General features: G+C 46.6%; 3 protein-coding genes across 3 annotated transcripts in view; 1 reads left to right on the forward strand and 2 right to left on the reverse strand.

The window, feature by feature from the left end:
* Window positions 1–14,356, forward strand: part of LOC135383646 (serine proteinase stubble-like) — an 88,542-nt gene extending 74,186 nt beyond the window's left edge. The window contains exons 3-9 of the mRNA XM_064613027.1: window positions 1,862–2,046; window positions 9,852–10,356; window positions 10,591–10,664; window positions 10,744–10,859; window positions 12,072–12,343; window positions 13,145–13,284; window positions 14,049–14,356. Coding sequence (XP_064469097.1) covers window positions 1,862–2,046; window positions 9,852–10,356; window positions 10,591–10,664; window positions 10,744–10,859; window positions 12,072–12,343; window positions 13,145–13,284; window positions 14,049–14,210 — 1,454 coding nt within the window. The 3' untranslated portion in view covers window positions 14,211–14,356. The remainder of the gene's footprint in view (window positions 1–1,861; window positions 2,047–9,851; window positions 10,357–10,590; window positions 10,665–10,743; window positions 10,860–12,071; window positions 12,344–13,144; window positions 13,285–14,048) is intronic.
* A 21,656-nt stretch (window positions 14,357–36,012) lies between these two features.
* LOC135383647 (uncharacterized protein K02A2.6-like) lies at window positions 36,013–38,293 on the reverse strand. The gene has a single exon (XM_064613029.1). The coding sequence runs from the start codon at window positions 38,163–38,165 to the stop codon at window positions 36,108–36,110; it is 2,058 nt and encodes a 685-aa protein (XP_064469099.1). The 5' UTR covers window positions 38,166–38,293; the 3' UTR covers window positions 36,013–36,107.
* A 663-nt stretch (window positions 38,294–38,956) lies between these two features.
* LOC135383648 (neprilysin-1-like) lies at window positions 38,957–60,257 on the reverse strand. The gene is made up of 4 exons (XM_064613030.1): window positions 60,117–60,257; window positions 59,774–59,785; window positions 59,214–59,660; window positions 38,957–40,991 (listed from the first exon to the last, which is right to left on the reverse strand). The coding sequence occupies exons 1-4, from the start codon at window positions 60,120–60,122 to the stop codon at window positions 39,006–39,008; spliced, it is 2,451 nt and encodes an 816-aa protein (XP_064469100.1). The 5' UTR covers window positions 60,123–60,257; the 3' UTR covers window positions 38,957–39,005.
* Between the last annotated feature and the right edge of the window lie 691 nt (window positions 60,258–60,948).

The following is a 60,948-nucleotide window of genomic DNA, read 5'->3' on the forward strand; positions in this document are numbered from 1 at the left end:
CGTGTCTGTGCCAGGTTTACGCTGTCTCGCAGCAACACTTATTTTGCTGCGTTTTTACAATATCGAAGCATAACATGCACTTGTGTTGTTACACTTCCAGAAATAAACCTTATTTAAGAAATTTCAAAGCGTCACCGATGCCCCGACAGGACAAGAAAATGGCGGAATAGGCTATTATTGACAGTGTGTAGAAGGTTTCGTTATGTATACGTACGGTACGGTACGGCAGTCGGCGTCTGCGCCGAGTAAGCAAAAACTTAGTATATAATTGCCTCTCATACTATTTAGTTTACATAGTTCTGAATTTGGTGCATCGAGAAGCCCTCTGTAGTTGTTGCCCAGACACAGGCTTTTTACATCATGAAGTTTTTGCATCAGCTGGCCTGCATAATTATGCCGTACCCTCAGTAGTCTACAATATATAATCACTAGACCATTTTCACATTGTCCACTATACTCCTGGACATTCACGCACAAGTTGCTTTATTAGCGTTGTACAAACAATAAGAACACGAAATTAAAGGGGGAAATGGTGCCGCAGACTTGGAGCATCTTTATGTGGTGCACTTCCCCAGAGGAGGATGTCGGTGACCCCTGGTTTTCGTCACACAATAGGGAGAGAGAAAGGAAAAACGAAACCAATTCTTCTCTCTTTTTTCTTTTTTTAAGAAGAAGGTGGCTGATTCATGCAGCTAAATCACGGAAAATAGTTCATATGAGCAAAATGAATTGGGTCCAGATAAACAATTCCACTGAAACGGGGTTGTCCCTGAAGCTTTGCTTATTTTGTGTTCACGTAAAGTTTGAATAAAGCCTGCTTACCTCGGTGCTGGTAACACACACACACACACCAGACACGCACACGCGCGCACGCACACACAAACACACACATTGAACGATGATGAGGTGGGCGACTCACCGCCGCTGTGGCGGTACACTGCCCCATTGCTCATTGGTAGGGCACCGCTTTTTCGGTTTTAACCGAAAAACACCGAGAGACATACGCCGGGTAAATTTTCCCTCATTCGGTTTTAATCGAAAAACACCGAATACAGAGGGACATTCCAGGAACGATAACAGAGATAAGAGGGCTGCACATGCCCAGCAAGTTGTTGAATCAGATCAGGAAACCATACGGAAATACGATGGTTCTGAAAAATGTAAATGTGGAAATCTACTCCCAATTTGAATTTTTTTTTAAATGTCCGTTTACCTTTCATTAGCCGTAAAACGCCACCTTAGCGAACAACCCCATGTTGCATGAGCGTCGTGCGGAAATATTACATTGTGATTTCTACTCGCCGATAACTGTCGGGTAAACCATGTACACGCCAGGAAAAAACATCGAAAAACGCAGATTTCGTGAAAATCAATAAACACCGAAAAACATACGCCGAATACGCCCAAAAATAAAAACCGAAAACGCGGAACCCTACTCATTGGGAACGGGCTGTAACGCTCGCAATACCCCGTCCCGTTTTTCGCCAAAATATTCAGTACAGTATTCGCTGTATGAGCGGAACTTGTGGTGAGGCCACTGCCGGATTCAGGGGAGGGGGGGGGGGCGACCGCCTCCCCCGAATCATCGTGTTAAACATAAGGTTCGCCCTTCCCCCTCCCCCCAAAGTGAGGCCCTGGGACAGCCCCTGGGTGGAAGGTTATTCGGACTGAGAGAACTTTCTGCGAAAGGCTCCAGTTAATGTAGTTCTTGTCAAGGTGATGAGGATAAAGACGGAGAATAACCCGAGAATATTACTCGTAACAAAATCGGGACTGGCTATCCTAATGTGCGCGTTTGGTATCACAAGTTCTGCGCAGTTCATTCTTTGCGTCTTTTTTAACCAGTGCTGGTCCGCGACAGGACAGTCCTTTTTCCAGATCCTGTCCCAGCTGTACGATCTCAATCAGTGCCGGACACCAGACGGATTACCGGGTTCATGCGGCGACATCAGACGATGCATATACCTGCTGTGGGACTTCACCCGACTGAGACAGTCCATTTGTTTCCAGAACCTTCTCTTTCCTGGGGTCTGCTGCCCTGGAAGGGTAAGCTCGTATTCGCTGAGGTCAATGTATGTGAAGTATCGAGCTACTTTCTCTTATTGTGGCAGTCCTCTTACTGCAAAGTCCTCTTACTGCAACCACTTCACTTTGTACCTGAGGAAGGGTGGCCCTCCACGCGAAAGCTTATACAAATTAAACTTAAACAAAAATCTTCAGTGTCGTCTGTATTTTGTTTATGTGATCTACAGGACTTGACTCCCCTCTTCGTATACGCTTCTGCAACTTTCAGCAAAACTTTCATACTGCGTACACTCACATGTCCATTTCAGAGACTAGGCATGTGGAAGAGCACTTGAAGAGAAGCAAACCTATCTTGGTCAGATTTTCTTAAGAGTGGGGTCCCCAATGGAAATTTTGGTATCATCTCACATGGCCCGAGTGTACATAAGGCCCAAGTGATCAAAACGCCCAAATGTTCATAAGATCCGAAAAAAATTTGGGCTTTTTGAACATTCGGGTCAAATGAGCAGGGCAGGGTAAGGTGTCCAGAAGGCCGAAATGCCCAGAAGGCCAAAATAGTCATATGGCCCGAAAACCAGGATGGAAGATTAGGAGTGTCCTAGATATTTTCTTTGCTGCTATGCACAATATTAAATGAATGCGACAGAGGAGAAAAGGGTAACTGAACTAAAAATATTAATAAATGTGCTGAAATGAGTTAACAATTTTTCAAGCAAATAAGATATAGATGTGGCAAAAACTAAATACAAATAAATATTAATCCTTATAGCGTTCAATATTTCGTTCGGTACATTTGGTAGGCTCTGTGCCTAATATTTTATTGAATAACTTATCCGTTTGCCACATTAAAAGCTTCCCAACCTTCTCTGGAATACTGCTATGACGCACAATGAGTACCGCTTTTTCTGCGAAGGGAACCAAGCCGGGCACGGCAGTAGCGTAGCGTAGCCAGAAAAAATATTTCTGAGGGGGTTCAGGAGGAAATTTGCATAGGAGAGAAGGGTTTACTCCTCGTTTCCCTATCCCAAACGAGCTACCAAATGTACGATTTCGGGAGGGGTTTGAACGTAGCAAACCATGCCTACGCATGGGACCGTTTTTTGCGCTCTAACCCCTCGGGAACCATTTTTTCCGAGATCGTTTGTTCCGTCACCAAATTTTCCGGGGCCATTTTTTCGGGGCCGTTCGACCAAATGGGTTCCATCAAATGGGCGAACAATTTGGAATTGATTCTGTAACTGAACTCTTTGGAGACTACGTTTCACACGGCAGAAGAAGCGCATTGTTTGTGTTCACGTCAGAAGGAGCATATTCCGTGGATTCACAGAGTGCAATTGTCCAAAATGGGCGCAACTTGATTAACATAATAAATCCCAGCCCCGAGCAAAATACCAAGCCGTATACTCTTAAAAATGAACTTCACCGCACAGCACGCTCCTAGCCAACCATAATCTCAAATGGTATCGTTATCTGCCCTGATTTGTTGAAAACAGGAGGCGTACGCCTTTTTTGTGACACTTATGCGGTTCAAAATTGTCACAAAAAGGGCGTACGCCTACCGTTTTCAACAAATCAGAGCAGATAACGATATCATTCGAGATGATGGTTGGCTAGGAGCGTGCTATGCGGTGAAGTTCATTTCTAAGAGTGTAGGGCTTCTCGGAAAAGTGTGGAATTCCTGTGCTGTCACATTTGAAAGGCGATTTTACAGAAGAATATTTGTTACATATAACTCGCACTGATGGAAGTACCGTACTTTTCTGTGTATAAGCGCTGTTATATATTAAAAAAAGTTACCTGCAGAAGTCCTGCGCAGGATGATGACGCGCATATGATGACATTAGATGACGCGCAGGACTTCTTCAGAGATTTTATGTTTAAATGTATAACGGCGCTTATACACAGAAAAATACGGTACTTTTATGAGTGCAAGTTTTGGGACCCTGAGGCAACAGAAGCCTTTCTTTTAGGTGAGGGAAGGTTAGGGCTGGCCTAGTTGAATGGGGAAATACGCTTCTGTTGTTTGCGGTTCCATGACCTCACAGGTCAATCTGATGCCTTCCTGGTTTTAGGGCCATATGACCATTTGGGCCTTCTGGGCATTAGGGCCTTCTAGACACCTTATCCTGCCCTGCTCATTCGACCCAAATGCTCAAAAGGCCCAATTTATTTTCGGGTCTTATGAATATTTGGGCGTTCTGGTCACTTGGGCCTTATGCACACTCGGTCCATATGAGATATAAACGGAAATTTTTTAAGACACGATTTTCGACACGAAATATAGAGATGAGACAAAATGGGACACAAATTTGCAATTGAACGTCACTGTTTATTTTCACTTCTATTTCGGAAAAAATAAACCTGGGAGCCGCTCTTAAGGGTCACGAGTTCCTGACCAGCAAATATGACAGCACAGTAGACTAATGGTGAATTCCGTTTTCGTGTAACGCGGTGTAGTGTTGCGGTGTGGGTTGACTGTGGAAATGAACGACAAATGGACGGAAGAACCAATCAAACGCGATACGGGGTTGCGCTGAAGCGAGCACTGAAGCACATACTCAAGACCACTCGAGCACACGAGTCTCACACAAAATTATAGTGGATTGTCTCATTTTGCCCCGACCCTCAGGAGAAAATGAGATCACCTAGCAAAATGCGTACCAGTTAGTCCTTGCAATGGAAACAAGGAAAGATCCCAAATGCAGCCTTCACGGACCCATTCTCCGCATGCGGCGCACTGTGCAGCCCTGCACGGGCACGGGAGCCCGCCCCAGCCCGCGCCGGGCTTCTTATTGGCTGTGTGTTCCGGCCCGGGTTCAGCCTGGGCCGACAAAATATGACAGCACCGCGGGCCGGACCAGACCAACAAACATGTTTCCCAGAGTCTGGCTCGGCCGGGTCGAGCAGCTAAGTACAAATAATAGATGACTATTAGATCACATTATCACGGGCTTGCGTCATTCCTGCGCGTATATATGCCAAAAACAAGCAAAGGACACTGCATTATGCTATGATTCGACCCTCTAGAACCCTCTCAAAGACCCTTCCCTCTCACTTGACATCGCTCCGGAGTGCTCACATATTTCACAATCACGTTCGCAAAGCAATGACACAACTGCAGCGCCACCACAGACACGTAGCCTGTATCATAACAAAATTGCAGTAGTGCAGAAGCGCATATACAGGGTGTTTCAAAAAACGTGTCATTCGGACTTTATAAAAAAACGGGCGACGGAAAAATGCGGGGTAAACGGCATTTGTGTGGCGACTGAATTTGCCATCTTTCAAAAATATTTTCATTTGATTTTAATTAAAAAAATTGAATTTCTTTAATTGAGCTCCAAAATTTCCCAAGTCAACGTAACGTTTTTTTTTGTTTTTTTTTACAGAATTAGAGAGCCCGTAGCGAACTTAGTCAGGTCCACCAAGAAATCCGCTCGATATTGCAAATGGGACCTCAAAAAAAAAATTCCCGAAATTGAGGCTTCAAAGTTTCGGGTAATCAACGGCGCACCAAATCAGTCGCAAAGATGCGCAGAGAGCAGCACATGCTCCTGCCCCCATGAAAGATAGAAGGTCGGAAAAAAAAAAGAGGGCGGGAAAAAAGAGGCGGAATCATTTTTGTTTGCCGCTTATCAACGTATGGTGCAATGTCAACCGCCTTGTTATCGGCACGCCAGTTCGGCGATAAATTGTACTAGCCTCTAGCTTCGTGGGCAGGAGCATGTCAGGCTCTCCGCGCGTCTTTGCGACTGATTTTGTGCGCCGTTGAATACCCGAAACTCTGAAGCCTCAATTTCGGGACTCTTTTTGGGCAGTTCCCTTTGAAATATCGAGCGGATTTCTTGGTGGTTCTGACTAAGTTCGCTACGGGCTCTCTAATTCTGTAAAAAAAATGTGAGGTTGACTTGGGAAATTTTGAAGTTCAATTAAAGAAATTCGATTTCTTTTAATTAAAATCAAATGAAAATATTTTTGCAAGATGGCAAATTCAGTTGCCACACAAGTGCCGTTTACCCCGTATTTTTCCGTCGCCCCGTTTTTTTATAAAGTCCGAATGACACGTTTTTTGAAACACCCTGTAGTATACAGGGTGTCCCAGAAAACGTGTCATTGAATTATAATAAAAAAACTACACCACCTAGAGTCATGCGGTCAACGGCATTTGTTCTTACTGGGGTTTTGCCACCTCCTCATGTGAATGTCGTGTAACGTAAGTTTAATTATGTAAATTTTTGCGAGCTTAAAGGCGAGTTCCCACATATAGCGCTTCGCTCTATAGGGCTAGAAAATAGCGCTCGAAACCTAGCGCTGTTTTTCCGTTTGCCGTTCTCACATACAACCGAGCACATATCGCTATCCTGCTGGGGTCACGGAATATCTCTTTGCGACGTGATGCACCGGTGCTGCCGTGATTGCTTACTGTCGGCGTCGGGTATCCGCAGCATCAAGGGGGATGACACTTTCGATGCTGTGATCGCAATACCAGACTATCGTAACCAAACACCCATCATGCATTGGCAGATGAAACTCGTGGCCATTTTCACGTCGTCGTCGTCGTTGTTTTCGCATTCCCGTCTTGCTGCTTCGAGTGATCGGAAGCAAAACAAACCCCAGCTTCCGCGACGTCACGGCTGAAAGAAGCTCACGATTGGTTAACGCAGACTCACCGCTCAATATAGCGCTAGAAAAGTTGACCGGGGCTCTGTTTCGACAATGCGGTTTTATAGCGGTTCGTAGCAATGCGAGGAGGAAAATATAGCGCAATTTTCTAGTGCTATGTAGCAAAGCGCTATATGTGGGAACTGGCCTTAAGTGGGAAATTTGCCTAGTAAAGGTCACTTTTTTACCCTACCAATGTGAAAAGCGTGTCTAATTTAGTCATATTAATGATAATTGACAGGAATATTCAGGAGCTATCCCATCGGAAAAAATAGCCGAACATCACGCTCTACACTGTTAAAACAGAACTTCACCACATAGCACGCTCCTAGCCAACCATGATTCTGAATGATATCATTATGTGCATTGATTTCTTGAAAATGGGAGGAGGCGCCTATCTGGGACAGATTATCGTGTCCCAGATAGGCGCCTCCCCACTGTTTTGAACAAATCATGAAACAGAATGATATCATTCGGTATGATGGTTGGCTAGGAGCGCGCTATGTGGTCAAGTTCTGTTTTAACTGTCTACGGAGGTCGCACAGCATAGCCACGATGAATTTTTCAGCGCAATCTTTGTCAGTCCGACGAAAGGAGGTTGGAAACCCAGCCCTCCCCGACATCGCAGAAAGAGATAAAACAGGCACGGCTTATCCGTCCGACCTTCGCTGGGATAATGCTTTCCCTCTCCCAATTTTAGGAACTGTTACTTTTTCTACTATCACTCTGTGGGCTGGGTTCGGAACCTCCTTTCGTCGGACTGAGAGCGATTGCGCTCAAAAAGTCATCGCGCGTTATGGTCCAGTGGCCCCGAAAAGCATGATATTCGGCTATTTTTTCCGATGGGATAGCTCGTGAATATCACTGTCAATTATCATGAATTTGAGTGAATTCGGCACGCTCTTCATATTTGTGGGGTAAAAAAGTGACCTTTACTTGGCAAATTTCCGAGTTCAGTTCTCAAATATTTACATAATTAAAATTGGAGTACATGACATTCACGTTAGGAGGTGGCAAAAACCTAATAAGAACAATGCTGTTGACCGCATGATTCTAGGTGGCGTAGTTTTTTTATTATAATTCAATGACACGTTTTCTGGGACACCCTGTATAATATACAGGGTGTCCCAGAAAACGTGTCATTGAATCATAATAATAAAACTACGCCACCTAGAATCATGTTTCAAACAACGTGTCATTCGGACTTTATAAAAAAAACGGGGCGACGGAAAAATACGGGGTAAACGGCACTTGTGTGGCAACTGAATTTACCATCTTGCAAAAATATTTTCATTTGATTTTAATTAAAAGAAATTGAATTTCTTTAATTGAACTTCAAAATTTCCCAAGTCAACCTCACGTTTTTTTTTTTTTTTTTTTACAGAATTAGAGAGCCCGTAGCGAACTTAGTCAGAACTACCAAGAAATCCGCTCGCTATTTCAAAGGGAACTGCCCAAAAAAAGTCCCGAAGTTGAGGCTTCAGAGTTTCGGGTATTCAACGGCGCGCGAAATCAAACGCAAAGATTCGTGGAGAGGAGGACTTGCTCCTGCCCCCATGAAAGATAGAAGGTCGAAAAAAACAGGGCGGGAAAAAAGAGGCGGAATCATTTTTGTTTGCCGCTTATCAACGTATGGTGGAATGTCACCCGCCTTGTTATCGGCGCGTCTTGTGCTGCACGCCGGTCCGGCGATAAACTGTTCTAGCTTCATGGGGGGCAGGAACATGTCCTGCCCTTCGCACATCTTTGCGACTGATTTGGTGCGCTGTTGAATACCCGAAACTCTGAAGCCTCAACTTCGGGACTTTTTTTTGGGCAGTTCCCTTTGAAATATCGAGCGGATTTCTTGGTGGTTCTGACTAAGTTCGCTACGGGCTCTCTAATTCTGTAAAAAAAATGTGACGTTGACTTGGGAAATTTTGAAGTTCACTTAAAGAAATTCAATTTCTTTTAATTAAAATCAAATGAAAATATTTTTGCAAGATGGCAAATTCAGTTGCCACACAAGTGCCGTTTACCCCGTATTTTTCCGTCGCCCCGTTTTTTTATAAAGTCCGAATGACACGTTTTTTGAAACACCCTGTATAAGCGCATATTTATTTCCTTGCGGCGCTTCAATCCAAATTTTGTGATATTGGCATGATGATGGTTTATGGTATTAGCGATATTTTATGATATGAGATGCCCCATAACCAATTAAAGAGTAAGCATTTTTCTCCGGCAAATGTAGTTTTGCACTACTTGCAGCTAGCTACAAAATTTGTAGCTAGCTGCTGCAGCCTCGTAAATTGATCAGGAAGCTACACCCGCGCCAGCCAGCTACAGCGGTAGAATATTTAGCGTGTCTCCTGTCGCGTGTTATGGGATCCTGCCTTTAGAGAAAAACGACATCAGGTCAGACTCACTTTTGATGTAAACATCGGGATTCCCGATGTAACAGACACACACACAGACACACAGAAAACAGGAACATGACGTACCATCTGATGACCTCCGGACACACTGATCTGGCACCGGAAAAGCCTGATGCTTGCTCAGGTGTCCTCAGAGCAGCGTGCTCCTAGGACATCAGATGACACATCAAGCTTTTTTTGTGCGTGCGTGTGCGTGTGTGTGTGTTACATCATGAACTACGATGTTTACATCAGGTTCATCTGATGTTGTCTTTTGATCCGCCACTGTAGCATGACGTTTCAAGCTTCTGGAAGAGAACATGGGCAAAATCGATTACTTGCGATCATACGATTTATAGTTGACAGAAAGCTTTTCCTTATATGAATGTGGACAACAAAAATCAAGTTGAGGCCAAGAGATACGCTCGTGGGGAACTGGGCAATAACAAGATTTTGTGTTTTTGACGTGATTTAATTATATTGAAGTAGCATCGCTTTTGGTAAGTGGCTTATGCTCGAACTGCAACAAACTTCTAACATAGTGCCAATTGATGTATTAACCACAAAGCACACCGTAACTTTCCTGATAAGTCAGAATATGTGCAAAATTCATAAGTTACTTAACAGAGAAGCACTGCGCCACCTAACACATAATGAATGTGTAATTATTAGAAAACATAGTTTAGTTCTTGCTTGATGTCATCGACAGATCCAGCCTTTCTTCTTATACCGCTGTTAGTCGTTTCACTTCCCGACCATTTTTCTGTCCAGCCAACAACCACAACAACAACTGCAGCACACACTGCTGCCACGACTCCTCTTCCGTCTGGCTCTGAGCTTCCCATTTCCTTAGAGAACCACTTTCTCGAAGAGGACTTGCCAGACCCATTGGGATCCGTCACCATAGAAGCATCCAATGCAACCTCTATACCTACAGCTGCTTCCACGCGACCGCCAAAGCCTTCGCCGTCAACCACAACAAGAAGACCGTCACCCTCCACGACAAAGAAGGTGAAGACGAAGCCTACAACGCCGAAGCCTACGAAAAGGCCTAGCGGAACGCCTAAGCCACCGAGGCCGACGGTTGTGGTGAATAATCCGCACCGACCTAGGCCTAGGCCGCCGCCTGCTCCCAGGCCACCGGTACCACAGGAGTCCAGGCCGCCTTCGTTGCCGCCGTCAATTCCACCTCCCCCGCCGCCAGGTCTGGTAACTTCGATGCTGACGCCTCCGGTGACGACGCTCACGACCGTGACACCTGCGCCAGTACAGAGATGTAAGTGGTAATAAGTGGTATTTCCTCAGCGAATCAAACAACCGCAAAGCTATATGAACGTTATCTAGCTAGGACTCACTTCGCCTGCCCCGCAGTGGGACAATGGGCGGTTGACAGAAAAGCAAAATAGCGTCGGTCACTCTTAGGTCTACCTCACTGACCATCTATGAAGCAAAACTATTTATGACTAGCCGTGGAAGAAATCATAGTGATATTTATGCATCCTGGCTCTAGCGTGCGGCGTGGCTGGCAGAGACGCTAGAATTGTCGGTGGAGAAGAGGCCGCTCCAGGTCAGTGGCCGTGGATGGTACGCCTAATTTATTTTTCCTCTTTGAAAGTATGTGCTGCCTTCACATAACTACACCACACCCTGTGTCTTTCGGTAGGCAGCAATATTCCTTGAGGGTCGACGAGGCCGTGAGTTCTGGTGTGGAGGAGCCCTCATCAATGAGCATTTCATTCTGACAGCTGCTCACTGCCTTTCGCATCCATCGGGTTACAAGTGAGTCTGGATCACCTTGTTTCGCGCGGGTATATTTTGAAGCTAGAACACGCTGTGTAGAGGCGAGCAGCTACTCACAGGTAAGGGGTACATGTGCTTTCATACTAGAGGGGGCAATATGAGGTCCTTGCAAGGATTCGCCTGTAGATTTTACGAAAAAGCTTCCCGGGAACAGCACCGTACCGTAAAGGGTACTGCAAAGGCGACCGTTTTACCGGTCACGCGTTCAGAGACACGGCTCACCCTTGGGGAAAATACTCCTACTATAGAAAATTAGGTAAGATCATCAGCGTAGCGTCGCCAATACCGCAACGAGAGGAACTGCAGAGATGATGCTGCTGCTGCTGCTCACATAAGCTTCTTCAAAGCAACTTCTGAACGCGTAAGTATAGAAGGGAAAGTGGATGAACAACGCGAAAAACCAACGGAAAGAGCAAAACAAAGTCAACCCAGGATGTCCAAGAGACATAACAAAAGCGAACGGGGCCATCAACTAATAAATGAGTTCAGTTAATGAGACCATAGTCCAAAGGAACGCAGATCAAATACAGGAGTGTCCCTCAATGCACACTGCACAATGTAGGACACTAGCGGATGGTCACTGCTCTTACTGATTTAAAGGGACAGTTCGCTTTCAGCAACGATTCGTTGATTTCTGTTGCAGACGGTAGTGTATTTCGAACTTTATCAGATCTGTGTATTAGTTTGCGGCAGCTCGAGCGGTACGGTTTATTGTAGGCATCTGAAAGCAACGAGATCCACGCAAGTAGGCTGTCCCGTGGAGAAGGACGCGTGCGCGACGTCAGTTTGAGAACGGTGTGACGACAAGAGGGCGTTCCCGTTTCCCTAGCACCGAGACGCGGCTTCGTATCGCCAGCCCTGAAGAAACGTCACGAAACGTCACGCGAACTGATCGCAGCCTCCCGTTATGTGTTTCTCACCGGGGGCCCGCCCATGCTGCAGAGCCCACGGGAAAAGAATGAGAACTCGGGAAAATACTTCGATTTCGAACGAAAGGGATTGAAAGGGAGTTATTCGTTGTCTATTGCACACATCCAGCACGTTTCTTTCTTTTTCTTTTTTTTTTCTAGTTATTGTCCGAACTATCTCTTTATTTCGATGCATATAGCGTCTGCATGGCGCTTTGCAGCAAACAGCGGAAAGGGGTTTTTAACCTTCTTCGCCGTACTTACGTATTAATACATCGCCCAGGTATCGGATTGGCCAACTGAGCGTCCGTCTGGGAGAACATCATATCTACAGTGACCACGACAGCGCGCACCCAATCGACTTCCGAGTCCTGGAGGCCTTGCAGCACCCACAGTTTGCGAGGCACGGCTTCTACAACGACATCGCCTTGCTTCGTCTTGACGGCACTGTCACGTATTCAGAGACAATTCGACCTATCTGCATCCCCGAAGGACCCCTTTGGGATCTTTCTGGAGTCATGGCTACAGCGATAGGATGGGGAACCCTGTCTTACGGTAGGTCTGTCACGAATGGTCTATACGTACTTTTGATATGAAACGCTCTCACGGTTGATATATGACCAGTTGATTAGTACAAATGAGCCATCAGGATGAGCCTGCCTGTCCCACGGCGTACATAGGTACATGTGGGGCATGCAGTGAGGTTTGAACGACTATTACCTAACTTCTCCCGTGCCTGAAACAATGAGAACGGAAAAAGCTTCGGATTGCTGCGCTGCGTCTGGATCCATGCGCATTATGCATTTTCTTTGTAATACCTTTTTCCATTTAATAAGAATGTTAGAAGAAACACGTATGTAATCTTTAGGAGACGTTTAATCATAATTTCAGTACCGCATGCTGGAACATGAGGCACCAGTTCCTCGCGTTGATAAGCGTTGAAAGTGAATTTCGGTATGTAGAGTACAACATGACTATATAACTTATGAGGGCATTTATTGCTGCCGCGCTATAAAATATCAACGGATAAATGTAACTACAATTAGATATCCGGTTATAACCAGTCACACAATGCCTTACTTGCTTCGGCATCTTGCATGTCGCCTACACGATGTGTGGTTGTCTAAGACAACTGTAGGCGTGTAGAAAAGAACAAAGAAGAGAATGCGTTTGTCCAAACATGAGACCTGAATCCGTTGAGAGAGAGAGAGAGAGACGCGAGAGAAACACACGAAGCTGCTGGGGAGTGAGCTGGGGTTGGCCTTCCGTCATGCGCCAGCAACTTGAGATTTGTCTCCGCGAGAGACAGTGCATCTTGGAGGTGTAAATCCGGACTCTGATTTTGTACCCTCCCAGGTGGTGCCAACAGCGGCTCTCTTCAACAAGTCTCCTTCCCGATCTGGCGAAACCAGGACTGCGACCGCAGATACGTACAGCCAATTACAAAGGGATTTATGTGTGCAGGATATATAGCTGGAGGGAAAGACGCCTGCCAGGTAAGTCAAAAACATCTACAATGCAAGGCCTCTTGCAGTGCAGACGCTTGCGACATCGTCACAGGCTCGCTTAATGACTTTCAACAGAAGCTGACCCTTAGCCATGGCAAATGACTTATGCTGCTAGGAAAACGGCGACCATAACTGTTAGTCTAGCACTTCTGTTTGCCATAGCGCGATTTCCTCTCAGTTCAGGCAAGGCTGTCCACTTGGGTTCTTCGATATTCGTCATTATTTTTTATGAGAAAGCATATCGTGTGTGATGAACAAATTCACCACTCATTTGAGTCCTAGGTGCAGCGGTTGTGACAGGAAAAATGAAACGTCAACCCGCGTGAACAACAGCGCGTGCCCAAACTGTGCACCCCCAGTGCTTTGAGAGCACCTCAGTAGCCTTTTTTAGCACCTCAGTGGCAGTAGCAGATTGGTGAGGGGACTACGATGGTCCCTCAAAGGGACGCGACCTTGGGTCCTACTTTTCTCTCAATGGGAGTCAGCGAACAAATGCCCATCCGTGGAACCTAGCTCTCCCCTTCCAATCTGTTTCGGTTTCAGTCTGTCTACCAACGTGATGGTGACGTTCCTCGGGTAGAGGTTTATTCGGAAACCCAGATTTCGGAGGCATGCCGGTACAACTGAGTAAAGTGAACTGAGACGGGGTGGGATGCGACATGACGCTTCGAAGAATCTTCTTCCATGCAGTTGAACGGTGGCGAAAAAGGTCGACAAGATACAACGTTTAACGATATGTTCTTTTGTTTCAGGGAGACTCTGGCAGTCCACTTATGATCCGCAACAGGGACCGACATTGGCTCGTTGTCGGTGTCGTATCATTCGGTAGCCGCTGCGCTGCAGCCGGGTTCCCAGGCGTCTACACACGTGTCACTGAATACCTCGACTGGATTCGGCAAAACAGCAGACTGTGATCAATATTTGTGCAACTAAGGCGCCAAAACACACGAAAGAGTGCTCTCGTGGCCACGCAACTTCACGCACGGGGTATCGTCATCGCACAAAAGGACACAGCGTTTAGTGTGAGCGGAATGATTGTGCTAATTTAATCGTATGTAGATAAAAGCGTGATATGAGAATGTGTGCAGATTCCTTTTGTGCCATCAAAAATAACGTAACTCAATTAATTGTCGCAAGTTGTGTAAGAATACGAGTTTGTGCTGCGAATCGTAGCGTAGAACAAATAGCATAACGGCGTCGTCTGCGTGTGTACTCTTCTTTGTTACCACTGACGCAGTTGCCCCTCATTTGAGTGACTCAGCAGAAAGAAAGAGAAAAGGAACGAGTGGCATAAACCTCGGCAAGGAGGGCCGCTACAGAGAACGTCTATTATAGACAGAGCCCTGCACGGGTCGGAATTATCCGACTCGTACCCGCAGGTTCAAATCCGCACCCGACCCGCAAACCGCGTCCCGTTACAAAATGAGACCTGCATCGGCCTGGAACCCGCATATTTTTTTCCCAGAACCTAACCCGCACCCGGCCCGGCACCCCAACGCGGTGGACGTTGACGAGTAAACTGAGGGTACTCACTGGTCAATGCCTGATGATTAGATGTGTCCATGTGTATGGTTTTCTGTACGACACCAGCGCAGGGGGGCAAGAAGGTGCAAATGTGTGTTGGTTTGTAGCTTCAGGCATGATGATACGCAACGCGACATGAACCAGGACGGACACACAAGCGCTGTTGCACCCTAACGCTGTGTGTGTTCGTTCCGCACTTGTCAGTGGCGTTTCACATCAAATTTCGAGCGATAGTAGTACAGACACGTAAGAAATTGAGCAACTCGGAGTTCTTTCTCATAATGTTTTGGTAAAATGCGTCGACCACACCCAATCCGCTATCCGCATGACACTGAAAACCTAGACCTGCCACCCACAACAACGTGCGGGTCACTCGCAGGTGCCCGGGGATCGTGCAGGACTCTATATATTGACAGCATACCGAACATAAGGACCAGCCTCAACAAGCGGTAATGGAGAGGAAAAGTGCTCTGCAGGCTACCACTAGGAGAAAAGCCTTTTCTCCAAATGCTTGAGTGGGGGTGGGGGGACATACATGGACAATCCAGGACCTGCGAAGACACTCCGTGGGTAAATGCAATAGTTACCCGTATAAATATGTTGGATCAGCGTCACCATTATCGGAAATTCATGCGTAAAGCGACAACTCGTTCCTCTGAAATATCCACGCAACCCCACAGCAAACAACGTAGATTACCGAAGCCGAAACGACAATTCAGACGAACGCAAAATTTAAGCCTCACCAACGTGCAAGCAACGATCCCAATACACGGCACTTGATGAAAGGTCATGAAAGTGCCTATGATGGGAGTCGAACGTCTTGTCTGAAGGCTGGTCTAGAGTCCGACGGAGTGGGGCGTAACGACGCGCAGCGCACCGCCTTGCATCGCGAGCTACCGCCGGTGAGTGCATAATTCCACGGCACTCGGTGAAGCGCGGCACGGTGGCAACGCACTATACGTCAGCCGCCGTTGGGGAGTAGAGGTAATCTCTACATCTGGCGGTAACCAACGGACTGTGCACGGCTAGAGTCACTGTACCCGGGGGAAGAGTATCGCATTCGCTTTCCCCGTGCCGCCGCCTTGCTCATTCGCCGAGGCGCGTCACGTGGTGCGTTTTCCTCCTCTTTGCTTCCAACCTCCCACCGGGTCTACGGGGAACGCAATAGCTGGGACGCATGTGCGCGTATGTTCGTGCGCCGCTCTTGGTTTTTTGTACGTGAAATGGATCTCAGAGAGCTGAGGAACTACGAACAACCATGCCTGGATGTTGTGCTGCAACGGGACAGAGTCAGGCAAAGCATTTTTCTGCATTCCGACGGGCAAAAGTGACGAGACGCGTAGATCGGCACAGAACCTGCCGGAAGAACTTCGCGCCTACGAATAACATACGTTTGAGCGAGGTAAATTTCGTGGAGTGTTTATTTTTCATTGCAGAACCTTTGCACACAGTATTGAATAACAGTTCAACTGTGCGAAGAACAGCCGGGCGTATCAAAGTAGTTCTTGTTGGATCTTCCCATTGCGTTCCCTGTCCTGCTGTGCTAACAAAACGCCACTATCACGACCACTTCACACGCGACAACTTCGAGGACAAGGAGATTCGAAAGAAGTTGAAGTGGACGGCAGTCCCAAGCAGTTTTGCATACCGGACACCTACGAGGCTGAGGAAGGCTCCTATCCCCCGTTCTTCGCACGCAGAGTTCTCTGAGGAGTCACCAAAAGACTTGCACACTGAAGTTGATGACCACATAGTGTAAGATCAAGGGGCAGTGGAGGATGGTAATGCGTCGAAATATATGTAGATATGCACTATGAAAATGATTGAAACTTATGAAAACTATTCCTAAATACTGATGAAGGGGCAGTGGAGGATGGTAATGCGTCGAAATATATGTAGATATGCAATATGAGAACTATTGAAACTTATGAAATCTATTCCTAAATATTGAGCTGTAATTGTGAGTGAATCAACTTTGCAGAGGAAGTCAACACCGTCACAAATTTCTGTGACCAGAGCATCGAGGAATATGCACAGGAAAAACCTGCAGACAAGTCATGTGATGGTCCCCTCGACGAGGTCGCAGTCTTAAAAGAAACGAGCAAAGGCTGAGACGGAATGTAGTGACTTGAAGCTCACGGTCTACTCCTCATGGAAGATCAACTGCTTGCGTTGGAGCGGGGGATTGGAAGAACAACCCACAGCACTTTACATGCGCGTGAAAAAACGTTGGCATTCACATAGCCATTGAACGTGTGAAATGGAAATTTAATTGCGAAGAGATGAGAATAAAACTGGTGGAGGTTATTTATGTCAACCTGAAGTTGCACACACGAGCACTATAGTTTTATGTCCAGAAAACAAGTGAACTAAAAGAAAAAAAAAACTCATCTATAGAGCGCAAACGAGACTCCCTTGCGGATCGCGGCCATCTTCCTGGGGAGAAGAAGAAGAAGAAGAGACTCGACGATACATTTGAGAGGCGGACACGCGCCAACATCCCAAGCAGCAAAATGTACTGAAAGTCGGGTGCAGTAGGGGTGGACGGGTAGGTGGAAGGCCTTGAACAGACTCGTGAAACTAAGGAACATCGATAAGACACATACCGTCCACCCCTATTGCACTCGACTTTCAGTACATTGTGCTGCTTGGGATAATTCGTCTGTTAGCTACAGAATACAACAAACTATACTGTAGTGACGCTCGTGCCCTGTTTCATTAAGTATTAGCCGAGTCCCACCACAGGAAGTCACAAAATTTCTGGTGCACAGCCGCGAAATCAACGCGATGTAACACTGACTACAGCTATCCTAACACGCGATCCGCGGCGGCTTGGAAGCAATATGGCTGCCGGAGCAGACGACGCGGAGCGGTTGCGGTACTCTTCCCCCGGTACAGTGACTCTATGCACGGCGTGGGCTCCGGTGGACTCTCATTTCCCAACATGGCGTCGCCCATTAAGCTTGTAATCGAGCACCCGTGTCTATATATGTTAGCGACAAAGAGGAGGCATGATGCGCGAGCTCAATAAACGGTCATTCTATCTCTAATAATCCAAGGAAACGGTTGTCTGGGTCCCTACTGTAATCAGGCACACTACATTTTGGCGCAGTCGACAGGATTGGATACGACGTGGGTTCAATTTTTCACCAATCACGCTGGCGACGCGAGCTTCATTCTCGAGGGGCTACCAAGTTGACGAGGAGGATCCTGCCCCACTACCCGAATCCGTGAGTACACTCGACATGGTGCGCTACGTTACAGAGAAGGTCAGGATGTGTGAAAAGGACATTCGCGAGAAAGGAACGGTCCGTATAAACATGAGGGTGACGGACTTCCAAGAGCGAATCTCGGCTAGGATCACCGAAACAGCGTCACAGGGAACGGCTGAGGCGTCGAGACTGCATTCCGTGGAGGGCATCATGTGCCAGGTCATCGCGTTCCAGAAGGAACAAGCCCAACAGCAGCAGGAGTTGCTGCGAGTCATCGCTAGCGCTAGCGCTATGGCACGGCAGCCACGGTCCGGGCTCGTGAAACCTGATGTCTTTGATGTCACTAGTGCGAGCCCTCAGGAATGGCTCAGTTTTTTTAGCACGCCTGCCAGGAGAACTACTGGGTGACGGACGAGGAAAAAGTCAGAAGCCTTCGGCTGTTCCTTGACAAGATGCCGCGATCGTGGTATGAGCTACGGTTACTGAAACACAGGGATGACACCTTGAATGCCTGGAAATAGAGCTTCCTCACATCTTTTCAGGGAACTGCCATCGGCAGGTGGGAACGTGCACTAGCCTTCAGGTATAGGTCGGCAAGCACCACCGAGTACTTCTGCAGATAGTAGACCCGAACTCCCGGATACATCTGTCGTTCCCTTGGTCGTCCTCGGGATGCCTCCGTATCTGCGACGACAGGTGCAAGTGAAAAGCCTCAACTGTCGAAGACCTCCTCGGATGTTGCCAAGAGCTTTACGTCGAACGACCACCACCAGCTGATGGATTTCCCAGGGCAGAGCAGGGCAGGAGTCACCTTCGGGACATCGCCTATTGCGACCGGGAACAGGGTGAAATCACGGATGCTGACGCCCTTTCACGCCTAGCTATTCAACATCAAACTGAAGCGGCTCAAGTGAACAGCGTCATCTGTGAGAGAGCTCGGAGCAACTAGAGTTCATATCGTCGAAAGGGAAGTTCCACGTACCCGACACACTAGTACCCAGGATCCTCGACCTATACCACGACAGCCCCGAGTGCGGAGGACACGATGGGTTTTGGCGCACCTACCACAACATCAAGGAACGTTTCGAGTGAAGGAATATGAAGATACACATTCGCGGATACATCGCGTCATGTCACCCTTTCCAGGTGCATAAGGCCAAGTTCAGCCAGCAGACGAACACCATGGTACTTCCACCCCATTCGGACGTGCCTTATGAAGGGATACACCTGGACTGGCATGGAAGTGATACATTGGCGTCCCACGCACGCAGGCTTTTTTACTTGCGAGAGACCAAGCCACCAGGGTGGTTGCGGCCCGCACTGGGAAGGAGGACGCCCAGTCGGTGATTAGTTTACTGGAGCGCGAGGCATTCAGAAATACCAAAGTTCTGATATCGGACAACGGACCTGCGTTCCGTAGCAGAAAGTTGAGACTTTGGGCAGCGCAAAGGGGCATAACCCTGCGCACCACGACACCGTACCATCCGGAAGGAAATGGGTTGGCCGAACGAGCGATACGAGACATTAAGTTCTATATGACCGTCTACCCTGCTCACCGAGGAGGTTGGAAGGGTGCCTTAGAAGCGGCCGTGCACCACCACAACAGGTCACACACCGCAGCATTAGGTTGTGGCTCCCACTACGCGGTCTATCAAACTGCGCCGACGCTTTAGGCCGACCAGGAGTTGAGAATTGCGGACAAGATCCAACTGGGAGAACGTCCACTGACAACTGAGAAGAGGGCAGAATACAGGCGACGCATGAAAAGAAACTTTGACCGACGTCACCACAACGTGCTGCCGAAGCTGAAAGTAGGCGACATGATACTCGTTCGGTATGGTTAGCGGTGCAGCCGAAACCCGTTCAAGGGTCCGTACCTGCCTTGTCAAGCCGTCAGCCTAACTAAGTCAGCCTTGTCAAGCTGCTTCTTGCAGCTTTTTGCACTGGGCCTCCCACATTGTACTTGCTACAATGTAAAATAAAGTTTCAATTCAATTCAATTCAATACCCCGTCAGGAAACTGGTCGAAATTGGAGCCAATCTGAAGGCCATCACCTATACTGGACCAAACGGACTCGAGGAAAGAGCATCGTTGGGAAGCATCATGTCCTACCATCCACGGAGGGATGGACTTCAAAGCGGCGGAGTAGTGTGGGCGACAAAGAGGAGGCAGGATGCGCGAGCTCAATAAACGCTCATTCTAGTTCTAATCCTCCAAGGAAACGGTTGTCTGGGTCCCTACTGTAATAAGGCACACTACAATATAATACACGAAGGATAGACTGTAGAGGCAAGCAAAAGAGGGAGAACAGCTCGGTAGACGTGTGACTTTCTTCTACAATTCAGTGTCTACGTTTGGGGGCACCAACCGTATTACAGTAGTATAAACATAACAGTGCCAACGATGAGAACATGGATTGTCTTTAGTCGGATTCCAACACGCGGGTACAGTTGCCAGATATGCTTGCTTTCCAGCTACGAAATGTGAAAGCCTGCGGTAGCATTTTCGCCGCACAGGGCCGAATTGCGCCAGACTATGATCCCTGTAGGATCAGGAACAGTGGCATAGCGAATGCTAGCTGTCGGCGCGGAACGCGGGCGGCGACGGGCAAAGACTACGTCGGGCTCTAAATCAGTTTTGATTGCTGGTATAGTCTGCTACTATTACACTACGCCAACGTCGCGCCCTCGTCAGTCGTAACAGCCAACAGGTAAGTCACTCGCTGCATATGGACGTTTTTCATCACGTCTCCTGGAGACATTACTGTTTAGCATGGAGTTTAGAGAAAGGTTTACTGAGGTTTACAGGTTTACTAAGAGCATTGGCACGTGTAGTAGTTTGCTGTTATAGACTGCATGTGCTTTCACACAGAGAGGCACACGGATGTGCAACACTAGTATATATACAGGATGTTTCACCTAAAGTGATAAAAAGTTCTCACTGGCGACGTACTTGCCGGAGGATTGTGGGACTTGCGGCAATAACCTTCTGGAAACCTTTGCCACCATTTAGGAAGGCATTGGACAATTTTTAATTGAGGGAAATGTACTTTTCAATCGAACTTTGAGAACTGCCAAGCCAACCTCACCTTTTTTCTACAGAAATATGAAGTCCTCCACGGATAACCGCAGACCTAACACAACACCACCTAGGCAGACAAGGCCCTTCCATGCTTCCCACTCCTGTGCAGTGACGTCACGCAATCCCTTCCGACTGCTCCGTTTGCTACTGCGAGATCTACATTGCTAGGTGCTCGCGTGCCACTACTTGCGTGATTATTTTATGACTGAACGAGCTTCCATTCACTAAAATCAGCACAACACGCACACACAGAGTGCAACTTTTAACACTTTAATGCATACACACTGAAACCGCTGTTGTAGCGAATGAGCTTCTTAGCAATGTAGCACATTTAATCGACAAGCCCGTTGCCAGGGCAATTATGACACGAGTCCGACACGGATGAATTTCGATCCTTCTGAACCCTCAAAGACAAAAGTAACCACAAAAGCTGTCAACTGTGTCCATGAGATTTTCTTTGTTGCTCAACTATCATTCGACTTTGCCCATCGAAGAAGAAGGAGATGCACATACATATCAATACGTATTTAGCTCATGAAGTACAGCACTGCAAACAAGGCACTCGTGAAAATTCAACATTTCTACATAGGTTTGCGAGCTTCATTTTAAGACAAAACCAATCACGAAAACATCACGCTATGTTGACCGCAATACAGGGAAGGAAGTCCTAGTTACTGAAGGTCACACGGCTGACTCTTGATGGTGTGCCGTGTATGTGTTCAAAGCTTGCACCAGTTATTTGTCTACTGCAAGCACGTTACAAGAGGCACCTGAGAGGAAAATAAAAAAAGAGAAATTAGAAAAAGAAAGCGAGCGCTGAAGCAAATGCAAGAAAGTCAGTGCAGACAATGAGATCATAATGTTCTCAAATGTATCAGACAAAATGTAAATCAAACTCTTTTTTTTTTCTTTGTACATTTTCGACCCATTCCACCCCCCTCTAAAACGTATCTGCAACAGCAGGCTCAAAGAAAAAGATCACTGTAAGGTTTTTCTTCTAACCATCCTTCAATGACATATTGACAAGGAAGTCGACGTTGAAGGAGCATCATTTAGTGCACTTTTTAATTACTACGCGCTGGAGAGAAACAGCAAAAAAAAAAAAAAAACAAAAACAAAAAACATGCTTTTGAATTCAAGGCCCTCAAAGAAGCAGACATTGAGCAACAGAATGTGAAGCTAGCGTTTAAGATTTCAAGCACCTTTGTTGCCGAAACGCATACCTTTGTTGTCAATGCTGCTCTTTATGAACCGTAATTCGACAAGTCCTGCATGAGCAAAAGAGAACAATCAGAAATTGCTCTCCTAGACGAATCAAAAGGGAGATTCAGCATCATTTCTCAATGCATTCGGGAGCAAGAAGATAGCAATAGGTATTCAACTCTGGACACATTCGGAAACTTTTGTTTCAACACGTTCTAGCTGAGACATGCTGTTGAACAACAATATCAAGCTGCGGAAGATCAGTTGCACAGGGAGAAGCAGCAAGCAACTTCTCAGAAACAAAAGGTAAAATTCTACAAGGCGAATACTAATAGAAATAGTGTCATTTGATCAGAGCGTTCTACGGGAGCCATTCATAACGTAGTCAATGTACACCCATAGACGAAATGCATAAGAAACGTATAATTTCATTTTTTTACGGAGAACGCCGACACTTTTCACTGGTGCGCCACTGGATCCTGTGAGATCTATATACAAGGAATAATGCCGAAAAAGAATTATCCGTATATGTATCTACAAAGACTTTTGTTCCCCCGGCGTTTGAATTCTTACACATTGTACTCAATGGGACAGAAGTAGAATTCGCGCTCCATCGTGATTTCACACATCAAAATATATCCGCTTTAGGTAATTTTCCACTGCAGTTTCACAATTAGCGGGGCCACGTTTGGAACCTAAAGTGAATGTCTTGGTTTTGTAGCGAGCCAATTTTGTTCCCGAGGGCATCAAAGTGCGACTAAAATGTGAGACGGCACACTTAAACAGGGCTTAGCCTATCGACACTTCCGCATGTGGGAAAGCCGACTGTACATTTGAGCACGTGCAAATGGAAGGAGGAATCAAACTCGGAAGGGAGGGGAATTATCAGAGTTCAGCGCGCATTCTCCTCTGATAGCCAGTACCCCAAGACGGGTTTGATAAAAACACCTACAAAAATAACGGTGTGCTTTCACGACCAAAGAGGCTGAAGAACATTTCTGGTGTCTTCTGCTTCAACAGCAGAAACGATAAGGCCGCAGATACTGCGTTCCCCTGAGGTTCGCGTGTTGGGAAGTCGAACGCTCTCTTCTTTAGTATCACTTTCTTCAAACCTTTCTGACATTGTACTTAAGGCGTTAAAAAGATGTACCAAAATTCTTATGGCTGTAGTGTACCGTTATTGCATTGTGATCTGCCCGCCGATGATTTCCTTTTCATCTTTACCTTATCTGTGACCGTCATGTTTTTTGTATGTATACAATGTATGCTTACTTTTATGTTTCACACTCTTTCTCGCAGCACCGCCGGGAAGCTTGGTCGCCACCAGTATGAAATTTGATGGGTACCTTAATGGCTGTAAAATCGCATATCTTGTCTAACGACGTTATATACCCCTATTTAGGAGAAGTGAAGGCAAAGCAATTTTTCTTTATCTTTTCTTCATGCATACACTTGTCTCGGCGACAGCATGCTTAAACTGTGCATGGCCGAGCCGTTGCGCCTGCGCTGTGCGGGAGCGTTATTCACGAACAAAATGTGTATGTCATCTAAGTAAGGCATATGCCCCTATGTTCATGTAACTTATGTTTAACTATGTAAATTTTTGCGAAGTGAACCCGGAAATTTGCTAAGTAAAGGTCACTTTTTTACCCCACCAACATGAAGAGCGTGCCGAATTCTGCAGTTTTCTGGGACACCCTGTAGACGATCGAATTCACTCGGGAGATCACCAAGCCTACCGGTCCGTGTCTAGTAGCTTTGAAAGCACTAATATTACAAATCGGCCTTGCAGGGTTTGCTCAGAAGTTTGGTAGGAGTGTACGAGTAATACTGATCGATTAAAAATCTGACGCTGAGACAGGTTTAGAGGGTCATTAGCCAAGACTTCGAAAGCAACACAGAGGCAGACAGGAAATATCGAACTTTCAACTTTTGATCATATGATTAGAGTTTGAAATAACTTTTCATAAGTTTCTGCGCAACGCAGAACGAATAAATCGTTTGATTGGTTTCGTTTTGATCAGGTAAACGGAAAGACTTCCTGACATCGCATTTGTGAGATTCCCTCACGATACCTGTATACAAAAAAAACGACGCTAACATGAACCGGTGCACCGTACCAAATCAGCGCTGTTTCCAGAAACGCCCTGATCAAGCATCTCGTCCAAGGTGAAGTAATTGCGTGCTTCCAGTGACTTGTACAGCTCGAAGCAGAGTTAACTTGAACGCGCCTCCGACCTGCGGAGCGGGAAGAGAGCCACCTTAGCGGCACTTACGAGAAATAAAGGGAAAGAGTGTTTCGAGTGTTCCACTTGTGCTGCGGGGGTGTCCACCTCGCTATGAGCTGTGACTCAGCGACTCAGCATCGCATTACCGTCAGCTGTTATCATCGCGACGTGTGTTTGGACTTGCGGCGATTAAGTAGAGGTGTATGGTGGCCGATATCGCAAGGATGTGATACCGTTACCTCATTGATACACGCGAAGGTGGCCGCGTTCGCTGAGTGGTGCATTTTCAGCATTGTGATAGAACAAATGAGGATGCATGGACTCTAATGGCAAATTTGTTGGATTCACAATGAATTAGGAAATAACTGAGCTGACCTGTAATGATTACACACAGCGCTAGCCAACTCGATCTGTCGAGCAGCAGAGAGATATCGTATCAATGAGATAATAGCATCGTATCCTTGCCATATCAGTCAGCATACACCTCTACATATTCGCCACAAACCCAAACAAACGTCGCGATGATAACAAGAGGTGACGGTAACGCAATGCCGAGTCAACAGCTTAAGGCAAGGCAGACACCCACGCAGCACAAGTGGGACGGTCGAAACACTCTTTCCCTTCATTTCGCCTGAGTGCCGCTAGGGTGGCTCTCATCTAGCTCCGCAGGTCGGAGGCGCGTTCAAGTTAACTGTGCTTCGAGCTGTACGCTTTGACAATATCAGCTATGAACCGGCTCGGCGAAAATATTAGAAACTACAGTGTGATTGTGATCGGCGGCATGTTTTGTGGCTGGGCTGTCCAATTGCCGACGTGTAGCGCAAAGAGATCGTCACGTTAAATACCGTTCATAAACAACTTGGTCTTGTAGCGACACGTGTCTGGTTCCGTCATAGCTCTAAATTATACTGGTATTGTGGAAGGAGACAGTCGAGAGCGGTGTAGCAGTGCAACACAGCCGATGTCGCACCTGCAGAGAGCATTCGCACGGCTGCGTTCATTTTATGTTTCCAACAGCTCCAAGATAGCATCAGCCCTGCGCGCTTGAGTCACCCCACGGATGTCTGCCCTTTGCGAACTGCTTCAAGTTTTCTTCTCGTTCACTCTTTCATCGACACCATAGCAGCATCCACCCAAGCAGCACAATGTACTGAAAGTCGAGTGCAATGGGGGTGGACGGTATGTGTCTTATGAATGTTCTTTAGTTTCACGAGTTTGTTCAAGGCCTTCCATCTACCCGTCCACCCCCATTGCACTCGACTGTCGGTACATTGTGCTGCTTGGGCACAGCAGGCCTTCCTGTGTGACGCCGTGTCACGTGGGAGTAGGCCTGATGCTACCTTGGAGGTGTTGGTTTTTCCCACACCAACTCCGTGCATGCGCTGGTGGCGCGTCTTGTTTGAACGAACAGATCACTTCTTTTCGTGTGCGTTTGTGCTGCTTTCGGGCGGTATTTCGAAACTTTACGGCCACTTTTTGAGACCGGGGGAAAAAAAGAAAAAAGCACAGAACTGAGAGGAGGTACATAATCACAGGTAAGAGAATCGAAGACCCCCTTACCCCTCTACAACTCCGCCATTGACAGTTTTGTTATAGTACCTGCAGTTAAAAGGATCACCAAATAATTTTAATTAACGAATTATGTAATTTACGAGGAAACAAAAAATAGACTGAGTATCTCTGCAGCCTTTCTAACATTACGCACTAAGTCTCGTGCTCCCGGTGCCCCCGTGCTCCTAATTACATGTAACAAACAAAAACATACAAACCCTCTTCTCACGAATTCAGCTGTACCATGTGACTTTCTTCTGCATAAAATCAGTGAAGGAGGGAAAGGGCAACAAAAAATTGTGCGCACATGTGCTTGAATTGCAATGACTTCAAAAACTGAAGCATACGCTAATAAACTAAGAGAAAGACACCCATTTTTGCTATCAGATGATTCTTGCATAATGCTACATACACATACGCATTGCCCTTGCGTAAAGAAAGCAGAGGGCAAGGGCACACAAATTCCTTTAAGCGAGCAGGGAAAAGGCTTAAGACGGAGCACTCAGGAATAATAGCAGTCACCACACATCGCTACGAAACTCAACGGCTAACACAAGATGACAACAAGATACTAGCGGCGGATAAAATTGCAACACTGCTAAACAAGTTCAGACATGGCATGATGACGTCACAAATCAAGAAAAAAGCACACACACACACACACAGACAGCAGCTCAGGAATGCACAAGGAGACGTGCTTTATAGGAATTTCTACTCCACACTCAGATACCAGCATTTCTGCACAAATACCTATAAATGCAAACAGCTTACTTCATCAACATATCGAGCAAAGTGAATACTGACACTCAACAACATATAACAAAGACAAACAAATTCAATTCTCATGAAACTCTCCTTTGCCAACCGGCTTCCTTCTGCTGTACCTGGATGCTGACTTTTTCCCCTCATCTATATTCTGAATAAAAGCAGTGAAAGAAGAAAAGAACCGCGAAAAATTACACGCAGTTGTGCTCCAATAGCTGTAACTGCAAGAAACCGTAGCGCACGCTAATAAACTGAGATAAAGGCACTCACTTCTGTTATCAGAAAATTATTGCATAATGCGATACACACAGCTGCATTGTCCCTACGTAAAGAAAGCACAGGATAAAGGTATACACAAAACGAACAGGGAAAATCACTTCTACTGGGGCAGCATAATCCGATATACGCTGAATTTGTACAGGTGAAAATTGCAAGGCACTGCTAAGCAATTACACACACACACACAAACACATGCACACATAGGACAGCGCATACAACACACGATGAGAAAGAGGCTTAACACGGAGCGTTCAGGAATAATCGCAGCGTTACCGCACATCGCTACGAAGCTCAATGGCTAACACAAGACAACAACAAGATATTAGCGAAGGGTAAAAACTGCAGCAAGAAAGACACTACTGAACAAGTCCACACATGTAACATCGCATACAAAATACTGCTCATCGGGGAAAAGGCCTAAGCCTGCGACAGAACATCCTAGAGCATACAGAACTTCATTTTTCTATTTCGCGTAAACTAAACGCGGTTTGCTTGGAAAACGACGCACAAATTTTCTTAGGGAGCAGAGAAATATAGGAATTTCTACTCTGTGCTCAGATACCAGCATTTCTGCTCAAAAACCCATAACTGCAACATTAAGCACTGCTTACTTCATCAACATATCGAGCACCCTACAAAATCAAACAGGGAAGGTCAAACATCTAGACCTTCTACATGTAGTTTTTTCTTTTTGACAAGGAACATTCTTGTCTTGACTAGTGCTGCCTTGAATGGGAGTAGAGCTAGAACGATTCTTAATAATTTTGCTATTCGTTTAGTTCAGATAGTAGCCGCAAGGGGGACAGGTGTGTGGCTTTATCCAGGAGGAACAAAGCATCATTATTCAGTTATCTGCCTGGCTCTCGGATGGGACAGACATGTCTCGATTAGCTCGTTGTACGTAACCATTGATGGTGGTAGTGGTTAGAATATATTGCGTTTTTTCCTGTATTCGTAAGTCTCATTTAGTAAGACTTTCGGAATGAAATGCTTAATTCCTACAATCACCTCTCATGTGTGGTGTTTTTCTGCAATACTTTTTCTGTTTATTACGCAATCGTTATAGTAGAATAAAGGAAATAATTGTGGGATAGTGATTCAATAAATGACGGGTCCCTGTTTAGAGCGTACGCGTCCTTGAGCCACACAGCTGCATGCTAGGGTGATGACGTCATACCACGACTCTATTGTTTCAGGTGGAGCTTGTCCAGTTGGACATTAGTGGAAAAAAACAGTGTAGCCCTGACACAATCGGATGACGTCACGACCAATGAGCAAAGCCTGCAGAGGGAGTAAGGATTCACTTCTCTCTTGGACACTGGCGGGTGTGGATGCGTTAATTCTGTTCCTAGCAATTGCGTTGGCCGTTAGTGGAAGAGCGTAGCTTCGGTGGGGTTCCGTTTGCCTCTGATGGGGTGCGGATGTGTGGTTCATCACTGGTGAATGGTGTGTGACGATTCTGGTGGATTTTGTGACGAACGGATTTACAATGAAGGAATGCAGTGTACGTGTCCGATGATGGTGAGTGAGTGTCTTTTTCACTCTCTTCAAGTGTTTTTCTGTATTTACTTTCCTGTGTTGCCCAGCGCTCGTGTGATTTTTCCTCGTGTGCATGCCCCGACCTGCATGCTTTCCTTTGTTGACGCTTTGTATTTTTTTCTTTTTTGAACACGAAAGGTTCGTGTAGATCATTCTTGTCTTGACAATGACGCTCGTGCTGCTGCACCGTTGATCTGAATGGGAATAGTGCTCGGACGATTCTTAATAATTTTCGCGATTAAATTAGTTCAGAAAGTATCCGCAAGAGGGATAGATGCATGACTTTATAGAGGAGAAAAAAGCTTTACAATCCAGTTGTGTACCTGGCTCTCGGATGGAAAGGACGTACCCTTCTACGCTCCTGTGACTGCCGTTGTGGTCGGCTGATTTGTTGTGTAACTAATTCTTTTGCACATGATAACTTTGTCCTCCTTTTTTTATGATTTTCATGCCGGTGCATGTCGGGTGCTGGTTGCTGTTGTCCAGGCATCCCCGCCATTTTCTATCTTCTTCTGCCTTGGAAACGAGAGTAGCGCTGGCGTGATTCTGTCATGAAATTAGTTGAGAAAGTAACCGCTAGGGGGTTGCAGACGCGTGACTATATAGAGGAGAAAAACCCATTATGAGTCAGTTCTCTGCCTGGCTGTCGGATGGAGCAGTCACATCGTTCTGCGCTCCTCGTGACTGCTGTTGTGGTGGGCTGCTTTCCTTCTGTGCCTGATCCTTATTGTTGCTATAGCTATTGATGGTTAGCATATTTACTCTTGCTTTCCCAGCCTCTGTATTATGAGTGTTTTTCTCCTTGCATGTCCAGAGCTGTCCTAACCTGCCCAGACATGCCATGATGACGTCATACCTGACGTCACAGGATGTCCAGAACTTGTGGTCACAGCTGAAGATGCTTTGCAACCTGCCTCTGTGCTCCGTCGCCCAGCGATGGTCAGCGGCCGTTCTGGACCGCTTTCTTCAAGATGGCGTCGTTGATCTTCAACTAAACTCCTTCTCTCCACTTTATCTCTATCTATTTTTTTCTTTTCTACCTATTTTTTATTTTTTATCAGCTCAAGTAGTCGGCAACTCACACAGTGGTCTGGACACGTCTTAGATGCTCCCCAATTAGTGTAATGACTCCCTGAATGTGGGGGTCCCAAATTGCTCTAATTGCTAATTAATGGCGCCCAGATCACTGTGTGAGTTGCCGGCTTCTTGAGCTGATCATATACTACTGACGTATCCGCGAATCTTGGGCATGTGCAACCAAAAACATATGTACTGTAATTGTACGCCTCAAAGTACAACTTTTGCACGTATTGTGAAGTATGCTGCTGACAGACCGTTCTAGATCTGTTCGGGACGACGTATTAAAAGCTACACGAGTGCAAACGAGTAGTAAAGCTGTTCAACTCACCTTTATTCGTGCTTTCGTATACTCGTAACAGAAGAAGCTGTAAGTTGCTCGGCTTGCCGCTGTGTACGCAATTATTCCGTAAGTTACGGGCACAAACGCTGCAATAGGATCCCATTCTTCGAAAGTGCATGCTGGTTCGCTGTTTCACATTGAGAAAACAGGTGAATTCGTCTTCGCAAGAGCATCTCTGCAGAACACAACCACAGCAAGCGGACGACATGTTGTCTTCCTGACGGACGGCATGGGATGACGTCACGGAGCTGTGGAGGGGCCTTGTGTATCTAGATGGTGTTGCCTAACAGCACCGTATAGCAACAGAAATAGCCGGAAAAAAAGTGAAAGTGGTGCTTTAGCCCCGCCTGCTTTATCGTCGCAAAAGAGCGTGCGCTACACGTGTGGGAAGAGAAGGAAGTGTCCCGCCTTCATTTCTTTTGCTTTCTTGTGTTACGACGGTCGTGTACAAGCATCAAGGTCAAAGCGGGGGAACGAAAGGCAAAACAAGAGGCGGGAACACTTCCTCCTCTTGCCGCACCTTCCACGCGCGCTTTTATGCGACAATTAAGCAGGCGGGACTAAAGCAACACTTTTACTATTTTTTTACGACTATTTCTGACTGTGCATAGTTTTTGTTGAGTGTGCGGTTATCCGTGAAGCACTTCATCTTTCTCTAAAAAAATGTGAGGTCCGCTTGGCAATTTTCAAAGTTCGACTGGAAAATATAAATTCCCCCAATTAAAAATTATCCAAAGCTTTCCTAAATGGTGGCAAAAGTTTCCAGAAGGGAATTCCCGAAAGTCCCGTTCCTCCGGCGAGTATGTCGCCAGTTCGAAGTTTTTATGACTTTATGTGAAACACCCTGCATACGTATGCAAAGCAACAGTCACTACAGTGACTGTTAGTAGCTGTAGTACAAGAATGGTGATGGAAACAGTGATCGCTTTGGTAAGACGCAAACAGCAGGGACCGTTTCGGACGTATAGGCCCAGTTTCACCAACGCCGGTAAACACTTAAACCGAGATTAACGGCCCCTTAACTTGAATGTAACGCTTACTGCTCCACAAAAGGGAGTTATTGTCACTGAAACGTTCACCAAGTCACCAACTCACGTTTTAAAAACAGAATTGAGTGTTAACTTCAAGCATTAGCAACCCTTGATCTCGGTTCAAAGTTAACCAGCGTTGGTGAAACCGGGCCATATAGTAACTGACATTTGTCACTATGTTTTTGCTAGCTCTTCCCTATCAGGGACACCTGAGCCAGAGTGGTAACAGGCTCGGCTTTGTTCAGTCATGTGAGGGAAAATGGGTGGAAAACGGGCTCTGAAGCCTCGTCACTCCCTCCAAATAGAATTTCACCGCACAGCACGTTCTATTCCAACCACGCCACAAATGCCTGCCACGCCACAAATGATAGGGTCATCGCTTCTGATTTGTAGAGAGAAGGAGGTGTACGCCTTTTTTGTCAATTATAAAAAATACAAGTTGACACAAAAAGGCGTACGTCGTCCTCTGTTTTTGAATACGAAGCGATAACCCTGTCATTCGTGCCGACGGTTGGCAAGGGCCGTGCTACGCGGTCTGTTTCTGTTAGAGAATGCCGGCTCTGCTATCTGGGGTTTTTCCTAGGTTTTCCTCAGACGATTTCAGACATATGTAGGCACAGTTCCCTTAGAAGTCAGCCCAGCACGCACATTCCCCCAGGGCGTAAGTCGTGACGTTGCCCACCTCTGTGATGCCGACAACGGCGAACCGTTTCACCACCAGCACCATCTGTTTGAGAATGGCAGGATGATGCCTTTTGCTCCAGAGACCTTCAGTCCATTAAAGGGACAGTCCGGGAAAACCGGAAGTTGATTTTTTCCATCTGCCACTGAGGCTTACATGCTGGGTGGAAAGTTTCAGCTCACAAAATGGCGTGGTTTTCGAGATATCGAATATAAAATACTCCTCTGAAGACATCCGGTTTCGTTTTTCTCCATCGCATACTCCTTGCCCCAAGGATCCTCTATGTACGTCAGCCGTCACGTGAGCATGACGTCCCCAATGGGCAAAGTGGAGCGGAGGACTGCGCCGTTGCTGGGAATGCAGAGAGGTGTTCTTGTCTATGAGTGTACTGAACAGAAGGCTACGTCGTGATACCTGTGTTTACATTGACGCTACTCTGCAATTTAGTCTACATAACGCGTGATTGCTACTCAAAAACATCATAATGGACAAATGCTAGCACGCAACAATCAACTATCGCGCAAACAGGCATGCGCAAGTCACGTGCGGCACTGCTCTTATGCACGTCACGCGAGAGCTCGCTGCGGCCTTTACTCAGGACCAACTGCGGCATAGAAAAAAGTCGATTATAAATCGTGCGATACGATTTCTTCTGAAATATTTTGCACAGTTGTTGTGAGGAGTATTAGAAATCATAAGGCGGTGTTTCCCAGACCTATGTTTTCGACCGGACTGTCACTTTAAACTGAAAAATGAATACATTTCGAATTTCAATTTCAAAATTCGGTGAATAGGATACTATTTCGGCAGATGAGTGGCACTTCTGTATAAGCTGCCGGGTGGTATCCGAAGAATTTTTTCAACAGGTAAGTCCGCTGTTCATCCACGTGAAATTATGACACCACAATTGACTTCCTCCTTCCCACATACACCAAACGTAAGGGGAAGGGCGTTATGACACGTGCGTCGTGAACGTTTAAACTTGAACTAATCGTTCGTCGCAAGAGTACGAGGAAGAAGCGCAAGAGCTGTGATGATGTCGATGGCAATGGTTCCCGAAACAGTATTAGCTTACATCAAGAAGGTAGATTCCTTCTTGTATAAAGCGTTTAGTACCCCAAGCCATTCTCTGTAGCTCAGGAAGATAAGGCCCCGCACTCAGAATAGCATTTCTGCAGAAACCCGCGGTTTATATCCATCCGTGAAGGTAATGAGACGAAGGGATACAGACACGTGGGCAGCTTTAGTTCGTGTTCCGCCTTTCTGTTCCACTGCGATGGGGCCCTGAGCCACCAAGCTGGAGGTTGCGGTATGAAAGCAATGACGCCGTCTTCTAGTGACAAACTGGTATGCCTGCCATACCCTGAGCACTCCTAATATCCATATAATACCGTGACCCATGCACATGCAAAGTACCACTTTCCTTCGAGAACTATATTGCAGAAGGCAATTGAAGGTAGTGCTCTTTCAGTAGCATTCTCCAGCTATACAAGAACATCTACCAATGAAGCGCCGTAACAATTTATTACTGCCCTGATCTACGTTCCGAGACCTAAACCCTATAGCAACCTGACCTTGCCAATTCACACCTTTCCTTATCTTCATGTGCCTGCCTCCGAATGATAGCGTTATCACCCCTGATTGCACCAATTAACATTACTGCAAATGTTAAAAATGCGTCCGCCTATAGTTTTCAACAAATCACGGACGAGAAGGATGTGATGCGGGAATATGGGTGGCTAGGAACGTGCTCTGCGGTGAGGTTCTGTTTTAACAGTGTGGCATGTGCGGGGACTGTCAGTCGCTTATGCCCGTGGAATTGGGGAACAGAGCTATTATAGTATGATTAGGGAGTACCTCACTGGTGGAGACTTACCACAACATTACCGCCAACGCGCCGGCAATTTTTTTAGGCGGTTACATTTTTTTACGTGAAAATAATTATGCACTGACAGTCGTCGAAATTGTAGTGTCTTGACAGGATATTCTGTATCGTGCCCAATGTTGAACAGAACAACGACAGAGGCTCCTTTCCGTCCGTACACTTCAATGCTTTATTTTCGACTCTCTCATACCTCTACATTTTCTCCCAGCGTGTCTGTTTACAGACATCGTGTTGGATCGACGCGCCTACGTGGCGGTGTGTATTACGTTACTTCGATGCCATCCGTGTATGTGATATTATATGTTCGGTTATACGAACACTACATCCCCCCCTTGCTTTATTAAAGTCCTTCAGTCACATAAAGAAGTAGTCTGCAAATCTTGTAGGCGGTTTTCCGCGATTTGCACGTTCGGAACTACGGCAGTTTGTCACTGCTGCCGTGGTATGGCTGCCGGTTGTGCGTTGATCCGGGCTCGCATCAAAAGGGCTGGTGCTATCTTCTGTGTTGGCAGGAGGAACAGCTGCATTGGCAGGGTGCTCCGCTGTTTGCCACTCGTCCGAATCCTGGGAGGGGATTTCAGGAACGCGTTTAAAGAATGAGGCATTCCTGATAATTTTCTTGTTGTCGCGTTCGGCGGTGATCGCTGTTCCCTGGACCCTGATGACTCGGTAGGGTCGAGGGTCATATGCAGACTCACACGACAGTGGCGACTGCCGTTTCAGTAGCACAGTGTCTCCTTGTCGAAGTTCATGGTGCGCTGCATGACGCTGCTTGTCTGCATATGCTTTCATTTGCTCCTTCTTCTCCCGGTCTCTCTTTTCCAGGTTCTCATGGGGTTGTATCTCAGGAATTCTTGTTCGAATTTTTCTGCCGAACAGAAGTTCTGCTGGAGTAATGCCAGTCGTGGAGTGTGGCGTTGCTCTGTAGTTCAGGAGATAGTTGCTGATTTCTTCTTTCCAGTTGCTTCCGGAGGCGCCAGCCGCCTTCACGGTCTTCTTGATACTTCTTATAAATCTCTCTGCTTCACCGTTTGCTTGGGGCCACAGTGGTGTGGTACGGTGATGACGTATGCCATTTTGGCTCAGATAGCTTGCGAATTCTTTCGAGAAGAATGGTGGACCGTTATCTGTTTTCAGTACATGTGGTAAGCCGTGTACTGCGAATATATCGTTGAGTTTTGCCGTTACCGCTGTGGTAGTCAGTGAAGACAACGTCGCAACGATGGGGAATCGTGAGTACTCGTCCACAACCACTAGCAGGTAGCTGTTTCCTGGCAAGGGTCCTGCAAAGTCTGCTGCAAGTGACTGCCATGGCCCATCGGGTAGTGGAGTCATCATCTGGGGCGAAACCCTTTTCTCCTCGACAGTTGTTTGACAGGCTGCGCATCTCTTGATCACGGCCTCCGTCTTCTGGTCTATGCCTGGAAACCACACTTTCTCTCGTATCAGCTGTTTCGTCTTCACCAGACCCTGGTGTCCCTGGTGTGCAAGGTGGATGACCTGCATTTGGGCTTTCTCGGGGATCACCAGACGAGTTCCTCTCAGGACTATGTTGCTGTCAGTGACAGTTAGCTCGTCCTTGATTTGGGCAAAAGGTTTTAGCTTTTCATCTTTCCACAGGCGTTCACGAGACTTTCGATCAGCTGCCCGTAGTGCGCTGATTAAACTGTTCATCTGCGCATCGTTCTTGTATGCATCTTCGATGTCGTGCACGGTTAGTGCGTTTGGCGTGGCTGCCTTCATTACAAAGGAGATGTATTCTTCAACTGCGTCTGTTTCTCGGAAAGGCTTGATTTCTTGCGGTGAGGGAGGCGGATGCCTGGACAAATAATCCGCAGGGTTGTCCTTTCCCGGGATGTGCTGGATCTCGAACAGGTAGTGTTGCAATCGGAGGCTTAAACGTTCTAGTCTTGCTGACAGTTTTGCACTGGGGTTTCTCAGGATGGACACCAACGGTAGATGGTCTGTCTTTACTGTGAAGTGTCCCCCAGCGAGGTATACTCGGAAGTGTTCGATAGCCGACACAATTGCAAGCATTTCCTTGTCAATCTGAGGATATCGCTTCTCAGTCAGGTTTAGTACTCTGCTGTAGTACCCCAAGATACTAGGTATCTTGTCCCTTTTTCTTCCTTGGACCAAAACGCCGGCTAATCCATCAGGTCCAGCATCGGTGAGGAGATATGTGTCTTTGCTGTCGTCAAAGTACGCCAGAGTGTGTGCTTGGGACATGGCCTCCTTCACTTTGCCAAGTGCCTCTTTGTGTTTTGTTGTCCAGGCGAGTTCGGCGTCTCTGTGTGTCAGGCTTCTCAGGGGCTCTACGAGTTCGGCCAGGCGAGGGATGAATCTGCCGCAGTAATTAACCATTCCGAGAAGGCTCCTGACTTCGGTCGGGTTTCTCGGCGGTGTCATTTCAGCTACTGCTGCTACTTTGTCTGGGTCTACACTCACTCCCTCGGCCGAAAACACGTGTCCGAAGAATTTGAGGACTCGAGTACCGATGACACATTTTTTTCTTGTTGAGTGTGAGTCCTGCATCTTCAAGACGTTTCAGCACTAAGCGCAGACGGCGGTCGTGCTCTTGGATTGTGCGCCCTGACACTAGGATGTCGTCGCTTACATTGATGATGCCATCTTCATCTGGCAGGACTTGTCTGATTGCGTCCTGGAATATTTCTGCTGCGGCATTCACGCCAAAGAGTAATCGTTTATATCTTCTGAGACCGCAGTGTGTGGCGAAGGTAGTTATGACTCTTGACTCTTCGTTTAATTCAAGCTGGTGGTAGCCCTCATTGAGGTCAAGCTTCGAGAAGTATGCAGCTCCGTTTAGTATGTTTACTATGTCTTCTGCGGTAGGCATGACATGACGAACGCGCGTGATTGCTGTGTTGGGTTCTCGCATGTCGATGCACATTCTCACCGCTCCGTCGTTCCGAGGCTTGGGAACTAGGACGACAGGGGAAACCCATGGTGTCGGTCCTGTCACTGGCTCGATGATGTCGAGTTCCTCCAGCCGTGACAGCTCGGCTTCTAGCGCTTTTCTTAACCGAAAGGGAATCCGCCGGTGCTGACGGGCGACGGGCTGCACGTCTTTCGAAATCTCTAGTTTCACTTGGAAGTCCTTGAGCTTACCGAGTCCATCAAACAGCTTCGGAAATTCCTTTACGGCGTCGACGGAAGACTTCTCGGCAATGTTCTGCACAACGCTGACGAGTTGTAGTTCTGTGGCTGTCTGGTAGCTCAAAAGGGATGTCTGTGACCCTTTTACAACGTACACTGGTGCTCTCGTTTTCGTTTCTCGGACACCGAACTCAGCAACGAATGTTCCCAGCACAGGTATCTCTTGGGTAACACCGTACGGTACGAGACGCGTTGCTGTAGCGTCTAACGGTGTTCGGAGCTGTTTACGCCAGGTTTGCTCTCCTACAACGTTGACCCCAGCTCCAGTGTCCAGGTAAAAGTCTATTGACGTATCATTAACCTTGACGGCGACAACTGGAAGCTTGCTCGTGTTGGTTCGCACATGAAACAGTGACTCATCTGAGCTCGGGGCTTGCTGAGGGTCTGCTGTGGAGGTCGATGCAGCCAGGGATCGCACTGTTTCCTTTGTCTCTCTAGGGCCTCTGCACCATTTAGCGAAGTGGTTTTTCTTCTGACACTTATGACAGGTCTGTCCCCAGGCTGGGCAGTTTGTCTTGCCACCTTTGTGGGGCCAGGTCCTTCCACATGCTGAGCACTTCTCTGTTTGGGTGTCTTCAGTGTGGTTTTGTTTCGGACGATTTCGTTGTTGATTTTTCTTCAGAGGCGGACCCTCATGCGGCTGCTTCTTTGGTGTGATCTTCTGCACAGGTTGGGCTGACGTTGGGCTCTCTATGCTGCTAGCTTGCACTTCGGAGATCTCGATGCTGCGTCCCGTGCTAAGAAGTTTCTCCAGCGTGATGTCCGTCTCGTGAAGTGCAGCCCTGCGCAGTTTCTGCGACGATGTGCCTTCTATGATCTGCGAGACTATCTCGTCCTTAATGGCGGTAAACTCACACGTTGCACCCAATCTTCTAAGTCGGACTTGAAACTGGTCCAACGTCTCTCCAGGCTCTTGTCTGGCCTGTCGAAACACATGTCGTTCGAAAACTGTATTCTTCTTAGGAGCGAAGTGCTCTGTCAGGCATTTGACGGCAGTCTTGTAATCCGTTCCCGTGTTAGAGAGCGATAGGAATATGTCGTACACTGCTTCGCCGGCATAGTGGAGCAGCATTGCGCGCTTGCGCTCTGCATCTTTGACATCGGCCGCCAAAATGAAGTTCTCGAATCGAGCTAACCACTTGGTCCAACGCTGAGCGAGCGAGGACACATCTGAGTGCGGGTCGAACGGTGGAAGGGCTGGTAGGGAGCTCGTCATATCGCTTACTTGACGTGGCTCCGCGGCGTCTGTCGAACCTGCTCCTTGGCTTTGTTGTCCCGTTGCTTCGGACATGGGCTTCTCCGACGGTGGATTAACATCCCATCCTCGTCGCCAGTTTTTTGTAGTGTCTTGACAGGATATTCTGTATCGTGCCCAATGTTGAACAGAACAACGACAGAGGCTCCTTTCCGTCCGTACACTTCAATGCTTTATTTTCGACTCTCTCATACCTCTACATTTTCTCCCAGCGTGTCTGTTTACAGACATCGTGTTGGATCGACGCGCCTACGTGGCGGTGTGTATTACGTTACTTCGATGCCATCCGTGTATGTGATATTATATGTTCGGTTATACGAACACTACAGAAATGAGGGTTCAAATGTTACATCATTTGCTGTCCCTCAGTGCTGGGCTGCTTGGCAAGGGACAGGGGATATCAGGTCATCCTTGAAAGACCAAATATTTTGTCTATAGCGAGAGTTTCCGAATGTAACATTCCTACAGCGGTGTGCTATCTCACAGGCATCGCCTAACATGCACCTTACAATTTTTTATAACCAGTTTCTGTTTTAATAGTTGTCGTTCTTATGAAAAACAAACGGAAATAAACCGTTGGTTCAAGTGCATGGGAAACTCCCGTATAGCTTCTAGCTTGTTTCGACCGGATGCCTTCAGATTTCACACATTTGCAACCGAAAGCCCCAGATTCCTAGTGGACAAAATAGCTACACATTCTCCACACCGAAAATGTCCGAAAAAGTAACCACAGAAAACCAGGAACCCTAAATATGGCCCTCAATTGACTCCCTAATCATTAAAATATCGAAAATATCTAGCAAATACCGTTCAGCAAGAGAATGTGACACAGGCAGACACATTGGCAAAAATAGTTTATGATGTCTGCTGACCGCGTTACTTTTGCGGAAAGGCGGAACATTTCTTTGCTGGATTCATGGAGTCGGAACTTCCGCAACCGTATGCCTGGGCAAAGTATTTGTTGCTCTTTGCTGGGACGTTGCACACCTGTTCGTTCCTGTCTTTGGAGCCGGTGCACTGGATGTAACACCCAACCATAAAGAAAAGCTTATACGCATTAGCATCCACTCCGTCTAGTTGGTCTTCTACTCTGAATGCTTTGTTCCTTGATTTAAATTTCCTGTCCACGGCCCACTCGTAACTGTGAAACAAGATGCGTCCTGCAGAAGCCAGGTACACCACATGGTCGGGAACGTTCGAGGAGCTCTTCAGACAGCTTTTAGCGTCGTTGAATTTGGAGCGATCATTTCCATTCATCGCGGGCACAGCATTTACGTACAGGTCCTCCATGAGCGCTCCCAGGATTAGGGAACCTAGAGCTCCGTACCTTAGAGCGAGCAAGGAATTTTCCAAGGCGTACACGGGCATCGTCATGGCAGATGGCCAAACGACAATATCCTTCACCTGAGGGTCGTACAATCGGTAGTACTCAGTGTTGAGGATGTACTGCCTGTACACGTCGTTGGAGGTGCGACTTCTCCAGGCGGTGATGGCGCTGATCATGTTGGCAGAGAACAAGTTCCCCATGTCACCATAACCGCGGTATTGCTTGTCGAGGTCGGAGGTTCTAGAGAACCCCCCGAACATGTCCGTGAAGCCTTTCGTTTTCTGGAAGTCGAGGTAGTTTAAGCTGAGATGCATTTTGACATACTTGGCCACGAGCTCGCGAACCTTCTCCGCAATATCACGGATATCGTTGAAGGACTCCTGGGGCACAGCCTTCATAACGTATGGCATCGACAGAGCGATTCCCATGTATTTTTCAACATGCTGCAAACAGCGGGATTTCGCTTTTTCTTCGGCTTGCTCCTTCGAACCGTATAGAGGAGCGACCACGTCTGGAAGAAAAAACTGTCCGACCTGAAAAAATTCGAGCCAAGCAAGAAAAAGTGCCACCTTCGGTTCTCCTTGAGTGCTCAGAACCTCCTGAAACTTAGATAAGTAGGCAGGTGACGTTATCGTCAGAGAAATTTGTTGTTGCGCATTGACGCCTAAAACATTCGAGAAGACGTCCCGCCACTTTTGATACGTTGCTCCCGTATCGCCTTGGAATGCCGCTTGTGTTTTCACGATGGTCGTCTGGTCTCGGAGTCCCTCGTTAAGCTTATTCATAATATTGTTTTCGAGTACCTTAAATTCGTCTGACTTGACTTTTGTTGCAGGCTGACCCGTCATCAGCTGGTGCGTGGCCGTGTAGTAAGCAAAGTAGACGTCGTCGCTCTTGAGCGCCGATCGAATACGCTCCCATTCTGAAATAAGACTCGACGGCGCGATGCCAATCACGACGATACTCGTTGCAGAAGCGGTCCTGGAGAGTTCGAACAAGGGATTTGAGTCCCAGTTGACCGCAACGTTCGACATCAAAGAAAACACATCCGCTGTAGCAGCTTCACTGGGCCAAGGCAAACTGGCTTTCTGCATCATATCTTTGAACTTGCCACGTTCGTCTCTCTTTCTTTTGCCTAGTTCGATGCATGACTGATAGTACTTCGCCGACTTCTGTGCTGCGGTCTGTCCACTCCCAGGTACGCTGTACTTTTCTGCCTCTTCCGAGAGTTGCCTTACGAACTCTGCGTGATGTTTTTGAAAGACGGAGACGCTGTTTGAATTGTCCCAACCTTTGCAGACGTAGGCGTACAAATTGGAGCAAGGTTTACTTGAGCTGTCAACAGACGCCTTGAGAAGCGCTCCATAGTCAACGCAGGCTGAACTTTTGCAGGTTGGAGGTGGTTGGTTCATATATTTGTAAACGGCGTAGCTGATAAGGCCCATGGTCAAAAGGCAGCAGCAACAGCAACAGCAACCCAAAAGTATCATCTTGGACTGGTCGCCGCCCTGACCGCCTCCCTCCTCACCTGCGGGCTGTTAGAGAAGGCATTTTCTTTGAACATATGGACAGTGTCAGTTCAGGTTTACTATGTACCTTTAGAAACATATGTGATGCGGTTTTGTTACGCTCGTGTTCATAATTTAAAAAACGCTTCCAGTACTGCGCAGAACGATCACACACGCTCGCTCACGCACACACAAACGTCTTCGCCTTCAATCACTCACGCTCACTCACACACTCACTCACCCGAACGTGGGGCATCTGGACGCTGTGCTCTGTGCAAATTTCTCCCGGAAGGAGAGTTCTTGTTGATCTCTAAGTAGAGTTAGATAGATATGTAATCAAAGGACGTCATTTCGCACGCTCACCGCAGATCATCCGGACACCATTCCCCAAGAACACGCTGACGTCCCTCACTCATCCTGAGGATGTCATTGCGGGACAGCAGTGACATCCTGGGAATATCCCCACATGATCCTCAATTTGTTAGAAAAGTGTTAGAATGAGACTCCAGAGATGGTCCTCGCGACAACATCTGGGGACAAGACTGGGATACTCTCAGGAGCACTATAGGATCATGTAAAATCCACCAGTAAATCTGCTTTAATTTCTCACTTCTAGAAGTGTGCAGGCGTTTACAGTGAAAACGGACTCTCTCTCATGCAGTTTTCAACCTCGGCCACCAACTTTTCATTTCCCGTCTCTCTTTTTTTATTGTTTTTCGATGACGAACGATGAGTGCCGTGGCGTAAAAAGCAAAAAAATATAAAAGGCCATGTGCCACTAAGTGTAAGACTAAGAGAGCCGACTTTGAAAGGAATATCCAACAGTGGCATTTCCTTTCGAAGATAAAACATATACTATTTATTGCTTATCTTGCAAACTCCTGCACGTGCGAGAGTCCTCCTAGCATCGCAGTCAAAACCAAGGGTGAGGTACCTAAGTTTAATTCAATTTCATGTATAAGCAACATACCAGTGACGAATTCCTTGGATGATAAGGATTAGAGCACTGCACGGGCCCGACCTGGCCCGCGGGCCGGGCTGGGCTTGTTATTGGCTGTGTGCTCCGGGCCGGGCCGAGCCCGGGCCGACAAAATACGCCAGCACCGCGGGCCGGGCCGTTAAAATACGCCACCACCGCGGGCCGGGCCGCGAAATTCCGTAACGTAGGCTAGTTTACGCATAGGAGAATGCGCGCACGCCTATTGGTTGGCACCACGGCAGCATGAAAACCTGCGGCGGCCAGAAACGGATGGAGAGTTGCCATCGCTCCATCGCGGCCAGCATGGCTGCCAGTACTTGTTTACACACTGCAATAGGAACTGAAGCGAAGGGAAGGTGCAAGGAGCAAAGCAAGCGAGAGATGAATAGTGAAAAGTGTGGTCTCCTAGTACAGTGGAAGCTTTGTGGTCAGCCCTCGTTCCGTGCGGCGTTCCGTTCCGTGTGCTTTGGCGTGTGTGTTTGACATAAGTCGTTGCACAAGTACGGTGGAAGAATTCAGTATTGCTTGGCTGCACCTAAGTGTACATAAACTCAACGGCTACGCAAGACGCACGCAGTCGAAGCCTCAAATTCGATTTGTTTTCTTGGCTCCCAGCTGGGCATGAGCAAAGCCCAACCTCCGAGTTGACTTCATAGGATTTTCCATGAGTTGTGGCACTTGGAACAGCATAGGAGCCATCACCAAGGCAGGTGACATGCACGGCAGCACCTTCAGGCATCCTTCTCAGCAGCCTGTCATACCCCAGGTGGTCTGCTGCAACACGGTTGTGTGCGTGCCTTAGCAGCCGCTCTTTGAAGTATTTCTCCCAGGGAACAGACACGAAGTCCACCATTGCCACAACGTTGAATGCCTTCGCCCTGCAGAGTATGATGTCCTTCAGGACACGAATGCAGGCCTCAGCAAAGTTGTTGGTGTTATGGCCTCGTGTGATGATGCTTCTTCGAAAGAGCAACACCCACTGCTGTTCATTTTGCAGGAATGCTTGCACACGTGCTCTGTAGGAGTCATGGGACAGGGCTTGGAGCTCTTCCTTTGCTTTTTCCAAGCCTTCTGCGGTGTCAGCATACATGACCTGAAATGGATCATTACATTGTAAATGACATTTGACTGTAACGTAAAAATATAGTATATGGCAACTCAACAAGATAATTTAGGATTTTTTTTTTCTTTTCTGGAAAAGCATTGCTCTACTTTATTTTTGCCTTTTGCTTTTGTTGCTTTGTTGATCAACACAAACAGGAGTAGCAAGCTGAACTTGTTTCTAAGAATTTGTTGTTGGAAAAAAGAGTGCATATGACAAAAAAGCTCAACACAGCACACTTGTTGTGTATGCTGCCATATCAACCCCTGTTCAATTTGTTATTTTATTTTTATCAACCCCTGTTTACCAATTTTGCAATTTGAGACGTGTTAATTAAGTCGAGCGCCCACGATGTCCCGTGCACGGCCTGTATTCCCGTAATGTAAATAATACTTGCTTTAGTCGAAATCGTGAAGTCGAAATCACGGCTAAGCCGAACAAATGTTTCGTCCCAGGCAACATTTTTCATCAACGAAGTTGAATTTCACTTTGGATCGGTAAACACCACCTTTCTCGACTATGGATCGCCATGATTGGCCAGGTTCTTCAAACCAGCCAACACAATCCAATCCAAGTCCACCTGATCGAGAGTTGATGGGATCGAGGCTTGCGTGATTCCAAAACTAACGCGAGACGCTGTGCACGGGCTGCTGTTCAGCACCAAAGACGCTAGGTGAGGACGCAGTGACGTGAAAGTCAAGAACTGTGTGTACTGTGTTAAGTTTTGTGCGACATGTCATTGCCGACGCTGAGGCAATGCAGGTTGAAGACTCTCACACTTGCAGAAAAGCGTGAGCTGATAGGAGCGGTGGAAGCGGGCACAAAATCAAAAGGAGAGATTGCCGCAGACTTCCGGATAGCACGTTATCCACAATTTTGGCGAAGAAGTAGAAGATTTTGTAAAGTTATAACTATAAATAAAGGTGATACTGATCCATTTGTGGACTACGCAAAAGTTCAGGGGCCACTTTTTATCAGAATTTGGCAGTTATTTGATAAGTCTGGATCTGCTGGTCTGGATAGTGGGTGTTTGAGTTAATGAGAATTTACTGTACCATGCTGGAGCGTTGATTGTCCAAAAAGCGAGTTCCCATATTAATGAGACAAAAATGCATGGGGAAAATTTTGGTCCTCACAGAAACCATCCACAATTCGAGTTGTCCATATTAACGAGGCACGACGAGGCATGAATAATCCAGACAAAATACAAATGTCTTGACTCCTAATGAGGAGTTCCTGGCTGCCATTTTGTGTAGCATAGCAAATATGTCAGCATTGGAATTGCAAAACAATTTCTCCAGTCTTAGTGGCCCTGTGGTGCTATTACCCCTGTCATAAATGTGATTTTTGTGTGCTCCAGGATATTTTTGTACAACTTTGCAAACCTTAGCTTGTACAACAGGTGAGGTTCATAGCAATGAGCCAGAGCTCTTTGCTCAATGAGCCAGAGCTCATTGCTATATACAAAGATGGTTGTAGCCACACTTTATCAACAAACCTTCTGAAACGTTGACATCAGCTGCCTCCGCTGTCCTGGGCTGACATTCTTCGCAGATGTTAGCCAGCGCCACTCTGCCTGAGCCACATGGAAGTGGCAAAGTAACTGTGTCGCATTTGGCCAGACGCTGTGAAGAGCTGCCTTTTCAGCTGCTGAATTGTCCGTCATGAAGGCTTGAGGCGCCTACAAATAAGCAACATAACTATGAAACAACCGAAAAATAAACTACCTCTTCATACAGAAGCTGCAAAGATAGTGGCATTACACATTTACAATATCAGGAAAAATATCTGGTCCATCATCTACATAAGACACAATAGCACACCAGCACAATATACTGTACAATAAAGACAATAGCACACCTGGTGAAATACTGCAGCGCCACCATGGGGGAGGGCTCGTGTAGTGTCATGCGGTCAGCCTCAACAGCCAATACGGAAGCCAATACTAGAGTGTGATGGATCACATTATCTCGCGGAGGAGGGAGAGTGATGTCTCTGTGCCCAGCCATCCTATTTGTGGTGCAGTAATATTTTGACAGCTGACAGGCTATATTTCTCTTCCTTGTTATGTTGAACATGACTATAGTATGGTCATCACTAGCTTGCACTCTAGATGACGGAGGTACATAAGTCTTAGGCAATATATAGGCAACATTACCTTGAGTCTGGGATGAACGGAGACGGAGGACACCAGATGCAGATGGGTGTCCCGTCCTGCCTTGTCCCCTCTGCATCACTTGATCTCCGTCTCCACACATCCTGAATTCAAGGTAATATTGCCTATTTGGTAAGAACTTTAAACCACCCCAGTGCCAGGGAACATGCAGCTTCGTGTCATCTTTTCTGTGTTCCCCAGCACTGTGGGGTTTTAAAGTTTTTACCAAATATGTTGGACCAAGCAGCCCACACCACCTCATTATTTAATACTGCCTCCTCCGAGACTGCAGCAGCTTCCTTGCATTCAATCTTTATCTTCTGGGTCATTCCATGCCAAATGTCCCAGACGTATGCTAAACTATCCCTCATTTCTTTCAAATAAATTGTGGTTGATTGTTCCCATACAGTCAATGCTCCCCCAGCTTCCCTTTTTATAGACAAACAACAAAATTCGCTCCGTGGCCGTCTCTTGAAGATTTGCGAAGGGACATGCGACCTACCTGGTGAAAAGAAATTCAACATAATAGCTTTTTTTGCAAGTTCCAATCAAATATCCTCTGATCGAGTGATGGCAAAGCATAACACTTTCGTGCCAAAAGTGTTGAAAGGTCAATCGACACTTTTTATCCATAGTTTACACCCGGAGTAAACTAAAAATTTGAGAACTTTTGAAATTTTTTTACAGAACTCTGCAATTTTTTTAGAACCACTGTTCAGTGCTGTTGCCCAGGAAGCATACAACGTGTTAGAAATATTGTGACGCTCACAGACTTGGAAGATTATGTGAAAAAAAAAAAAAAATTCTGAAGTTTGGAAATATTGCTTTTTGCCACCAATTTTTGTCATCAATTGCACACTGAGGTGGTTCTGTTAAAATTGTGAGGCAATTGCATTTCATAGTATACCCACTGAATATTTATTTTACAAAGTTTCATCAAAACACTTTTTGTCTTTGCAGCGAAAGAATTTTATAACTTGACCACTGCCACACATCCGGATACTGCCCAGCAAAGTCGTAGAGGAAAAAAACGCATAAAAAATAGACTGGAAGAGAATTGGCTACATGATGACAATCACCCACAACTTATTTTGAAGCAATCTGAATCGGTCGAGCACAACATCTGGTACATTTGACATGTAATGACCCTTCTCAAAATGTCTTCCCTATGCAGTAACATCCATGATATATGTTTCAGTTTAAAATAATGAAGTTATGATCCAAATGGATTTTCCTTCGGGCCCAGTGTGGGCGAGTACGATACTATTTGCTGTCATATAAGACAAGCATGTACTGAGAGGGTCTCACAGTGGAAGAGTAACCTATGATATTGACAAAATATCAATGGACCAGTCACACTACGTCACTGAAAATACTCTTACCTCATAACCCCCAAAGCAGTTTCTGTAGTGCTTTTTGAGAAGATCAAATGCTATGCTGTACCCCCGAGTGCTCTGAGAGTTGTGAATGAGCACGGCGACTGGAATTGCCCCAGCATTAGTTGCTGCAAGGAGTACAGTGATTGTGCTCTGTGTTGCATCACAAGATGAGGTTGAGTCGACGAATATGACTTCCTGAGCAGCCTTCAGTTGTTGTGTCCTCTTCATGATAGGAGTGACAATAACAACTGCCCAGGTTGAAGCATTTTTCGCGTCGTCTGCCTCTGTGCTCTCAGTCACATTGATCTCAACACCTAAAATGAAATGGTAACCACATACAGTCAACCGAAAATTTTGGGAACCTTGGTTTGCAAACACCTTTTGCTTTATGAGTTAACCATCTGATAGCAAAGCACAGCCTCTTTTGTGGATCCCTGCATTTATGAACCTTATATCTCAAAGAAGGAATGCAGCCCAACCTTTCTCGTTACCCATGTTTATGAATGAGGTCATGAGATGGCTGTGTTAGAACAGTGGCCGATCCAGGGGGGGATAATTGGATTTCCCTCTCTCCCTCCCCCACTACACGCTTCGACAAAGAAACCGCGCTAGCCCCACCAAACCGAGGGTCTGGATCCACCACTGTGAGAAAAGCTTAAAAGCTGTATATTGACAAAACATGCGTCAAGAGTCTAATAGAGTATGTTATTCAAAATGAAGATGATGCGACAAGCATTTCCTGTGATACAAAACTATGATGGGTTAACCATGACGTGTAGCATTATTACAGAGTAGGTTTAAAAATATGTTAACCATTAAATTAACTTAACATAAACTAAAATATACATGGCAAAGGTTACCCTCTTGTCGGTACACAGAAATCTTCTCCTTCAGCTTCTGAATGGGCTCTCTGTCATCGCCATACGCATCCTTTCGCCATTGCTCATACCAGTGGTACACAGTTCTCTGTGTTGGGTTGACAGCTGCACTCGCAAGCAATTCATGGGCGTTGCTTTCCATTTCCAGCTTGCTTTCATGTAGGCGTCTGGCCTCAGACACACCCATGCCCCCAAGGAAGTAACCTAATTGTGACAACAAAGATGGGAGAAATTTGTAACAAATAGCATGTTGTAAGTTAACTATATAACGTGAGAATACACTGTCTTGCAATAAGATCAACAAATATACCTCCTGAGAACCTGAGCTCCTTGTTGAGTGAGTTCAGACATTTCAAATTGAAAAAAATTGAAAAAAAGAAAAAAATGTAGTGTGTCAGGTCTCACAATACTTTGCCGCAGATAGGATGGCTGGGCACAGAGACGTCACTCTCGCATCTCTCCTCTGCCAGATAATATAATTCATCCCACTGCTTCCGTACTGGCTTTGAAGACTGGCCGCACGAAACTATGCAAGCCCTCCACCATGGGTGCGCTGCAGTATCTCTCCTGGCACACTACTGTGTCCCGTTATCTCCAACGGTGTATGTAGACAACGGACCAGACTACTTTTCTTTCTTAAATTGAACAAGAGTATATTCTTGCTCTGTTTTTTTTTCTCTGAGTTTTTTTACCAGTGTCCGACATATTATGGTCTAAAATACAGGGTGTTTCAGTTCAATCCCCGGGCTCACGAACGGGTGCAACAATCGAGGAACTTCCTTTTTTACAAGTATCTGTCCAATACCGCCTACAACCTGTGCAATGTGTGGATGTGTTGGAGACGCTCATTATTTAAATAAAAATTCAAATGAGTTGTGTAAAAAGACAACTTCTAAAGCAGGGCGCTGACGGCATTAAAATGGGTGCTACCTGTTTTGGGACCTTCAGTGGACACCTTTTAGAGAAAAATCTTCCACCGAGGTGCAGTAATTAATTGGTTTCAGGTTACATACTTTTGTTGCGGCTGGTAGCAGTGCAGCACAAAAGGGTGCTCTTTACTGTCTCATTCAGCAATGAATTACATCTCTTCGTGCTTCAGAAGCTGCGACCCAAATACTGAAACCAATTAATTACTGCAGCAAATGACCCGCCTCTGTGGAAGATTTTTCTCTAGAAGGTGTTCACTGAAGCTTCCAAAACAGGTAGCTCCCATTTTAATGCCGACGGCACCCTGCTTTAGGAGTCTTGTTTTTTCATGAAACAAATTTGAAGTTTGATTTAAATAATGAGTGCCTCCCACTCATTCACATGGTGCACAGCTTGTAGGTGGTATCAGACAGATCAGTGATTTATCAAGACCCCTCCCCTTCACCCCCCAAAATCTGGAGAAGACCCCCTAAAACCTCGTGAGATTGCATTTTTTTTTTATTGAGTAAAAAGCATGTAAATACACCCCCTTGCAGAACCGAACACACACCCCAAGGACGAAATTCTGGGTAAACCACTGATGTCTTACTTACAAAAAGAAAGTTATTGATTGGTGCACCCGTTAGTTCATTATTTAGCGTGAGAATTTAACTGAAACACCCTGTATGTACCTCAATACCTCTAATCATCAATTAGAATCATACCTCCCCAACCTTAAAGTATTGCTTTGAAGGGGTGGGCAAACAATAACATTAAATATAACAGATTGAAATAGAACTACAGCCTGAAAGTAAAGGAAGATATATAATTACAACTAGGAACGCACGAGCAAATAAGTAAGTCAGGGCATTTAAATATGAAAAAGTCTGACTCCAGTTTGACCATACATGAAATAACTGCGGCTACATTTCCTCAGCAGCATCTTGGTATCAACATGGTAGCTAGTATTTGGGGCCACAAATGCATATGAACCGCTTAGATATGCAGAAAACACGTGCAATGAAAAAGCAAGAAACCAAAACATGTACTAACCAAAGAACGTGTCTTTCGTCTCCGTTGTACTCCTCAGAAGCCTTAGTGCGTCTGCGCTCTCCGTGCTATGATGAGTACCACTGACACGGATCACAGCAGGCAAAGGGATCTCACGGCGCAGGAAGGCATCGTAACGTTTTGTATTTCTAGTTACGTTCTTTATCTTGATGTCGATCCTGGCTCCACATCCACTGTTCCGAAAGGAAGATGGCTGTTTCCCTTTGTGGTGGTGTTGGCAGTTCCAATATTTGTGGAAGGCCATGCTAACAATGCAAAAGAGAATTGATGATGAGCAGAGAGCAGAGATGTAAGAGACGCCACGTACAATCATGCAAATACACACCGAAGTAACTGCCTTGAAAAGAACTTTCTCCTCTATTCTGTTTCTGGTTTAACATGCTTGTGATGTAGTATGTGCTGCGCGAGCAAGCTTTCCCAGCACTTTCAGTTTACATCGAGCAATCACGCAATATCAGCGATTCTCGTTCAACGACAATTGCAAAAGAACTCACCTTTCACATTTCTTCACTGTGCTAACAATCCACGAGGTAGACGTACGTTTACTGTAGTCATCCAGCCATCGTTGCGCGTCCTCGTGGTTCAACAAGTTGGCACGAAGAACTTTCGTATCATGCGTTGAAGATGCTTCGTCCTCAACACAAATTATGCTTTGCGATGCTGACATTGCTTCCAGAGGAACGTGTCCCAGTTATATCAACTCACGAACCGTGTTGATTGCACCTGTCAGCCTTCAAAATCCGAAACTTTGCACGAAGACAGAGAAACTGAACAACTGCGGCACTTTCGGTTTGCGAGAAAAAGCGCGCCAAGTACATGCGTCTCAGGTCTCAGTCCGTAGACCCACGTGACCTAACATTTTGTTAAGCTTTAAAAAGTTTTCAACCCTTTTATATATAAAAAAAACAATATTTCCCTGGCAATGTTTGAGACATAAATGTGTAACGTGCAGGAATTATTCGAAGTAAATTAAACTGACCACAAGGGGTCACAAACGGAGTGCGTAGATAGTGCGGATGGGCGCGGATAGCGCTGGGTTTAGCGCCGGTCTAGCAGCAGCTGATGAATGATCACTATGTTGTTCTAGGAGTTCTATCGTGATAGATAGCTTGTCAATGCTTGTCAAGTCGGCGCGATGATGATTTGGCGTGATTGTTTGATGTGGCAAGTATCCTGCCTTCAGTTTTGGTCACTTGTCAAGTTATATGTTCTCTTGTTCAGTGAAGATCTGCCTGTAACTAGGATAGATGCTGCGGTGCGCGTAATTTTCAATGCTCTTTGGTATTTCATATTAAAGCTGTGGCACTTCACCTGTGGGCTGCAGTCTTTGGATATCTCACTGAGTTTCCCACATCAGTATGGGGCGGAACGGAGGTTTTGCGTCTTTTCGGCATTCGTGAATAGTGGAACATTCTATTGCCGTGCACCTCACACAATGTCGTCGCATATATTCCACCCTGCATAATTCGTTTGCAGTGTGAAATGTTTCGCATGGTTTTTTTTAGAGAGTCCATCTAATTCCTGGAGGTTGCATATATCACTGGCCTCATGCCCTATCACTGGCCCATGATGGATGAGCCCTGGTGATGCATGTTCCAACGCTTGAGACTACGTATACGTGCATATAAGGAAGAAAATTGCCCTGCTACCCCTTATGTACCCTGAATGCGTATTGCGCATTTTGTGGTAATGTGTTTGTCTACACGAGAATGGAAAAGATTTGTTGCAATAGCCATATCTGAATTGCACATCAAGATCTCATTCCTGTGATTCCATAGAGGTACCATCCACCCAACAACTACTTTATTTGGTGATTGTAACTGGGAAGCTTCATCGCCAGGGGCCGGTACTCGACCCCATTGACTGTGGTAGTGTGGTAAAATGTCATGAGACACGTAACAGTGAGGACCGAAGTCCTATGGTGTCAAAAAGGATCAGAAGAAAAGGGTTAAAAAGAGGGCGGAACTGTGGTAGGCTGTATTTGGCGACGGACCAGGAAATATTGACAATGTGAAGGTGCGAGAGTCAGGCTGACTAAGAGAGCCTGAGAGGGTGGTTCGGGAAGGTTGGTGGTGTATGTGCTAGTGCGGACCTAGTGTGCGAAGAGTAGCAATACACCACTCAGCACCCTTGCTTAGATGATACAGGAAAATGCAGGTTTTGCTCCAGCAAAGGAGGTCAACTTGTTTTTTAAAAACCATGGAAACATTCAAGGTCAGAAAGAGATAAGGGTGTATACCATGGTAATATGGGGAGTCCGAGCAGATGCTCCCTACACTATACCCCTCATCGGTGTTTGTCATTTGTCGTTTTTTTAATGCATGTTCTGTAAATTCAAAAGAAATTCGTGTTTATCTCTTAATTTCTTTGTAGCCTGGTGCATTCTTTACGAGACAGAAAAAGAACACAAAACTGAAGATAAGACACTTTATATTTTCTGAACCCGTCCCTGAAGGTGAGCTGTGTGAAAACAAAATTGTTTGAACCATTGTAGCAGCCTTCTGAAACCGAACCATTAATATAGATTTGACACTTTTATGCTTACAAACTGCACAGCTCCTTCAGCCTAACTGGCACCTCATCAGCACTGCATAGGTAGGTGAAGGGGTGGTATGTGAAGAGGTCTCATGTAGAACGAGCGCTCAAGCAAAATCGTCGAAGCAAAAGCCTGACAAGTGACAACTTACCTTGGCAGCTGTACCCCCTCTGTCTCCGTAAGGTGCCGAGCGACTGCACTGTGTTTAGCTAAAAGCACAACTTCTTGGGTGAGGGTCAATCGCATGTGGATGTGTCCGGAAGAGCCATGACGACATACAGGATTTTCCAGGCCCTTCATGTCCAGGAATAACCCTCCTTCCTCTTATATAGTTCTTGTGGACAGGTGTAAAGGACCAATACTATGCATAATAACGGGACAAAAATACATGGACTACATATGGTTTGTAGCTTGCTGGACCGTCCATTGCCCGAGGAGAGAGTTTGAATATTAACGAGAGGAAAATGCATTGAAAAAATTTGGTCCTCACAAAAATCAACCATAATTTGAATTGTCCATAAGAACTGTGTCCACATTAACGAGGCACGACTGTACATACCAAGTGCCTTCTTCTGGCTAGTTACTCTACTATTTTCTAACACTGTGACATTTAGTGGTCACTTACTTTTTTAGCTTCATAATTTTTAGCACTGTGTCCCTTATTTTTCTATGTTTTATGGGAGTGTACAAGTAATTGTTTTCGTGCGTAAGTAGTTGGTTCCGAATAATGAGTTTGTTTGCTCTTATAGCCTGTGTAGCATCCATCATTGTCAAACAGTGGCTGTGCCAACTTCTAGCAGTACTGTGATCAGCTCATAGAATTTTTCATGTTACTCTCTATGCTATTTACTACTTTCAGGTGCACATATCTCTTGCCATGGCATGATCAGTATTTATTTTTATTCTCATCAAGAGCACCATGGTGTCGTCTGCAAAAGTAATCATTGCCAACAGAGTCTGGGAATGATACTGAGACTTCCCATTCAAAGGCACACACAGCATACTGAGTCTCACCAATTTCTGCTAACTAAGTCTGACTTCTAACACATCCAGTGGTCTACAAATTAGGGTGTGACCACTTTGGTGTTAGGAATTAAGCATGTGGTACCACTTCCCTTCTTAGTAGGTAGCTAACACGATGATAGCCAGAAAATATTTCGTGAGGGCAGTTTCTATGGGGACGTTACATGGTGGAGGAGGATTCCCTTCTCGTTTTCCTCTCCCAAATGCGCTACCAGGCGTATGATTTCAGGGGGTTGAACCCCGTAATCCAGCCCCTGGATGACAGATATGCACATGCCACAGCAACAACCATTTCTCATAGTATATATGGAGTATTGTGTTACAAAATTGAAGAAGGGTAAGTATGTCATATGGGAAATATGTCATCGGCGCGACTCACTAGCAGAATGACTGCAGAAGGAAATGCTCGAATAGTCATTTGTGTCACGCATTAGTACGCGTATTATTTGACAGTCCTTTTGTCTTCTTAAAAGTAAAAAAGACCACTCTCTGACGCTGTTGTATCTTTTATGAATCTAAGGTATTGCAAATGCTCATTAAGCGACAAGATCCCTCCAAGCGTCGGCTAAAGACTGCGTGGCTGCTAAAGACCTGCGTCAATAACAGAGGCCAGAAGCGAGAAATGAAATTAAGAAAACGCAACGAATTTCAGAATTTCTTGTGTCCTGAGCGGACGTTGAGTTTATTGACACTTGGGTGCATCTACTGATCTTGCTTGATCCATGCGCGCTCAACACACACACACACCAAACAACTCGAAACGCCACACGGAACGAAGGCTGGCCACAGAACTTTCACCACAGCAACACTCTACTACGAGTTGTAGTACATTTCCCACTTTCTTTGCTCCTTGCACCTTCCCTTCGCAATAATTCAGTTCGCATTCCAGTCGGTAAACACACACTGGCCGCCATGTTGACCGCAGTAGCGGCTGTGTCCGTTTCTGGCTCCCGCAGGTTTTCAGGCTGCCGCAGCGCCAACCAATAGCGATGCAGCGCATTCTCCTATGCGTAAACTAGCCTACGTTACGGAATTTCGCGGCCGGGCCGGGCCCGGGCCGCCAAATATGTTCCCGAGAGTCAGGCCCGGCCGGGCCACGCAGCTAATTCCACACATTGGAGATGCATTAGTTCATATCATCATGCGCTTGCGTCATTCCTGTGCATATTTTGCAGACAAGCAAAGGGTACTGCATTATGCATATGATTCGACCCTCTAGAACATTCTCCAAGCCACTTTACATTGCTCCTCACTCCTCACATATTTCACAATCACTTTGGCAAAGCTTGGTGAGAGGGATAGGGACTGGGAGAAGCAGTTTGTCGACAGCATGCTCTATCTCCGCAAAATCTTGACAGTGTAACGATAACGCCCCGTGCGTTCTGGATTTAATTTGGTCTCGTGCGGTTACGGTGTTAAACCGCCATCACTTGTATGTTTGTCTTCTCTCCTGATAAATTTACTTATAAATTTGTTTGATAATCGCCAGAAACGCGTACGTCGCGGCTGGAAATACTAGGCCGGGATCTACTCGCCGGGTCACCGGGCCGGGCCGGGCTCTATTTGCTTAGACGCCGGGCCGGGCCGGGCTCTAGTCACTGGGTCACCGGGCCGGGCCGGGCCGGGCCGGGCCGGGCCGGGCCGGGCCGGGCCGCATAAAAATATGAAGGTCCGGGCCCGGGTCGGGCCGGGCCATTTTTTGATGCGCCCGGGCCGGGTCGGGCCCGGAAAAGTCGGCCCGTGCAGTGCTCTAATAAGGATACAACCAAGATAACGTCCGTGTTTTCTACTTAGTTGATTTAAAACATCCACCGAAAGTCAAGCATGCACTGTAATATGCCACACTTTTCTGTATCTTCCACGAAAATGCTCCGTGCAGCGTCCCATCAGGGACGTTGCACGGGTATTCATGGCAACACGATCACAATAAAAGGTCTAGCAAGCTATTTTTATCGCACATTGAACCCAGTGCGTGGAGTATCCATTGAAATCATTCAATTTGTGTTTGTACCACTGTATCTTTTGCATTTTCTCTTTGTAGTATTTTTGTAGCTTATAAATGATCACCGCTGATTTGGTTGAATTTGGTTATGACAAACAAACCGAAACACTAATTAATAGGCGCAGGCATAGAAATGCATATCGCATTATCAAACTAAATTTACTTCTCCTATATATGTCCTCCGGCTGGCGGCCGCAGGACGTACGCAAATCACTATCACTGGAAGATTCCATGTAAGATTCCATGATGACACTCTCCGGATCTCCTCCGGACATCCCATCACGGACGAGGACGCGATGACACTTTGAGGACGTCCTGAGGATCGCGAGTGTTCTTGGGGTTGTATCGCTTTTGGGAGCAGCAACAGCCAAAGGAAACAAGAATTCTGTTTTCTGGAGAAATCTGCACAGAGCACAGCGTCCAGATGCCCCACGTTTATACTTCGTCTCTCTTCCCTGAACATTGTTCTTCGTTGAAACGTACAGGGTAGGTGCTCTAAAAGGTCAGTCACATTTCCTTGCAAGGCGTGATAGCTCCTTGATGTACCTCCTTGACGCACAAACTTCTGAATAATAAGCCACACAGTGAATAATTTATGCCATAGAAATCTACGGAAAAAATGTGGTTACCAAGCACTGTAACAAAATAAATACGGCCACGCAAAACTTTCGCCTCCATCCATCGGTATAGCGCATAGGAAATACATGAAAACGAGAGTTTGCGTGGCCCTATTTATTTTTTTACGCAGTGGCTGTTAACCACGATTTTTTCGTAGGTTTGTAGTGCTACTGAAGACTAACGAGACCAGACAACAACATGGCGGTGGAATTGCCAGGTCAGAGCGAGAGCTCGGGCTGAGCGAGGCAAGGCTATTTATTATTCGCGCCTTGATGTGATGGCGCTGGTAATGCCGCCACAGGGCCTCCCCCCTAGCCAAGCGCTGGAAGCTGGCGAACAGAAACGAGCTTGGGAGCCCAAGTGACTTGTCGGGGCGGTCTGAGTCGGGTAGACAGCCAAGGAGGCGACGGTGGGGGAAGAGTAGTTGGAGTAGTGACAAAGTCTGCTGGAGGTTCGGGAGCAGGAACGCGCAGAAACCGATGGGGAGTCTGCGCGATGGTCAGCGCGGCAGGAAGTTGATGATCTTGGTCGGCATAAAAGGTTTGCGACCAACTGGGTAAGGTGTCGAACCTGCTGAGACAAGGCGTGGGCGGAGCTTTCGAAGCTGACCTGCGAAACAGGCGGAGCGGGCAGTTCCGAGAAGCCGGAGGAATTGACGACTGCCATGTCCAGGTCCGTCAGGTATTGTCCAAGGTATTGTTCGGGTCACCACTGTAGTGCTACTGAAGACTAACGAGACCAGACAACAACATGGCGGTGGAATTGCCAGGTCAGAGCGAGAGCTCGGGCTGAGCGAGGCAAGGCTATTTATTATTCGCGCCTTGATGTGATGGCGCTGGCAATGCCGCCACAGGTTTCTCTGGCATAAATTATGCTCTGTGTGCAGCAGAACTATGTCTGTCAAGTAGGTATAGCTTCTCACACGAAAATGTGACTGACCTTTTATAGCACCCACCCTGTAGAAAATAACCGGCGATCCAAAATCATTTTCTGCCTAGCGGCAAAAGTGGCGGAGGAGGTGTGTGTATGTGGGTGGAGGGCAGCACACATTGAATTTGTGCTACAAAAATCGGAGAACATAAATCGTAAAAATGTAGGACCAAATGTCCATCGCGTTCTACTACGGAGCGTTGATGTAAATAACTTGTGTGCAGAAACGCATTTTCTTCGAACGGATGCACAGCAGGTATCAACTATGGTTCTGCACTTCGGTCGAAAACTATTTTATTTATTTCGTCTCACGCTTATAAAATTGCTGGATGAGCCGTCCGTGCTGCCTCTACTGTCTAGTCTTCATTCACATAACCACAGACAGTAATCGAGACAAACTCTGTCGCACATATTAAGGAACACTCATAAGCTTTCACGTGGCGTTGCTCTAATAGTTCTTTAGGAAGCTTGCAAAATCGCCTCCGGCTGTGTGAGCAAATGCCTGATGAGAATCCTCCTCTGTGGTCTCTGAGCCCTTCCTGTCTGTAACCTTCTTAGTGTCAGATTTTCAACCCGTAGAAACCCGACGCATTAAGGCTGACCCACATGGAGCGATTTTTGCACGCGAAGGTACGACGCGTGGCAAACTCCGTTGCCGATGTGGGCGAAGATACTCCCGCATGCAACACGGGAATAACGTCGTCGTCAGCGTGTTCCCAGTGTTGCCCGAACACAGGGACCTCAGTGTGAACCGATGTTATTTCTTTAATTTCCACGCATTTTCTGTAGCTTTAGCGCGCATAAGTATACGTCGTCGTGCACCATCGGCAGTTCGCACGGTAACTATGCAACGGTCTAAGTGTGGACTGTGAATGTGTCATTGAGGTTCCGCTACACAGTACACACACCCTTGTATACAGTTTGTTTGTTTGTTTGCTTGCTTGCTTGTTTGTTTGAGCTGCACCAGATTCTTTTTCTTTTCAACGATGGGAGCAGCATAGGTAGCGCTTTTACAATTGAATTATACGGCCAGGCGGACATCGTCTTGAAGAGAGTATGTGGCTACTAGATGACTAATTACTTAACTCAACTCATTAATTAGAGCATTTCGTGCAAAAGTGAGATGGTAGAATAAATATTGGTACCGTCATGTTTTTCTGCGCAGCGTGGGGACATGTTGCACGTGCCGCACGGTAGTATTGTGGATAATTTGGACCACCTGAGATTCTTTGGATGTGCGCCGGAAATCTCCGACACGCGATGTTGGAAACAATGCTTACCTCCCCCACATTGCTACCGCCCTCGACCGGGATCGAACCCGGGATCTTGAGCGTAGCAAGCCAGTATGTTACCGACTGAGCTACCCAGGACGGTGAGATGTCAGAGTGGGACACAATACTCGTTGAAAACCATTGTAGTTTTTTCATCTTGAAACGAGCACGGGCGTTGAAATATCCATCGCCGAATATTTATTTATTTAGTTATTTATTTAGTTATTTATTTATTTAATATTGCTAATGCAAAAAGCAGAAACCAAAACCGCGCGCATAAGGAGCATATGGCCTCCTCGGCTTATCTGAGCCGCAGAGGGATTAATCTGGCCAGCAGATCAACACCGACTCCCAATCAACGCCATCTAGATACAGAAGGCCTGCTTATTCCCTCATCTCCCTCCTTCGCTACGTGGACATATAAAGTCAGAATCCGTCTGCTACTGTGAGTGATTGCAGATAACTTGGAACTTGTAGACCTGAATCTGTAGACAACAAAATGTGCAACACGCTTTACAGAAAATCGGCCTTGGGAAAATATGGGACAGTTTTGCACTTTATTAATAAAGTTTTCCCATTTAGTACGCGGTGACGTTAAATCACTACTCGCAGACGACGATGGTTCCTCTTCATAGCAACGACCTCTGAAAGCTCGTTCGTGATTGGCTACCGCCGTTGACAACACGATCCTGATTGGCTGACTACGTCACGTTACGTCACGTCGACGCGTAGGCAGACTTTTTCTACCTAGGTGGTGTTGCTCCAATTACCTTTATTCACAATTAAAAATTCAATCATCTCCAATCATCTCCAAACCATGTGACCCTCTGACGTGGGATGAGCGCTGTGTTCCTGCTCTCCTGGGGCGCACGGTTTCGGTTTCGGCTCACCCGTATAGCAAACTATGGATATGGATATTTCAAAGTACGTGCTATAGTTTCAGGATTTACAAGAAAAGAAAAGCAGAATAGATTTCAAAAAGGATAATCTCCCATTCTGCTACCTCACTTTAGTCCGAAACCTTTAATTAAAGATTTATATAATGAATTTTAGATAATTAGTCATCTACGACGTACATACCATCTTCGAAAGAAAGTTCGCGTGGCCGCGTTTCTCAACTGCAGTGTCTATCCATGCTGATCGATTTTTCTAAAAAATCTCTTGCAGCTAAAAAGAACACATTAATAGTCACACACACGGTGGTCACACACACACAACTCCGAAAATGGTGCTGACGACAGGGCTCGAATCTACACCTTCGTGATTTCCGGTCAGGGATGCCACCGTTACAGCGTGCCAGCCGGCGCTGTGTAACTCAACCTATTCCTACTGGCAAATGCAGCGTTGCAAAACCGCATCTGTGTTTCAGCCATCACGGGCAGGGATACAAAAACCTCACCTGCTCCGCTCCTTGTTCTAAGATGTCGTCGTCGTCAAACCCGGGTGGTGGCCCACCATACGGCGGTGGTGGTGGTGGATAACCCGGTGGCGGTGCGGCGTACTCTCCCGGTGGATAACCAGGTGGCGGTGCACCGTACCCTCCCGGAGGATAACCAGGTGGCGGTGCACCGTACCCTCCCGGCGGATAACCAGGTGGCGGTGCACCGTACGCTGCCGGTGGATAACCGGGTGGTGGGGCGCCATATCCCCCTGACCCAGGTGGTGGCCCTGCGTAACCCGCTGGTGGAGGACCTTCGGGTACACCTGGTACGAAGCCAACTGGTGGCCCTGCGTAACCTGCTGGTGGAGGACCTTCGGGTACACCTGGTACGAAGCCAACTGGTGGCCCTGCATATCCTCCTGGGGCAGGGCCCTGTGGTGGGCCCCCAGGAGCAGGTTGCTGCCCCTTAAAGTTACAAACGTGGACATTATTAAGGCTCTCGTACGATACGCAATCTTGCCTGCTCTAAATGTTCTAATCTAGTTCTCCTCTTTCTTGTGACACCCAATTGTGCTTACCCTCGGATAGTCCTGAAATGAAATTCAAAAGTGGCGTAGTCAAACACGTTATGCAGCAGTATGGCAAAACTGGGACTGAGAACTTATGCGCGCAGAAAATTGCAAAAAAAAGAAAAAAAGATCATGCTATTTCTCAGAGAACTGCACCACGGCCAAACAGATATTCTATAATGTGGCTTTCTGTCGACATCTGTCGGTAGACGTTACGGGACAAGCTTGTTACATGCTGCACATTTCGTGCGTTTCGGGGTCGAATTCCTGCGGTAGCACGCTACGGATTTTAGTGTGAATAACTGAAATGCGTAAAATTCGTGCAAATGTATACGATTCCGAAGCAACTTACGGTCATCGTTACGGGCGGGAGTGCTCTAAGCAAGGAGGCTCCGAACAAGGAAAATTAACTTTAAGCGAGCCAACGAACCGGCGCCAAGGGACGTTCGATCAAACAAGATGACGATGATGATGATGGGGATGTTGATGCGAGTATTAGGTTGTCCAACTGTGTATTGGGTAGTCCTACACAACGATTTCTTCTTCTTCTTCTTCCCACGGAAAATGGCCATTGGCCACAAGGGCGAGATTGACCTATAGGGGGTGACATTGTCACCTTTCTAGTGTGGACAACACGTGGGCCGATGTTCGGATTTGATGGTTCGTTTCCGTAATTCTTGTGTATATTCACTGGAAGATCACTTGTGCCGCGATGGTACGATACTATTCGGTTCCACCTACGGCACTGAACGCGCAGACGACGCGTCCACACTGAGATAGTTCTCCGTTCTCCGCAGCGCGTCGACAGCGTTCGATCTCGGAGCGAGGGTGGAGAATGTGATTGTTGAAGGTTTGGAGGTGGTGAATAAGGGCTACTTAAGATATATGCCGATGTCAGTTTTCTTTTTTCTTTTTTTTTTCCTCATCCGAAGCATGAGCGACACTGTTGCGTCTTACCCATGAATGTAGACTGGATCATTACAAGCCGAACGTCAACTGCACCTCATAGCCACCAGGTATTCTTCGCACTCGTGAAAGAAACACTTGTTAGCGAACTCCTAGATAACGTTGTAGCCTTCATTGCCCTGTTCATTCGACAGAATTAGATCTCACACCAGTCTTCACAAGGTGAACAAAGCCAACTGCATGATGGCATCCTGCTCGACCCTCTATATCTTAGATTT

Source organism: Ornithodoros turicata, chromosome 2 (assembly GCF_037126465.1).
Source record: "Ornithodoros turicata isolate Travis chromosome 2, ASM3712646v1, whole genome shotgun sequence".
Lineage (NCBI taxonomy): Eukaryota > Metazoa > Arthropoda > Arachnida > Ixodida > Argasidae > Ornithodoros > Ornithodoros turicata.

Coding starts and splice junctions, on each gene's coding strand:
- LOC135383647 (XM_064613029.1), bottom strand. CDS start 38,165: ATGTCCGAAGCAACGGGACAACAAAGCCAAGGAGCAGGTTCGACAGAC.
- LOC135383648 (XM_064613030.1), bottom strand. Junction 40,992..59,213: donor TAGAACAAGGAGCGGAGCAG/GTGAGGTTTTTG, acceptor CTTCTCTAACAG/CCCGCAGGTGAGGAGGGAGG.